General features: G+C 31.8%; 3 protein-coding genes, 1 long non-coding RNA gene and 2 pseudogenes across 4 annotated transcripts; 4 read left to right on the plus strand and 2 right to left on the minus strand.

Moving 5' to 3' along the window:
• Positions 1 to 4,221: 4,221 nt before the first annotated feature.
• LOC145952466 (secreted RxLR effector protein 161 pseudogene) lies at positions 4,222 to 4,749 on the plus strand (annotated as a pseudogene).
• A 6,303-nt stretch (positions 4,750 to 11,052) lies between these two features.
• Positions 11,053 to 14,142, plus strand: LOC145952270 (putative WRKY transcription factor 54). Its single transcript, XM_083064593.1, has 3 exons — positions 11,053 to 11,935; positions 12,422 to 12,526; positions 12,775 to 14,142. The coding sequence occupies exons 1-3, from the start codon at positions 11,568 to 11,570 to the stop codon at positions 13,202 to 13,204; spliced, it is 903 nt and encodes a 300-aa protein (XP_082920719.1). The 5' UTR covers positions 11,053 to 11,567; the 3' UTR covers positions 13,205 to 14,142.
• Positions 14,143 to 32,268: 18,126 nt separating this feature from the next.
• Positions 32,269 to 34,733, minus strand: LOC145952856 (putative WRKY transcription factor 70). The gene is made up of 3 exons (XM_083065915.1): positions 34,090 to 34,733; positions 33,088 to 33,192; positions 32,269 to 32,870 (listed from the first exon to the last, which is right to left on the minus strand). Exons 1-3 carry the CDS (start codon positions 34,455 to 34,457, stop codon positions 32,432 to 32,434), a joined length of 912 nt encoding a protein of 303 aa, XP_082922041.1. The 5' UTR covers positions 34,458 to 34,733; the 3' UTR covers positions 32,269 to 32,431.
• A 3,511-nt stretch (positions 34,734 to 38,244) lies between these two features.
• On the minus strand, positions 38,245 to 41,674 carry LOC145952835 (uncharacterized). Its single transcript, XR_014430327.1, has 3 exons — positions 41,348 to 41,674; positions 38,841 to 38,920; positions 38,245 to 38,429 (listed from the first exon to the last, which is right to left on the minus strand). It is a non-coding gene; the product is annotated as an uncharacterized LOC145952835 (long non-coding RNA).
• Positions 41,675 to 47,928: 6,254 nt separating this feature from the next.
• LOC145952467 (secreted RxLR effector protein 161 pseudogene) lies at positions 47,929 to 48,456 on the plus strand (annotated as a pseudogene).
• Positions 48,457 to 54,760: 6,304 nt separating this feature from the next.
• Positions 54,761 to 57,850, plus strand: LOC145952562 (putative WRKY transcription factor 54). Its single transcript, XM_083065054.1, has 3 exons — positions 54,761 to 55,643; positions 56,130 to 56,234; positions 56,483 to 57,850. The coding sequence occupies exons 1-3, from the start codon at positions 55,276 to 55,278 to the stop codon at positions 56,910 to 56,912; spliced, it is 903 nt and encodes a 300-aa protein (XP_082921180.1). The 5' UTR covers positions 54,761 to 55,275; the 3' UTR covers positions 56,913 to 57,850.
• Positions 57,851 to 60,948: the final 3,098 nt, after the last annotated feature.

Raw genomic sequence — 60,948 nt, forward strand, 5'->3', positions numbered from 1 at the left:
AGATCAGATAATGGTACAAAATATATGTCTGATAAGTTCAGCAAGTTTTGTGAAGATGCAGGGATAGAACATCAATTGACAGCACCTTATACCCCACAACAAAATGGGGTTGTGGAGCGCAAAAACAGAACTGTTTTGGAAATGGCGAGATGTTTACTTCATGACAAAGATCTTCCGAAAAAATTATGGGCAGAGGCTGCGATCACTTCTATTTTTTTGCTGAACAAATTACCAACAAAAGCTCTTTCAAAATCAACGCCATTTGAAGCTTGGTATTGTTTCAAACCAAAATTGATAAATTTGAAAGTCTTTGGTTGCTTGTGTTTCTCTTATATTCCACAGATTAAGAGGGACAAACTTGATAAAAAGGCAGAAGCAGGAATCTTTGTAGGCTATAGCTCAACATCAAAAGCCTATAGAATATTCTTGCCACAAAGTAATAAAATTATTGTTAGCAGAGATGTGCAATTCTTTGAGGAAGAAAAAAGGAGCAAGGAAAGTGAGAAGAAACCGCTTCAAGTTCAGGAGGAAAGCGAAGAGGATGTGGATGACCAGCCAGTTAGAGGAACTAGATCTCTCTCTGATATTTATCAAAGATGTAATGTTGTTGTACTGGAGCTTGTAGACTACAATGAAGCTGCAACTGATTCGAAGTGGGTAACTGCAATGAAGGAGGAGCTTGATATGATTGAAATACACACTACAAGAAAAATGATTATTATCTACGGAATATTATCTACGGAATTTTTTCCGTAGATAATGTTTAGTTATCTACGGAATATTATCTACGGAATTGTTTCCTTAGATAATTTTTAGTTATCTAAGAAATATTACCTACGGAATTATTTCTGTAGATAATATTTAGTTATCTACGGAAATTTCCGTAGATAACTTATCTACGGAAATTTCCATAGATAACTTATCTACGAATTTTTCCGTAGATAATTTATCTACGAAAATTTCCGTAGATAACTTCACCCATAGATAAATTTCGTAGGTAAAACATTTTATTTGAAATATCAATTAACATTTTTTATTATCGTTTCATTTTAATTTATTGTAAAATAATTAAAATATTTAATTTAGCATCATTAAAAAAATAATCATTATAAGATTTAATTTTTTTAAAATTTAATTATTTATTATAATACTTTTAGTCACCGTATCGACCAAAAAATATATTTTTGATTAAAATATATTTTAAAATTTAGTTAATTCATTATAATATTTTAAAATAAATATTTTTAAAATTGTTATTAGATAAGTTATCTACGGAAATTTCCGTAAATAACTTATCTACGAAAATTTCCGTAGATAACTTCACCCATAGATAAATTTCGTAGGTAAAACATTTTATTTGAAATATCAATTAACATATTTTATTATCATTTCATTTTAATTTATTGTAAAATAATTAAAATATTTAATTTAGCATCATTAAAAAAATAATCATTATAAGATTTAGTTTTTTTAAAATTTAATTATTTATTATAATACTTTTAGTCACCGTATCGACCAAAAAATATATTTTTGGTTAAAATATATTTTAAAATTTAGTTAATTCATTATAATATTTTAAAATAAATATTTTTAAAATTGTTATTAGATAAGTTATCTATGGAAAAATCCGTAGGTAACTTATCTGCGAATTTTGCCGTAGGTAACTTATCTACGGATTTTTCCGTAGGTAACTTATCTACGGATTTTTCCGTAGATAACTTATCTACGAAAATTTCCGTTGATAACTTCACCCATAGATAAATTTCGTAGGTAAAACATTTTATTTGAAATATCAATTAACATATTTTATTATCGTTTCATTTTAATTTATTGTAAAATAATTAAAATATTTAATTTAGCATCATTAAAAAAATAATCATTATAAGATTTAATTTTTTTAAAATTTAATTATTTATTATAATACTTTTAGTCACCGTATCGACCAAAAAATATATTTTTGGTTAAAATATATTTTAAAATTTAGTTAATTCATTATAATATTTTAAAATAAATATTTTTAAAATTGTTATTAGATAAGTTATTTATGGAAAAATTCGTAGGTAACTTATCTACGAATTTTTCCGTAGATAACTTATCTACGGATTTTTCCGTAGGTAACTTATCTACGGATTTTTCCGTAGATAAGTTATCTACGAAAATTTCCGTAGATAAGTTATCTACGGAAATTTCCGTAGATAACTTATCTACGAAAATTTCCGTAGATAACTTCACCCATAGATAAATTTCGTAGGTAAAATATTTTATTTGAAATATCAATTAACATATTTTATTATCGTTTCATTTTAATTTATTGTAAAATAATTAAAATATTTAATTTAGCATCATTAAAAAAATAATCATTATAAGATTTAATTTTTTTAAAATTTAATTATTTATTATAATACTTTTAGTCACCGTATCGACCAAAAAATATATTTTTGATTAAATTATATTTTAAAATTTAGTTAATTCATTATAATATTTTAAAATAAATATTATTAAAAATTTTCATCTTAAATTTTTTATTTTTATAAATTAATTGATGATAAAAAAATAACATACTAATATATGGTTTTAAATTTGATATGAAAATATTAGGATATAATTAGATAAGATTTTAAATTAGTATTTTATTAATAATTGAAAATTTAAGATTATAATTTTAAAATATATAAATTTTTATTTAAACTTTTAAATTTATAATAATTAATTTAAATTGTATCATAATATTATTTTTAAATAGAAATAAGTAAATTGTTAATTATACAAGTAAGTATATTTATTAATAAATATTAATTAAATATAATATAATTATTATTATTATTGGTATTATAATTATTATATATATTTTTATTTTTTATAGCGGTCTGAACATACCAAAATGAGAGGGATCCAAAAATAGTATAAGTATGAGATTGTACTTAAATGAATTAATTTGTACTACTTATACTGATAACATGCATTAGCTCTTCTGTAGCCTATCTCATAAGAACTCCACAGTTAAGCATGTTTGACCTGGAGTAGTATAGGGATGGGTGACCTTCTGGGAAGTTTCTCAGAAAATGTGCAATAAGGACAAAACATGTTGAAAAGTGAAGTGTAATGAAATAGCATCCTTGAGAGGCCAAATATGAGGGTTATTACTTTAATAAATTTATTAAAATTAAATAAAAATTTCCTGAAACGCCGTAGATAACATTATCTACGAAAAAATCCGTAGATAACATTATCTACGGAAAATTCCGTAATGTTCCGTAGATAACGTTATCTACGGAAAATTCCGTAGATAACGTTATCTACGACCATTTTATCTACGGATTTTTTTCCGTAGATAATCCGTAGATAATTGACATTTATCTACGGATTTTTATGTTTATCTACGGATTTTTCCGTAGATAATCTTGATTTTTCTTGTAGTGACATTAAACATGGGAGCTCACAGAGAAACCAAAAGATAAAAAAGTCATTGGAGTGAAATGGGTTTATAGAACCAAGTTTAATGTTGATGGTTCTGTAAACAAACATAAGGCGAGGCTTGTCGTGAAGGGATATGCGCAAATGTTTGGGGTAGACTTCTTAGAAACTTTTTCTCCGGTTGGATACCATAAGGTTGTTGCTAGCTCTTGCTGCACAAAAGGGTTGGATTATACATCACATGGATGTTAAATCAGCCTTTTTGAATGGGTACTTGGAAGAAGAAATTTTTGTTGAGCAGCCTGAAGGATTTCTAGTTCATGGATAGGAGGAGAAAGTCTATCGGCTAAAAAACGCCTTGTATGGCTTAAAGCAAGCCCGAAGGTCTTGGTACGGTAGAATTGATGCACATTTGATATGCTTAGGCTTTGAAAAAAGTCTAAGTGAGTTTACCTTGTATGTCAAGAAGACGGATGCTGGAATAATCATTGTTTCCTTGTATGTTGATGACTTACTTATGACAGGATGTTCAAAGGAGCTGATTGAAGAGTTTAAAGGAGGAATGAAAGAAGCTTTTGAAATGACTGATCTTGGAAAAATGTCTTTTTTCCTTGGCATGCAGGTGCAACAAGATAGAGGTGAAGTCTTTATAAGTCAAGAGAAATATGCAAAGGAATTTCTTAGAAAGTTCAAAATGGAGGAATGCAAGCCAAGTGCAACGCCAATGAATCAAAAGGAGAAATTCAGCATTGAGATGGAGTTGAAAAGGTTGATGAAAAATTGTATAGAAGCTTAATAGGATGTCTGATGTATTTGACTGCAACTAGGCCAGACATTACCTATGCAGTAAGCTTGTTGTCACGATATATGCACTGTGCTAGTAAGATTCATTTTAAGGCAGCCAAAAGAATCCTGAGATATATCAAAGGTACTATTTGTTATGAAGTGAAGTTTCAGCCCATAAAAGATTTCAGTCTTTATGGATATTCAGATAGTGATTGGGCTGGGAGTAATGATGACATGAAAAGCACTTCAGGCTATTGTTTCACATTTGGTTCTAGAGTTTTTTCATGGCGTTCAAAAAAGAAAGAAGTCATAGCACAATCTATTGCTGAAGCCGAATACGTAGTAGCTGTTGCAGCTACAAATCAAGCAATTTGGCTAGGAAAACTTATGGCTGATCTATACATGGAGCAAAAGGAAAGTACACAGGTTCTTGTTGATAATCAAGCTGCAATTTCAATTTCAAAGAACCCTGTGTTTCATGGGAAAACAAAACATTTTAAGATAAAGTTGTATTTCCTAAGGGAGGTGCAAAAGCAAGGTGACGTGTAGCTGCTGTATTGCAAAACTAAAAATCAACTTGCTGATTTTTTAACAAAATCACTTCCTCAAGCAAGATTTGAGTATCTTTGACAAAAACTTGGTGTATGCTGCCTTTGAGTCAAGGAGGAGATTGTTGGGATTCTGTGACTCCAACATGTGGTTGAAGGAGTCAAATCAGTTAAATAAAGACATGTTCCCGTGCTATTTCTTAGGAGAATTTTATGCATTGTTTAGTTAATTAGCTTAGCAGATATTTCTCAAATCTGTTTCATTTCTGTTTTAAATTTGCAATATAAATATTTACTGTTTATGCTCAATAAAAATATCAGTTTCCCTTTCACCCTTTTGTCTCTTGTACTTTAAATCCTACAATGGCTTTATTTGTGAATCAATGCAAATGTTGGATGTGGTGCTCAATTTAAGTCCTGCAATGGTTATGGGGTCACTCTTAATAGGTTCGGAGTCTCATAAAAGGGAGATTTTCAACACACTACCCTGCTAGGAGATTACGATTTTGTTATAATTAGCATGGATCTCAACAAAGTTGTTAGTGTCCCCCCTGTCCAGTTTTTTTGTGGAAAAGCCATCAAGTGCCCATTGATGATGATTATGCGTGTGATAGTGCAAAAGTTTATTTAGAGGTCAAGGTGGGATGCCTCAATGGTGAAGGTGGCAATGAAATTCATGGCGATAAGGGAAAGATTCAATAACAAAAGGACAAGAATTGACGTACAATATCGAAGTTCAGGTGGAAATCCATATGTTAACGGAGGTGGAGAAAGTTCAGGTCGAGGCTCTAACCCAACTAATTCAACTTAGGGTTTCTTCAGGCTATGCAACAACTAAAAATCCCCTTCCTCTCTCTAAAGCAAAAGGTGGTTTCCAGCTCAGAGAATGTTTAAAGGTGGTGAACCCAATACGCTCAAGCCATCCTGGATGAAAGAGCGCAGCGGCAAGGAAGGAGAGGTAAGGTTAGTTGCACATTCTTTGTCTAATTCTCTCTCAAATTGTGACATTCGTAATTGTAATAAAATTTTTTGGCTAAAGAGGGAGGTTTTGGAAGCTATGAAAATACGGCAAGTGGAGAAGTCTTTGGGATAGTAACCTATGAAGGAGAGAAGGAGGAAATAATTGATGAGTTGGTACATTTAGAGAAACGTGATAAGTAAAGCAAGCGAGATATGGAGGAACATACAACTATTTTTGAATGAAGGTTCTATCTTATAATGTGAGAGGGTTTAGTGGGAAGGTCAAATGGAGATTTATCAGATAAGTGGTCACCAAGGAAGAAGTTCAGGTTGTCTATATACAAGAAACAAAATCGAAAGTGGTTACTAAACAATTATGTCAATCTTTGTGTGGTGGTTATAATGTGGAATAGTTGTTCTCACCTGTTGTGAACTCATCAGGGGGCTTGTTATGTTTGTGGAACAATGAATGTGGAATTGACTTCTTCTTTAATGGGTTTTGGATACATTGGTCTAGAAGGAATATGGAAGGATTCAGGTTGCTCTGTTACAATTGTGAATATATATATATATATATATATATATATATATATATATATGCACCTTGCGATAGCCAAGGAAAGAAGACTTTATGGGAGGAATCAAAACAAATATGTTTGAGAAGTAATACCAATCACTGGTGTGTGTTAGAAAATTTTAACAGTATTTGAAAACCATAAAAGAGAACTAGGGAGAGTAGAGATACGCATGAAAAGGAAAATATAAGGAACTTTAACAATTTGATAATGGACATAGGGTTGGATGACATCCCAATAGGGCGTAGGAATTTCACTTGGCACAAACCTAATGCAAAATATAAAAGTTGAATCAATAGAGTGTTTGTATCAAAGGAATGGAAGTCTGAATGGTCGGGAAACACCCAAGTTGTCCTAGATAGAAACATCTTATCATTGCTCGATTTTGTTGAAAAATGTCATACAGGATTAGGGGCCAAAACCTTTTCAAACTTTAGATTGTTGGTTTGAGGATAAAAGTTTCAAGGGGTTCGTCAAACAAGCATGGAAAGATCTGCATGTGTCTAGGTGGGGTGCTTTCATACTTAAAGAGGAATTGAAGCAGCTTAAACAGAAGTTGAAATAATGGAATGCTATAATCTTAATTTGGAGACTTACAGAAAACGAATAAGAGTATAGTGGCTGAGTTAAATGATCTTAACTTGAAAGATGAAGCAAGTGGTTTGAGTACAACTAAATTACAAAGAGGGATGACTCTCAATTCTTGGAGATTTCAAACCTATCTCTCTAGTTGGCAACATGTATAATATCTTTGCTAAGTTTTAGCAAATAAATTAAAGAAGGTGTTTCAAATAATGATTGACCAAAAACAAAGTGTGTTTCTACAAGGTAAAAGCCTATTACATAGCATTGTAGTGGCTAATGAAGTCCTCGATGAGGCAAAAAAAAAAAAAAAGAAGAAATTGCCTATTCTATAAAGTTGATTATGAAAAAGCTTACAATTCCATTAATTGGAATTTTTTTCTATACATGCTTTGTAGGCTAGGGTTTTGTAACTAGTGAACTGAATGGATTTTAGTTTGCTTGGAGTCAAGCTTTATCTAAGCTTTTAGTAAATGGAAGTCCTATGCAAGAATTCCAACCACAAAAGGGTTAAGGTAAGGAGATCCTTGCCCCCTTCCTTTTTATTGTGGCAACTGAGGGTTTATCCGGTTTGATGAGATTAGTGATTTTCAAGAGATTGTATGAAGGCTACTTAGTAAGGAAGAAAAAACAAGATGTTAATATCCTTCAATACGCTAATGATGCATTTTTTATAGGTACAGTCAACCTCAATAATGTTGTTATTATTAAAAGTATGTTGAGATGTTTTGATATGGCATTGAGCTTGAAGGTGAACTTTATAAAAAGTAAGTTTGGCACGATAGGAGTAAAGTAAAATACTTTGGAGAATTATGCAATGGTGCTAAACTGCAAAATACTCACATTCCTATTCGATTATCTAGGAATTTCAATTGGGGCTAATCCTAGAAGGGTAAAGACGTGGGAGTCGATGATTAGAAAATTTAGGAAGAAACTATCTGTGTGGAAGCATAAAATTCTATCTATGATGGGTAGAATATGCCTCATCAATTCTGTTTTAACTTCCCTACCTTTGTTTTTTTTATCCTTTTTTAAAATGCCCTGCCTAGTGGTCAAGAAAATTGTGTCTCTTTAATTAAGATTCTTGTGAGGGTACGGTGAAGGACACTACAAGATATCTTAGGTCAGTTGGGAGAAGATTTGTAGGCCTAGAAAGTGTGGTGAATTAGGGATCAAAGACATTGCTATGTTTAATGATGTTTTATTGTCTAATTGGAGGTGAATCTTATCCCAACAAGAGGGACGACTTAATCTTAGTGGTCAAGATAATTGTAGATCCTCTTTTATCTGGTGGAGAAACCTAAAATAGGTTTGTAGGTGTTATAACCAACTATAGTGATTTGACAAAGTAGTTGTATGGAAATTAGGATAAGGGGATCAAATAAAATTTTGGTCAGATAGGTGGTTGGGAGATGACTGTGTAGTAAAAATACTGCCTAGAATGTTCTTAAACATTGAACAACAGAATTTTACAATTAATAATATGGGCAGATGGGTTGGTTCAACATAGGAATAGGATCTCAAATGGTAGAGAAGCTGGTTTGAGTGGGAACTTGTCCAAATTAGGGCCCTTGAACATCTTCTCACTGGCGTAAATATGATACAAGGACAACATGCATGATAGTAGAGTGTGGGGTCTAGATCAGTTGGGGATCTTCTTAGTCAGGAGTTACAATTAATGATGTTTGGTACTTCACATATTAAAAAATTCAATTAGATATGGGATATTACATTTCCTCCAAAGGCTGCAATTTTCTTATGGAGAATCCTCCATAACACTGTACCTACTATTGATAATCTATTGAATAGAACCTGGCTTTGGATGATACCTCTTGCTCCTTTTGTCATGATCAAATAGAAACAGTCCCTCATATCTTGTTTACCTGTAAAAAAGTTCACGGAGCGTGGAAAAAGTGTTTTGGATGGGTTAATACAGTAACTATTCTCCCATATAAGACCCAACAATGCGTATTAATTTTACCCCACAAGTTCTAGATTTGAAAGAAAAACACAAAGATGGAGGGTAGTGTGGTGCACGATAACTTGGAATATTTGGAACCACATAAATGCATGTGCTTGCAAACATAAACAATTCGAACAACAAAATTTGATGAAGGATATAATATAACTCTCACTATATATATGGAACTGGTTGAGCATAAAGAAGAATGATTTTCAAATCCCTTTTCTCCTATGGTCGTTGAACTTGAGTGCCTGTCTATAATGGTGAAAGAATCTAACGCAAATCTCCTCATTAGCAGGATGGCTCTGATGCAGTAGGTTGATTGGGGTGCTTATAGCCTATACAAATTCACATTGTGTAACTACTTGGCTGATTTAGTCAATAACCAGTATTGCAGTTTATGTTGGTTTTGTTGGGTTTCACGATATATGGAGATGTTGTTTGGTTGGTGTTGTTGGCATCGGGACTCAACGTACAATATGAGGGGCAAGTATTATTGGTGTGGTGGTGGTATGAAATGATGACACATTAATCCCTTATCAGTAAAGTGAACAAGTCTGTCAAGAATAGCGACGAGACTAAAACCAACATCAAAAGTGCACAAAGTTTTGGTGGATCAACAACACACAAACTTTGGGTTGTATTGTTTGCATTGATTGTAATGGGGCGCCTATATTAGGGTTATAATGGTTTTTGATGGGTTGTACTTTCTTATGTATATGTGGCGGTGTAGGCAGTATTAACAAATATGTAGGGAGCGGAGAAAGTAGTGTGTGTGGCTTATTCACTAGAATAGGAATTTTGTGACTACTAGCAATGTTGTGAAAATTGTAAAAGAATATAAACAAGGGTCACTTGGTAATTTGATAATAAAACTATTTATATATGCGTTAACTACCCTTGCACCTCTTTTAATATACCTTTATTTGTTGATAATAAAAAATTAAAGTGAAATATTATTTATGTTTTTCTTATTCATTAGATGAGTTGGCCGATGAATTATCTTTTATAATTTTATTTTATTTCTTTTTTACAATTTTCGATGGGTAACTGAATCTAAATCCCAACCATGAGGGTTGGATTAGATTGAAAATGATAAAGATGGTTTAAAAGTTTATAATTATATGAATGAAACTTAAGTAGTGTTATACTAATAAAGTAAAAAAATAATAAGAAAATAGTGAATATTTAAATAATTAGCTCCAAGAGTTTTAAATACTCACACACCTTAATTACTCAAATACTTAAAATTACCTATAAAAAAATAATATTATAAAATATATTTAATTTATATATCAGAATCTTTTAATATTTTCTCCGTTCCATTTTTTTTTTTTTTTGAGCTCCGCCTGCAAACTTTGATAGTTAAATAAAGGTGAAAAGTAGATTAATTTAACTGAAACACTTTATTTTAAGGACTATTTTAAAATTAAATTTATAGTGTCCTATAATTTTAAACAATGAAATGATTATTAACTTTGGAAGAAAGCAAAATAGATTCTTTCCCATGTACTGTTTCTGCAATTAAAACAATTACAGAAAAAACAGAAAAATGAAAGCAAGACGTCAGGAGAAAAAGAGACAAAGAAACCGGAGAAATATTGAAGAGAATTGCGTGAAAGAAGATTAAAGTCTCTTGAAAAAACACATTCCTATTTCCTGGGAATAAGAATGCAGTGAAACTAATTCCAAACATGTGGTTAAGTGGTAGGGATTGATCCACGCTTAAGTTAGGTCAGGAGTTCGAATCCTGCCTTGTATATGCAGCCCTGTTAAATCTTGGGACTATAAATCTTGGGACCAACTATCCTACCTTTTGAGGTGTCTCTAACGTAACGAGGAGATTAGTCATCACTATCGGTTCTAGATACTCTAGGGACGAACGAAAAAAAAAAGAATGCAGTGAAACTGAAAGTGACGTGCCAATTTCCATGGTCATCAGTTAGGGTACCAATTGTTAATTTCCTCCCTAATAGCGTGTGGACCTTTACAACTAAAAGTGTCATTCCAAAAATAGCACCCTCCAACCATCACCAACTAATTAAGGGTGTCATTCCATGTAGAACTTAGTTTTCAACAATTCTATTTGAATTGTAAAATTAATATATTTGATTTGTCTGCAGGAATAATCAAACGACCATTCAAAAGATAACAGCTAGGGTTAGTAAATTTAAAACGTAATCTACCTTACCAAAATAAAATGAAACACATCAACCAACAACAATAGTGATAGTGAAAATTATAGAATTCTTAATATAATCTAGAATACCAAAACGTTAACTAGAAAAAGAATCAATCCCCCTACCTGTCTCTTGTCCTTACGTGCATATATCCCAAATTACCCTGAACTCAATATAACTAAACTAACATGCAAAACCTAAGGGTATTATTGTCAACTACGTGGCTATGTTCTCAGCATGAAGTTAGCATTGTGACCTCACCATGCATTTCCTTGCAAATAAACACACTGCTTCTCTCCAAACTCTCTTAACCTCCCAATCAGACAAAACCCTCTTGCTTACATTGCACATTTTCACTGGTGCGTGTTCTTCACCTAAAACACTAGCTTGTGAACCAAACCAGTCAATTTGTGCTCAAGAATTTTTGTCTATACTCTACAGTGTAACATTTTTAAATTTGCAAGTGGAGGAAGTGCTACGTTGAATAAAAACGCGAAGGCAGTGTATTGTTCAGCAGCCATAATATAGTGTTAATTAACTAACAATAGCAAAAAGGATAATGGAGAATCAGATTCCAAATGGCAAAAAGGCAATGGAAGAAGAGTTAATAAGAGGGCGTGACATGGCATATGAGGCACTTGAAGTGCTTGTTCATGATAAATTGAACACTAGTATTGAAGAGGAGGGTGGGTCAAAGTCAGTGTTACCATTTGTTGAAGATCTTGTGCGCAAGGTCTTGTGTTCATTCACAAATACCCTTTTGCTTTTGAACTCCAATAGTCATGTCTCCAATGAAGTGGCAGCGACTATCACTCTCAGAGGTGCATCGTCTTCCTTGAAATTCCCAAAGCTGGAGTCTCCGGATGAATCTTGCAAGAGTCGCAATATTATCAACCCTAAAAATCGAAGAGGGTGCTACAAGAGAAAGTAAGAATTTTAATTCATGTCTTTTCTAGCAACAAGATATTAGTAAATAGCAACTTTTCTAAGACATGTTTTTTACTAAAAAAATTTATTATTAATTAAAACTATACAACTATATGTGAAACTTATTGATCTTGAAGGGATATTACAAAATTTTATGATTTTTGATAAATTAATTTATAATAATGTATTCAAAAGAGTGTTAGATTGTATACTTTCTTTTCGTAAGAAATAACATGATTAGTAAGAAAATATTTAATATATTTTTGGTATAATAAATGAGATGATTACTAATAAAATATCATAAGAGGATTTAGATCGCAACTTGGCTAAATGCTCCAAACATAAATAACCATGATGACACAATTATTAGTATACACTAATTATGATTTTTGGCAATATTTCATAAATATTCTATTCATTGATATTGGATCACAGTTGTGAAAATATAAGAATTCATAAATTGATAACTTTGTCACCATATACAAGATCAAATGCGCCAACTTGGGAGAAAGACAGCTCAGTACTGAATGAAGATGGCTATGCATGGAGAAAGTACGGACAAAAAAAGACATTGCACGCCAAATACCTCAAGTATTGTTCCATTTCAAATTACCCTTTTCTTTTACTATATTATTTTTTGCAAAGTATTCATTCAAATTACTAACTTCTGTAAAAAAAAAATCTAATTAATCATGAAATCTTTTCTATCAACTATATTATTTTTTTTATCTTTTCATAATGGAACCAAGTTCTATTTCACTCAATTGCACTCTTCTTAATATGTGCGTAAGCCTCACTTTTGATTTCTAAGTCCAACATGGTTGAAATACGTGTTGCAGGAGCTACTACAGGTGCACTTACAAGAATGATCAAGGATGCGAAGCAATCAAACATATGCAGAAAATTCAAGATGACCCTCCTTTGTACCGAACTACTTATTATGGCCATCACACTTGTAAAAGCCCTATGAACCCCGAGATCATTTTGGAATTTCTTTCTCCCTCTGCCTCTTCCGTATTACTTAGCTTTAATAACAACCTTCAAAGCAAACAAGAAAACCCGTTTCCATCATCACTTCTTGCATCAACCAAACATGATCCCCAGGAAGTGATTCACGATGATCACATTGCTAAAAGTCAGTTGTCAGCATTAGAAAACATCCTATTGTACGATCAAGACATTTCTTATGATCATTCGAGGAATGCCAATTTGCTATCGTCGACTAAACCCGTTGAAGCTGAGAATTTTTATGAGCAGTTTGGATTTTAGATGGCTAGGTATTTGTTTCGGAGGGTAACTTCATCTTGTTAGAATTGCAGAGCTTAGATCTGTATTGTATTAGCTAGGCAGCTAGCTTCTTTAATAAAACCTATCAATCTTAAATCTTGTCAAAACAATATCAATCTTGAACCCCACGGCCGAAAACTGATTAATTTTTATTTATGACTAACATGCATGAATGGCGGCCGAAAACCAAATATTTTTTATTTTATTTTTGACTAACATGCATGATTAGCTTGCATGTCATTATAAAGTATTTTCAAATAAATAAACTAAATCACGTTTTTGTAAATTGTAATTATATATATATATATATATATATATATATAAAGAATTCACTAACTCTAAAATGTGTTTGATGGGAGAAAAGTTTTCTTATAACCAAAAACCATGATTTTAAGAATTACAAATTATGTGAATCATGATTTTAAGAAATTGTTAAAATCTGTTTGATTACTCGTAAAGATTCCTAAAAGATTCTTGGAAATTAAAGATTTTTATGTTCGGTTACAATAGTATATATTTTTAAGTATATAATTTTTTTTACAAAAATATCTTTTATTAAAATAATTTTATTAGATATATTTATTTACTCAAATCTTATAATAAATATGACATTAAATTATTTTAAAATTTTGAAAAATTATAGTTAAAATTATTTAAATACAAAATTTAATAAAAGAAATAAATAAAGAAAAATGTTATATAATAAATAAGAGAAATAAAAATATATTATTTAATTTCATTCAAATAAAAAATTAATTAATAAAAATATAATAAATAACATTAGTTAATTTTAAGTGGACCTCTCGTAAATATAAATCATTTAGTTAGTTAACTATAACTATTTAATAGTAGCTTTATTTATATATTTAATCATACGAAATTATTTCAATTGGGATTGGAATTTAGAAATGCTACTGTAATGTATATGGCAATTGTGATGTCAATTTGAGCTGATGACTTAAGGGATCGATGGTCTAGAAAAGGAAAAACGTTGTACCAAATTGTTGCCATATGGAAAGAGGGTTAATTGTATCTTTTGTTGTTCTTTGAGTTCTTGTACGGTGTTATGATTTTTTCTATATATGTGGGTCATTGATGTACAATATTCAGTGCAACTCTGATGAGGAAGTGCATATAGAACGTGCTGGTTTGCCGTGTAAGGTTGGCGACTTTTTCTTTGGCATAGCATATTTTTCTATCCCATTGAGCTTCCTTACTTTGTGAGCTTCTCCAACATCCCTTTCAAATTGGTCATTCATAGCATTTGTAATTCTATGTGCATTGACCCGTTTACTCAATGCATATATATATACTTACTATGGCCATATTCCTTCCAATTGTTTCTTTCCCTCACCTGTTGCTAAGATCCTCTTTTCTCTTGTACCATGCATTACCTTTCCCACACTCACTTCTGTTGAATATCAAAACTGGAAGCTATATATCGTCGCACTATTTTCCTTGTAAACCACCATGTCAACTTCATGCAGCACAATGTGGGTATGTCCGCAATAATTCCATCCATTTGGGAGCAAGTGATTTTCAAGTGTGAAACTATATTAGGAGATGGTTGCAAAATATGGGAGAATCAGTTATTTCTAAAATGATGTGAATATTTTTCACTCTTCTTTTATTGGGATACAAACAAAATCTTACATCATTGAATCATAATTAAAGTACACATAGTCTTCATTAGTATAAAGTCTTCTTAGAGATGACTAAAAATAAAATCATGAAGGTTTAAACTGATCAAAATGGACACATATCATATCAATGTGGAGGCATGTGTATGTGTGTGAATCTTAGGTGTCCAACAGTGATATCAAAATCAATGGTCAACAATATTAAGGTGACTTGCTTAGAATCTTGAATGAGTATTTGACAATGGAAAATAATGGATTCAACTGTGAGATCTCTTGTATCGAAAATTTTTCTAACAGTGTGGAGGTCAAGCAACGTCTCATTAATGTGAGCAAATGATGTGCTTCCTCTTGGATGCACATGGATTCTTCACTCCTTCTCGGATTCCTTAGATGATTCTTCAAGGATTTGAGACGCCTCAAAGGAGCAAGGTGACCTAGGCTTGCATACAAGCTAAGTCCTAAGAAGATATGGTGTCCTAGCTCTACAAGGAGAAGCTCTCAAGGAGGGTAGAGGCTAGAAGCAAAGTGACTTCGGAGAAGAGATTTCTTTGAGAAGAATACTCATTCAATAATGTCCAAAGTAGCTACATAACTCGGTCATAAGGAACTTATAGGCTAAATTAGGTTAAGGGTTTAAGTTGGGTTTACCTAGAGTTAAGTAAAACCATGGTATGGTTATCTTAACTCTAGGCGCCAAAATTTGAATTCTAAAATTCAAATTTTGGTGCCAACCGGTCACCCCCCCATGTGCACACATTTGGCATGTAATTAGGAGGTCATTTGAGTTGCATTTCGGATCACACCATGTGCATGTGTTGCACATGGCCGAAATGCACACCAAATGTGCTTCTAATTAGATGCTAATGTAATTTCACATGTAACTCTAATTAACCTAAATTCAAATGACCTTCAAATGAAATTCCTATACTACTAGGCCGAAAATACAAGGCCCAAAAGAAATACATGGCACTAAGGCCTACTCCTATACTAACCCTAATCTAATGGGCTTGATACAAAGCCCAACAAAATAAAGTGGTGGGCTTTCCTTGGGCTTGGGCCCACTCTTCATGCATCCTTCTTGCCATTGCTCTAGTAGTTGGGCCCTTAGCCCATGGGCCTCCTCCATCATCCCCTCCCTCTTGAAGAGGATTTGACCTCAAATCCAGAGCATCCTCCTCTAGGGTAGCTAGTCCTGTAAACAAAGAGAGATCAAAAACATTGAAACTAGAACTAACACCATACTCAGAAGGGAGATCTAGAACATAGGCATTGTTATTGATTTTCCTAAGGATTTGGAAGGGTCCATCTCCTCTAGGACTAAGCTTGGACTTTCTTTTGGAAGGAAATCTATCCTTCCTAAGGTGTAGCCAAACCCAGTCACCTTCCTTGAAGATAACTTCCTTCCTACCCTTATTATTATATTTTTGGTATTTTTCAGTTTGAGATTGAATATGATCTCTAACCCTCTCATGTAATTTCTTAACAAATTCAGCCCTAGATGTACCTTCTTTATGGATAAAAGAAGCCACATCAGGGAGAGGTAATAAATCCAAAGGAGTAAGAGGATTAAAGCCATAGACAATCTCAAAAGGAGACATGTTGGTGGTCTTATGAACCACTCTATTATAGGCAAACTCCACATGAGGGAGGTAGTCATCCCATGACTTTTTGTTGCCCTTGAGGATTGCCCTCAACATAGTCCCTAGAGACCTATTGACTACCTCAGTCTGGCCATCAGTTTGAGGATGACATGTGGTAGAAAATAGAAGTTTAGTTCCAAGCCTTGCCCAAAGAGTTTTCCAAAAATGGCTTAAGAACTTAACATCTCTATCAGAGACTATAGTTTTGGGTAACCCATGTAGTCTCACAATCTCTTGAAAGAATAATTTAGCAATATGACTTGCATCATCCACTTTGTGGCATGGAATAAAGTGTGCCATTTTGCTAAAACGGTCCACTACCACAAATATGGAATCCTTGCCTCTTTGGGTTCTAGGCAAACCAAGGATAAAATCCATGGAAATGTCCTCCCAAGGAGAAGAGGATATAGGCAAGGGGGTATAAAGCCCATGAGGTTTAGTGGTAGACTTTGCTTGCAAACAAGCAATGCAACTACTACAAAACCTTTGGACATCTCTTTTCATATGAGGCCAAAAGAATTTCTCTTTCAAAAGAGAAAAAGTTTTCTCAATTCCAAAATGCCCCATGAGCCCACCCTCATGGCTTTCCCTAACAAAAAGTTTTCTAATAGATCCTTGGGGTATACAAAGTTTGTTTTCTTTAAAAAGAAACCCCTCAGAAATATAGTAACCTTGGTAAGGTTTTTGAATACATAAAGAATAAAAGTTAGCAAAATCAAGGTCTTTCTTATACAACTCCTTGATGTCATCAAACCCTAGTATTTGAGAACCTAGGGTGTTCAATAAAACATGTCTTCTTGACAAAGCATCAGCTACTACATTAGTAGAGCCCTTTTTGTATTTGATGACATAAGGAAATTGTTCTAAATACTCAACCCATTTTGCATGCCTTTTATTTAATTTATGTTGACCCTTCAAATATTTAAGTGATTCATGATCACTATGTATGACAAATTCCTTGGTCACAAGATAATGTTCCCAAGTTTGAAGGGCACGAACTAAAGCATATAACTCTTTGTCATAGGTAGGGTAGTTCAAGGTAGCCCCATGAAGTTTTTCACTGAAATAAGCTATTGGGTGGCCACCTTGTAACAACACAGCTCCTATGCCAAGTCCTGAAGCATCACATTCTAGCTCAAAAGTTTTAGAAAAATCAGGCAGAGCTAGAACAGGTGCTTGAGTGAGCTTATGCTTTAGATCTTGGAAAGCTAAGTTATGTTTTTCCTTCCATTCAAAGGCTACATCCTTCTTCACCAACTCATTGAGAGGTGAAGCTAATGTAGAGAAGTTAGGAACAAATCTCCTATAAAAGCTTGTCAATCCATGGAAGCTCCTAACTTCACTTACATTAGTAGGAATAGGCCATTCTTGGATGGCTTTGATTTTCTCGGGGTCCACATGAACCCCATTTTTACTCACCACAAAACCTAAAAAGATAACATTATCTACACAAAAAGTACACTTGTCTACATTGGCAAACAAGTGATTGTCTCTAAGAACAAGAAATACTTGTCTTAGGTGATCCACATGATCACTTAGACTTTGGCTATAGATTAGAATATCATCAAAATAAACAACTACAAACTTACCAATGCAATCCCTAAGAGCATGATTCATCAACCTCATGAATGTGCTAGGTGCATTAGTAAGCCCAAAAGGCATTACTAACCATTCATATAATCCAAACTTAGTCTTAAAAGCGGTTTTCCACTCATCACCTTCTTTGATTCTAATTTGGTGATATCCACTCTTAAGATCTACCTTGGAAAATATGGATGACCCATGCAATTCATCAAGCATGTCATCAAGCCTAGGAATTGGGTGCCTATATTTTATGGTGATGTTGTTGATGGCTCTACAGTCACAACACATCCTCCATTTTCCATCTTTTTTTGGCACCAAAATGACAGGTACAGCACAAGGACTTAGACTCTTTTGAATCCAGCCCTTCTCCAACAACTCTTGTACTTGCTTCTCTATCTCTTTGGTTTCTTGTGGATTAGTCCTATAAGCTGGTCTATTTGGAAGACTAGCCCCAGGCACAAGATCTATTTGATGCTCTATTCCCCTAAAAGGTGGAAGTCCAACTGGACCTTCTTTGGGAAATATATCATCAAATTCATCTAAAAGATTTTTCACCTCAAGAGGTAGAGTAGTTTCCAAAGAAGATGTGGCAGTGCAAGTTAATGTTCCTCTACACATGAGGATATGAGATGATGATTCAAGAAAGAGAGAAGTTTTGTGTAAAGGTTTTGATTGAAAACTCTCTTCTTGAACTATCTCTAGAGAGGGAACATTAATCTCTCTAGAATCCTCTTTTTCATCAATTTTTAGAAGTTTTTTTTTTTTTTCAACTTTTTTTTGTTTTCCTTTTTCGTGCTCACGTTTGGCCTTCATTTGTACTTGATCTTCTATCACTTGTGAGGGTGATAAAGGATGAAGCACAAACTTTTTACCCTTATGTGTGAAAGTTATTTTATTAGTTAGGCCATCATGATGAGTTTGTTTATCAAATTGTCATGGCCTACCTAATAAAATATGACAAGCCTCCATAGGAACTACATCACATTTAACTTTATCTTGATAGTTCCCTATGGAAAACTCTACTTCCACTTGTTGGTTGACCACCATATCCCCATCATCATTAAGCCAATGAAGTTGATAAGGTTTTGGGTGGGGTGTGGTAGTCAAACCCAACTTTTCAACCATCCTAGTGCTACAACAATTGCACCAAGATCCACTATCCACTATGAGAGAACAAGCCTTGTTTGAAATGTTACATCTTGTATGAAATATGTTCTCTCTTTGGGATAGTGTATCACTAGGTTGGTTATTGAGGATCCTTCTCATCATAAGAAGTTCCCCATTATAAGGGTAAGTAACCTCACATGACTCTTCTTCACTTGCTTCTTCTTCATCCTCACTGGAAGATGAAGAAGTAGTAGCTTCATCTTGGCTACTATAAATGTCTTGGCCCCTTAAAATCATAACTTTCTTAGTAGGGCATTGAGAAGCAATGTGGCCTCTCCCAAGACACTTAAAGCATTTTATGTCACTAGTCTTAGTGCTAGTGTGTGAAGTGTTTGTTTTCTTCTCTTTTTCTTTTTCTTTACCTTTGTCTAGGTTTTTAGAGGGGAAAGTATTTTTTTCGAAATCATTTTTCTTGCCCTCCCTCTTGTAGTCAACTTTTGAAAAAGATGATGAGTATGAGCTTTTAGAACCTTTTCTCAAATTTTGTTGTTCAACCTTGATGCAAAGTTGAACCAAATCATTTAAATCCCTATAAGGGAGAAGCTCTACTTTATCTCTTATTTCAAAAGTCAACCCACTCAAAAACCTAGCAATTGTAATATCTTCTTCCTCCCTAATACCAGCCCTCATTAAGTACAACTCCATTGTTTGTCTATACTCTTCCACAGTCATATTTTTTTGATGGAGTCTTTGGAGCTTATTGATAAGCTCCCTAGTATAGTAAGAGGGAATATGTCTCCTCCTCAAGGTACTCCTTAATTCATTCCAATATTGAATTGGAGGGTCATTATGGAGACGCCTATCTCTCACTAAAGAAGTCCACCAATACATGGCGTGACCTTGAAAACTTAGGGTTGCTAAGGAGACTTTTCTTTCTTCATTCACTTGATGACAAGTGAAAATTTGTTCCACCTTCATTTCCCAATCTAGGTACCCCTCAACATCATCTTTCCCATGAAAATAAGGGAGATCTACCCTAGATTCCCTTGGCTTGGGGGCCCTATGCACTTTTCTAGGAGGTGGTTGATAATGATCTCCCAAAGCAAGGCTATCATCATTCATTGACTCTCCTAGAGTAGAACTATGGTGGGAGCTATGTCTACTTCGGTGCTTGTGGTGTAATTTTTCTTCTTTCTCCTTTAATATTCGAATCTCTTCCTCTAAAGTAGCAAGTTGAGCCTCTCTTTCAAGTTTTTATTTAAGTTTTTGCTTGGCTTCTTGCTTCTTCCAAAGCTTAAGTGATCTTAATTCATGTGTTACTTTTGACAAGTCATTGTAATCACTTGAATTACTATCACTTTGAGGAGTAGAAAACTCTTCCACTATAGGAGAAAGGGGCTTTTTGAGAAATGATTTTTGAAAATCAATTGTTTTTTATGCAAGGTTAAGACTAAGTATGATGGGTTCCTTCTCCATGAAATGATGTAGAGATGAAGGAGAGGAAGCCTTGCCCTTGATCTAGGTTCAACAAGGTGGACAAAAGGAGGATATATGGTGAAGGAAAGGAAGTTGGCGTGAAATGATGGTGTTTGGGCGGAAGCACTTAGGGTGGAGGTGTTTGGGTGCTCAAAGTTGGCTCACTCCAAGGTAGGTGGAGGCCACTCTAGGTATCACTCTCCAAGGGTGGAGAATGAAGGTAGGCTAGCCGAATTTAGCTAGGGACTAAGGATAGGGACTTGAGGCATAAGAATGCTCACTCAAATTCATATACATCCAAAGTATTTACAAGTGGTGGGGTGTTGGGTATTTATAGGAGGGGAGGCATCTAGGGTTGCATTTGGAGTAGGCAAATGCATTCCAAATGAAATGCAAATGAACCCTAGATGCAACTTGGTGGCCAAGGATGGAATCTATGGGTTTAGATTGGCTATATCTAGGTGCATGTTAAGACCATGCAACCTTTGCCCTCCACTTGGGCCTAAGCCTTTCTAACACCAAAAATAGGTCCAAGGTCACCAAAAAATGCGTCACCTCCTAATGTTAAACCCTAGCCCAAAATTAAAACCCTAATCATCTAGAACACCCCATAATACAAGGGTAAAATGGGAAATACAAAAGAAAATAAATTCTAAGTCCTAAACACCCCAAAATACAAGGGTAAAATTGGAATAAACCAAATAAATCACTAGTACAAAAGACCCTTTTTACGTCGGTTATTTAGGGGTTTTTACGTCAGGGAAACGTCCGACGTAGAAGCGGGAGACGTAAAATTTACGTCGGGGGTCAAAAACCGACGTAAATTTACGTCGGACATACCCAGGTCCGACGTAAAAAATCGTAAAAATTTAAAAAAAAAAGAAAAATAATGCAGCAGAACGGCCCGTTCTGCTTGGAGAACGGCCCGTTCTCCTTGCAGGACGGGGCATTCTGTTTGGAGAACGGCCCATACTGCTTGGAGAACGGGCCGTTCTCCTTGCAGAACGGCCCGTTCTGCTTCCCAGAAATCGCTTTTCTTCTGCGTTTTCCTCCCAGAAATCGCTTTTCTTCCCAGAATCGCTTCTCTTCTCTGTTCTCCTCAGGCTTGGCTTCAGCCACTGGTTGTTCCTACTCAAAATATATAAAGAAACACACATAATAAGTTCAAAATACACATTTAGTCGTATGAACGCAAACTGCTTGTTTTTGTCGTATGAACGGAGACTGAATGATAGAAAAATTATAAGGAAGGAAGGACCGAAGGAGTAGGAGGCGGAGGGATTTACACAACGAAGAGGAAGAGGGTTTACAGAGAAAAAAATGAAAAGTGAATGCGCGCGGTGTGCCTCGCGCTCTCTTATTCAAATTTGCGTCTTTTTTACGTCGGACCTGGTAGGGTGCGACGTAAATTTACGTCGCACCTGGGAAGGTGCGACGTAGATTGGACTTTTTACGTCGCACCTGGGAAGGTGCGACGTAGATTGGACTTTTTACGTCGGACCTTACCAGGTGCGACGTAAAAAAGTTCGCAAAAATTACAAAAATGCCACCGCATTTTTTTTACGTCGGATTTTCGTATTTCCGACGTAAAAGGGGTGACGTAATATACTTATTTTCTACTAGTGAATCCTACACTACTCAAAATTAGTCATAGCATTGGACCATGTGATGGGTTTCACATGAAGTACCATGGATGGTCCTCCATCATACCCTCCTTCTTGAGAAGGATTTGACCACAAATCTTCAAGCTCTTCCATTCCATTGATCCTTCAAAAGAAGTGAAACCACAATTAGGGGAGTAAAATATTAAAACTTAACTATGCAATCCTTAAGTACATAATTTGTTGAATGAAGGTGCTTAGGGCAAAAGGGAAGAGCCAAAGAGGCATCACCATTTAAAATTTATTGACCCATGCAATTCATTCACCAAATCATCTAACTTAGGATTGGGTGCCTTTTATTTAATGATGGCTTTCTAAAATGGTGCACATCCTCTATTGCCATCTTTCCTTGGCACCAAAGAAAAGAGGATGGCACAAGGGTTAAGGTTCACTTGAATCTAGCCCTTTTTCTTCAAAGGAAAAATTCTTTTTTTCTTTTCTTTTCTTTTTGTTTTTGTTTTTGCTTTTCTCTTCATCATCTTTCTTAGCCTTTAGTTTGAGTTGGTCCTCATTCACTTGAGAGGGTGATAGAGGACACCACACAAACTTCTTACCTAAGTGTTGGAAACTTATTTTATTGGTGAGGCCATCATGGATTATGTGCTTGTCAAATTGCCATGGCCTGCCAAGCAAGACATGACTAACCTCTAATGGCACTATGTCACACAAAACATCTTCTTTATAGTTGCCAATAGAGATTGGTATGTTTGCTTGTTGGTTAACTACAACACCTCTTTCCTCATTGATCCATTGCATTTTGTAAGGTTTAGGATGAGGTTTTGTAGTCAAGGCTAACTTATCAACCAATCTAGTACTACAACAATTTGAAGTAGACCCACTATCGACAATGAGAGAACAAGTACTTTCTAAGACCTTGCATTTTGTTTGAAACAAGTTCTCTCTTTGTGATTGGTCAATTTCACTAGATTGATTGTTAAGGAGCCTTCTAACCAACAATAGGTCTCCTTCACAAGGTAAGATTTCTTCCTCGGATTCTAAAACTTCTTCTTCATCTCTTGAAGATGAGGAAGTAGCTTCATCAAGGCTACTATAGTGATCTTGGCCTTTCAAAAGCATGGTTTTTTTGGTGGGACATTGTGAAGCAATGTGCCCACGGCCAAGACACTTGAAACACTTGATGTCACTTGTTTTAGTGTCTTTGGAAGATGCCTTAAAAGATGGTTTTTCTTTTTCTTTTTCTTTTTCTTCTTTGGGATAAGGTAGGGAAGAGTGGCCCTCCTTCTTAAAATTCTTGGAATAAGAGGGAGTGGATTCTTTTCGAAAAGTTTTTCTTGTAAGTTGATGCTCCACTCTTGAACAAAGTTGAACTAGTTCATTTAAATCCCTATAAGGTAAAAGTTCAACTTTGTCTCTTATCTCAAGATTAAGACCACTTTGAAATCTAGAGATTGTGGTCCTCTCTTCCTCCCTAAGGATGATTTAAAATAATTAATTTGTACTACCTATATCAACAAAATACATCTATTTTTTTGTATTTCATCACTTAAAACTTTATAATTAAGCATATTTGGCATGGAGTAATTTAGGGATATATGAGTGATCTTCTAAGAAGTTTCCCAAAAAGTGTACAAGTTTGGACAAAGAACACTAAAAATTCATGTATTGGTTTTTGGGAATAATCCTTAATCCTAAAGGTGATCAAGCATCTCAAAAAAGGATACTCACAAAAGATTCTAACTAGTGAAAAATTTTGATCAACAAGGAATTATTTGAAGTATCATCGCGTGAAGTAAAACTATTGAGACATCAAATCAGAGAGGTGTTACAAATGGAATCAAAGTGGGTTCTCTCTCCCAGTATGGTGTGGTTCAAGGAAGAACCAAGCAAATGTTGGTGGGTTTATAACAACCTAGACACACCAGAATGAGACAAATCCATAAATTTGTACAAATGTGAGATTATGTAGTTGAAGATGATTTAAAGGAATTAATTTGCACAACCTATATTAGCAAGATGCATCTATTTTTTGGTAGCTCATCACTTAAGAATTCTATAGTTAAGTATGCTTGATTTGGAACAATTTAGGGATAAGTCACCTTCTAAAGAGTTTTTCAAAAAGTGTGCGAATAAGAACAAAGTATATTGAAAAGTTTTGTACTAATTTATCTTGATAGTCCTTAATCTTATAAATAGTTACACATCTCAAAAAGAGTTATTCATAAAAGATTCTAATTGATAAAGAAGTATGACCAACATGGAGTTGATTAAAATATCACCACCAGGTAAAGTATCATGAAATGAAGCCATTAATACATCAAATTTGAGGAATGTTACACAAATGGTGTCTATTTATAATTTTTTTAAATAGTGAACAATTAACAATAATTAGGAGGGTAAAACATTTTTTTGGATAGATGTGTATTGTTACTCTTTTGAAATCCCTTAATTTCAAAATTATTTAAAATAATATCAAAAAAGGACATAAAAATTTAAAATTATGTGAAACTTCTTCCTTTTGTAATATTTATTATACAACAAGATGAAATTATAAGAAAAGTAGTTTGAGATGTAATTATACAAATAAATTATATATATATATATATATAAAATAAGATAATCTTCTTATTAGAATAGATATAGATGATACTACATCCCATGTGTAAAATAATTAAAACTTACAGAATCCGATATATGACTTAAAATAAAACCAAGATGCTGATGTATAACAAAGAAAATAATTATCTACAATCATCTATAAGATAAGATAAAAAAGGACCGAGTCACTCAAATTCAAGGTCAAACAATTTTAGGTTGTTTGATTTAGTTTATTATCTTCCTCATTTCATCAAAAGGATAAACTTCCTTTATCTAAGAACATGAAAAACTAGCAGACTGTTAATTAAATTAATATGTATTATTCATTAAAATTTTATATCCTCTTATTATAAAATCTTATTATTTATTCTTCCTTTTATTTTATAAAAGGTATTTAATAAAAAATACAAATTCAGTATCTTTCACCTCATTTAATGAAGCTTTCTTCAAATTTAAAAGTAAGCCTTATTAAAATTTATAATTTTCAAAAAATTTCAATCAATAATAAAGAAAAATATTAAAAAAATTATATTAAATAAACTTCAACTCTTACTTTTAAGTTAATCTTAATGATACCATTTTTTATAACCATATTATTGATTCAAAGTATAAACTGACTTTATTAATAACTAATTTTCATCAAATAATCAAACTGATCGTCTTTAAAAAGGTATTTCTACTTAATTAAGTTTTGTCCTATCCCAACCTAGTGGTACCATTTGATACAACAACCTTGCTTCATTTTTTATAATAGTTTTGTAAGGTTTCTTTATACAAACTAAACTAAAATGAAATAATTTTAGATATTTTTTTTTGTAAAATACTTATGTCTTTTCCTTTTTTTTCCCCCACAATAAATGCATATATCAGTTATAAATTAATGTGTAAGCTAATTAAAAATTAAGTATGCAGTAATTGTATAATTGAATATATATATATATATATATATATATATATTCTTTAACTTTAAAATTGACAAATAAATGAACAAATCTTTTCTATAAAAAAACTCTGACGATTAAAATGTTACGGAGCGACTATGTTCTAAAGTTTTTGTTTTCTTGTTCTAACTAAAAAGATAAAAATGAAAGGGAAAAAATGGAGAAGATAATTAAAGAGCAATAAATATATTTGTAAAGTTAAAGGCAACTTTAAGTGTGAAGTATTCAAACGTTATTCCTAAAATTAATGGAATGATTTGTTATGATAATTAAAACAACTTAATCCTTTTTTATAGAGGAAAAACAATAAAACCTTAAATAAACGGAAATTTAAAAATTCTTACAAATGAATATCACCCGTATATGAGAACAATATTGCGATTACCATTTATATGTTTGGTATGTATTCATTTATAATTAAAAACAACAGAGACGACTTAACTTTTACATCATTTTTGTATATATAGCGACATGTAAGTTCAAATTAACCACTTTGTTATAATTTTTATTTTTTAAAACATCACCAACGTATTCAAGGTAATAATACTATCTTTATATCAGTAAAGGGTAATACTTACGAAAAACTCAAATGATGATTTACCTCCATGTCTTGAATTGATCTGGAGCACTTCCAAACTGTTGGTTTCTCCAACGATCATCTCATCATCAAGGAATCGCTCTCGTTCACTGCTGAGACTAAGTCGTTGGAAGCAGAAAAAGCTATTAGAAAGCAAAAGGGTATTTGTCAAAGATCTGAGTAGTCGTGATTCATGAACAACAAGATCTTCAACAAATGTCAGCACTGATTCTTCTTCATGTTCATTTGTTTACCAACAAGTTGAAGATGTTGGTCTGAAAACGCGTGCTCTGATAAGTGCTTCTTTTTCTTTTCTGAGATCCAAAACTTTATTAATACATCACAACACATAATCATGATAACGAGTATAAAATAAATTATATTAAAAAAAAATACTTATTTTTTATACCCATATAATTATCGATGGGGATTAGTCATTATTTCTAATAGAATTATAATATTGAAATAGAATAAATTATGTTAAGAAGAGAATACTTATATTGTGTGCATTTTGATGGAGATTAATAAATGTTTCTGATAGTAGAAACTTTATATTAATACTAAAATTATTATAAAAAAAATAAAAAATACATCACAACTGAACCAACCATCCCGAATTAGGGTTTTATCTCTATTTTTCTGTTGTTTTCCCTTTTTGGTTGTGAATAAGGTGGTGCAAACCATAACCTGCAATTAACAAATAATTAAGAGAGGTTAAACTCTTGAATTTTAAATCGGAATCTCGAGACAAGTTCCTTGACAAATGCAAGCGCTGGGACCAACTTTTTCACGCTTCAAGACGTTGGGTGCACAAAGTTACAAACACAGCCTATGAAGGTCTGCAACGTATATACAGAGTGACGTCACAAGGATTGCGTCAGGGAATCCAGCTGTGCCGTCCAACAATTAATTACTCAATTAAGTATGTTATTAATTAATACTTAGTGCCCTAACACATTGATTAATCAATAAATAAATATTCTCTTTGGTGTTTTAATTAATTAATATATGAGGCATGCTAAATTGGTTTAATAAAATACCATTAGGGTTAGTCTAGGGTGGGAAAAGTATTAGAGTAGAAGCAAGAGAACATAAATTTGATTCTCCCCGTACCTTTGTAATTTTTTTTTGATAAAAAAAGTTAGTTTAATAGAAAATACATTATTTAAATCTATATATGAGCAAAAAAAAATTAAATTCACTAAGACTAAGAAAAATAATCAAATGCATTTAATTTTTATGATTTCATATAAAATATATGAGATCTTAATTTAAGAGGGAACTCAGTCTTTTTCATAGATTCTTAAGGAAGATCAGATACCTGGAGTTTGAAACTCATATCCATAGGTGTATCTATGAGTAATTTAGTCTCATGTATTGTTGATTCTTAATCACAAATATATTTATGGAAAATTACCCATGAATATATCTATGAAAATGTCCTTGAAAAATTATCCATGATCTTATCCATCAACAATATCATGACAATACAAATAGATTATGTTGTCAATAATTTCATCGAAAAGTTACTCATGATCTGCAATATTTTAATAACAATTTCATATAAACAATTTACCGACGAAATGAAAACATAACAGCATGTGACAAAATGAGCAATTTTCTGAAAACATCCAATTGATCCAATGAAAAGAAATTATAAGTTTTCATTAAATAAATAAAAGCATATGCTCTATTATCACATATCACACCACAAAAACAGTACTGATATGTCGTTATCCAGATATGAAGACAATTAGCTACAAACAGTCCCCAAAACAGGACCCGATTTCAATGCTCCATCCTGGCACAAGTTAGGCTCTGCTTCACTAAAACAATATAATAATTCTCTTTGACATTAATCACTAAAAAAATATCCTTATAATTATAAATATAATATATAAATATAAATCTATTTGATTTTATAGATTTAATAACATATATTATATATCATTATTATTTATACCTATAATTATAACAATATATCAATTTATAATATAGATAAAAATAATTTTTAATAATAAATACTATATCATTATAACATATATGTGATTATACAATTTTTTTTAATAAAGAATCCACATTCCACACCACAATAATTCCAAGTATAGCGATTGATAAAACCGTATTGCATACGTCACATATGCCCAATTTTGGCAATTTACGAGGACAGTTACAACTTCTTTGAAACGTCTGCCAAGCCACACACTCAAGAATCCAAAACATTAATTGATCACCAGTAGAACTAGGTATTTGCTGGTGAATCAATAATGATATTAATATGTTTAATAGGAATGGCCAGAATAATTTCTTGTTGGAATTATTTTTCTGTCATATAAATAGTTTATATAAGAGGAGGGTAATCTCTATTTTTAAATTTATTTCATAATAATACACTTACTTTTTAAAATATTATCAGAGTCTATCGAAATTGTCATATGAAATAATATAAATTTTTAATCGAATAACATAATATATACGTGAATAATAACTTTATATATTATAAGTTAATTTTATAGAGTTGAATTAAACTCATATATATATATATATATATATTATGAGGATTATAATGCTCTCATCCATTTCAAAACTTTTGCTCCTTTAACTTTCTAGTTTCGTTTCAAAACTTAGGATCTTTTAGGATTCCAATGCTTCTTTATGTGATTTTTTTTTCCAATAATAATATTATTAAATGTAGTTGAGTAATTAAGATTAGTTTAAGTGGATCATATCAATGTCATTTTTTAGTGAAGTTTTCATATATCAAGAGTAATAATAAATATGGATGATTTAGTATGTCTAAATGTATGTAAATAAATGTTTTCTTATATAATATTTTTCAATGATACCCATAAGTAGTTGAGTATTTAAGTGTAGTTTAAGTGGATTATTAATGTTCTTTTATTTTATTTTTTTTAAGAGAAATTTGCATTTAGAGTTAATAATAAATAAGGGTAATATATATATATATATATATATATATATATATATATAAATTAAATATTTCTTAATATGTGTGAATAAAATTAAAAGACACAAAGTCTTGAATAGAGGGAGTAATATTTTAGAATTTGAGTGTCAACTTAACTCAACCCTCATGGATTGTTTGATAGATGAAAATTTTACTTTTCCAATATATTGAAATTGAAAATATTGGTTTTTTCATATTTTGTTTATTATTTAATGAATAAAAATTTTTGAAAAAGTTACTAGTGTCGTTTGAACCCTCTTCATATATATATATATATATATATATATATATATATATATTCTTATAAAATAAAATTAACGTAATATATATATTTTAAAATATACTAAAATATGAACACTTTGATTATCTTCAAGTTGTGTTCAATTTTAACAAAATTTGATATATATGATCTAAGAGATATGAACTTTCAATCTAACGGTTGGATTTTCAAAATTTACATTTAATATAAAGTTATTGAGCGGTGTAACACTTAGTAAAAGTTACACCGGTATTATAACCCTTCTCTCTCTCTCTCTCTCTCTCTATATATATATATATATATATATATATATATTTAAATAAGTACTTTTGCAAAACAATTATAAGAAAAAGATGGGAGTTATTTTTTTTTATAAAAAAAAGAAATTAATTTTAAGAAAAGAAGTTTAAACGTACACATCAAAACTAAAAAAAAATTGTTTATTTTATTTTTTAAAAAAGATTTTATATAAAATAAAATTAAACAAACATACCCAATTCAGCTGACTAAAATTCTAACAACTTTGTCATCTATTCTTGAAAGGTACGGCAATGTAGACAGTTCAAGGACTACTGCCCTAATACATTTATGCTATATCTAGCGATCCTATATGAATTAAAAAGAAGGTTTGTTAAAAGTAAATGTTTAGTCAATATAGTGATTCCATCTTGCTCTTCTAATATCATGCTGTAAAAGAACACATGCAAAGACTTGTTTCTTATACGGTGAACTTATGGTAAAACTCTTGAACTATAATTATTTTTAAATAGTAGAGTAATAAATTGTTCCACTCATCCCATAATGTATGTTTGAATGATAATTGAAAAGTTAAGCAAAGTTAAACATAACTTTTCAAGTTACCTTAATAAAAGACAACATTTTTCTTACTTTTGATTTAACTGAAGTTTACTTGTTATTTACACTCAACAAAAACAAAAAAAAAATGTCAAATATTTAAATCTATATTACGTTCTAAATCAACTAATTGAAGTTACAAAACTCTAACATGTGACTAATCTTAACCATAGTAGTCCGGTAAAGTTGGTTACTCCATTAGTGTTCAATAATATTGACAGCCTTGATTTGACTAGTGTGCTCTACATTGTTAAAATTTGTTTATGGTCTTATTAATTTGCAACAAATTAAGATGGGTGGGTCAAGAATTTTATTTTGTTGTACCAATCCTTTAGAGACCCATACGGTGATGGTGTACGGTATTTCAAAGCATTATTTAAGAGTTAGATTTTTTTTATCCCAGAGAAAAAGAGGTACTTCATGTTTTTATATATTTATTTTTGAAAAATTTTAAGAGAAGATAATTATATAAAAAAATATTGAGATTTTAAAATAGATAATCATATTAGATTTTTTTATTGTAAATAATATAATGAGTATTACAAATTTAGGACTAAAAGAATCTAAGCAAATATATAAAAATAAAAAAAGTAATTATTAAACCGTATTCTCATATAATAAGAATAGATATTAATTAGCTTCTTTATTTATAAAAGATAAATGTTCTACAAAGTAAATAAAAATGAATAAAATATGATTTAGTCATGTTTTCATTTAACAGTGCCTTGGATATGTCAAAATAACATAAAAAACAATTACGAGATAGTTTTGGTTCAGTAATAAATATTTGTTGTGCCTGTATGTTGTGGAAATGTATATATGTATAATTTATAGAAATTAAAAGAATATAATAAACACACTTTAATTGAACTCCATTTCATAATGCTTATGTTTTAGATATTTAAGTTCAAAGATATTAACCAATTGTTTTCATTATTTTAGAATTTTTTAAAAATAAGGTAATATTAATATTTGAATTTTGTATTAGAGTTTTTTTTTATATATTTAGAGCCAATAAATAAAAATATAAAAAACTTATTTAAAAACAATAACATTTCTCTACAAAATACAAATAAATTAAAAAAAACATTAGGGGAAGTGTGGAAGTGTATCTATAATTTATAGAAATAATATATATATATATATATATATATATATATTTATAAACATGAATAGAACATCATTTTATAATAATTTTCAAATTATATCTTTTCCAAATTTATGTTGGAAACTTACCTTGATTATGAAAAAAAAAATTACAATATTAAGTATTTTATTTTGATTTATATAGAATTCAATAACAATTAACAATAATTGATCAATTTTAAAATAAATTAATAGTGGTACTTCGACCATGTTAATTATTCCAAATAATAATAAGAACAAATTGGCTGATTTTAACTAGTTAGGGACTGTTTGAATTAAAGTTTATAAGTGCTTTTAAAAAAAATTCTATTACAAAATATTTTTTATTTGTAGTAGAAAAGTTCTCAAAAATATTTCTAATTTATATCTTAATAGACTCTTATAATCTTTACTACACTACATGAAAAATGACAAATGTTTATAAACATATGTTTTGTATTCTTTAGATATGATGACCAGAGATAAAGTAAAAACCTACTTTAATGTACTTATAAATATTTAGTATAAGTAAAATCTAATAAATACATATATTTATGATTATTTATTGTTGATAAAACATAAAAAGTTATTGATATAGAAATAGAACTCACATAATGAACAAATAAATCCTATATGAGTGTCAATGTAAAATAAATATTTATATTCCTACAATTTTCTTTTTCTTTTTTGTGACAATTTTAACCAATCACTACAAGTGAATTATCTTGTAATGTTATTATTTTGACAAGATTCAAAGTAAAAAGGTTTCATTGATGAAATAGCTAAATTACAAACAAATCAAAATCCCAAAACCTAGCCATCAAAATCCAAACAGCTCATAAACATTCTGGAATTCCACTGGTTCAGTGCATGAGAGCATAGCGACATGTCTCGAATAATCAGAATAATCAACTTCATAATCGTATAACAGGAATTCTTCGGGCGAGGACAATTGATTTTGTGCACTATAATCATCGTTAATCACTTCCAATGGCTCGTGTTTCGTCGATGCGAGTAGTGATGAGGGAAATAGGTTTTCTTCTTTGCTTTGAATGATGCTGTTATTAAAGCTGAGTAATGTGGAAGAAGAGGAAGAAGGAGAAAGAGGTTCCAAAATAATTTCAGCATTCAAAGGGGTTTTACAAGTGTGATGGCCATAATAGGTTGTTCGGTACAAAGGAGGTTCATGTTTAATTCTCTGTACTTGTTTCATTGCTTGGCATCCTTGATCACTCTTGTGAGTGCACCTATAGTAGCTCCTGCATTATATATTTTAATTTATCCATATTAGTCAAATATTCACCATTAAAAAATAATATATAAAAAAAATATGTCACAAAATGATCTAACTAAATTTTTCAAGAGAGATTAATTATTCACAAGTTAATAGATATTTGTAACAATAATATTATTAAAAATTTAAGTAAGAGGCTTAGATACATGAATTAAGAAGGGTCATTTAAAAAGGAAGAATACCTTAGGTATTTGGCGTTCAGTGTCATTTTTTGTCCGTATTTTCTCCATACAAAGCCATCTTCAATCAGCATTGAGCTGTCCTTCTCCCAAGTTGGGGCTATTGACCTTATATATATGAAGACAAAAATATCAATTTTAGAATACTTATATATATTTATGTATTTTCACAGCTAATCCAATTGTCGATTAACTAGAATATATTAATGAAATCATTGCAAGAAATCACAATTAATCCTAATAATTGTGAGACCATATGGATATTTATGTCTGGAGGGGTTTAACCAAGATGAAATTGACAACAGCAATTCTTTTGTAATTCAATCATTCTAATTCTCCTTATAATTGTATTTCTTTTGGTAAATATCTTATTTATTACACAAAAAATATAAGATAAAATTTATTTTTGTTAATATTTTTATAGAATATCAAGAAAACTAAATAAAAGATATTATAGAAGAGAATGTCATTATTCTTTGTATTTCTCTCGAGTATGACCTCAACAAGTTTTTGTTAAAAATAAAATTCAATCTAATCAGATATTTAATCTTTTAAAAATGACAAATAGAAAAATAAGAAGAAAAAAAATATACATGACGATGTGGAGATTAACACATGAAAAATCAAATTGAAATATTATAAAGGTGGGAAATTAATGATTTTGTATACTATTTAATGTTTTTCTTAATATCATAACAAATATAATGATGCAAAGAGAAAGAAAAATATTTTTTTACAACAAGGACAGACACAAATATATGTTTTAGACTGGGTTTGTAAAGGTTCCTCCACTTTTATTTGAAAGAATTTAATTTCCGACAAAAATATTACTTTAATGGATCACTGGTTGATCCCTTTGCAACTGCGATTGATCTAGCCTCCAAAATTATCTCTATGTGATATTCTAAAAGAAAATTATCAGATCTAAATCCCATAACAACAGTAATTATTAACCACACACATACAACTTCTAGGAAATAAAGCACGAATTACAACTCTTCTTACTTTCTCTTGTAGCCTCTTCTTCTTCTAGTTTTAGTATTGAGAAGATTATTAGGGCTCTTGCAGGTTTCATCCATAGTCTCCAGCTTTGGACAACTGGTAGAGGAAGAAACTTCTCTGAGAGTGATAGATGCCTCCACCTCATGAGAAACATCGTTATTGGTTTTCAAAAGCAAAAGGGTATTTGTGAATGAACACAAAACCTTTCTCACAAGATCTTCAAAAAATGGTAGTATTGACTTTGACCCACCCTCCTCTTCAATGTTCAATTTATCATGAACAAGTACTTCAAGTAACTGATTTGCCATGTCACGCCCTCTTGTTAGTTCTTCTTCCATTGCCCTTTTGCCATTTGGAACTTGAATCTCCATTATCCTTCTATGGCAAGGTTAACACTTATTATGCCAGGGACACAGAGAGAAACTGAGTTTTATTCAACGTAGCACTTCCCCCACTTGTAAATATAAAAATTTTTGCACCAGAAAATATAGGGGAAAAAAAATAGCGAGCACAAATTGACTGGTATAGTTCACGAGCCAATGTGTTAGGTGAAGAACACGCACCAGTGAAAAAAGCAAGAGGGTTTTCTCTTATTGGACGGGTTGTGAGCGTGGGAAAAGAAGTAGTGGGTTGTTTGGCTTGATATACAGCATGAGCTCAGAATGCTAACCTCATGCTGAGAACACAAACATGAGTTAGACAATACTACCCTTGGGCTTTGCACTTTGTGACAGTGAGAAGCATCCATGTTTTTAGTCCATGGAAAATGAAGACCAGTGTCTCAAGGATACTAAAGAAAACTAAATGAGAAAACAGTCAAATTTATCCCTTAACTAAAATTAACGTGCTGTTATATTTGTTTCTAAAATGAAGAAACTGTTAAATATGTATCTGAGAGTGCGAATTCACAATTATATTACTCTTAAATTTTAAAAATGTGTGGTTCAGTCATATTATTAATATATATTTAGAAATTAAAATCATAATAAATAATTAAATTTAAAAATTTTATTTGAGATTTTAGAGATTTATTTGACAATTTCTTAAATAGTTTTAAAAACTACTATGAGAGTATCTTCCAAATTTAAGAACTAAATTTAATGTTTACTCAATTATAATTAATAGATAATCTTATCCATTGAATATGTAGTTAGGAATTTCTTATTTGTTTGTATAGATGAACATTTAATAGAAAATATCAACTCCTTAAATCAACGTGAGTCTCAAAAAATTAGTCAATAACTTTTCACCAAGAGATAATACCTTCATTTACTGAAAGAAAAAAAAAAAGATATAAACATATTTTTTTAAATTGAAAAGTATAAAAAAATACACTCTCTTGTAAAACTTTTTTAATAAAAAATTATATATTGATTCTTTAGCCATTACCTTGATTAGCAAGACCTTTTCCATATAGATGGCAAAAGTGTGTATATGTGTGATTATCACTTTTTATATATTATTATTATTATTATTATTATTATTATTATTACATTTTGAATCTTTATATTTTATTTAAAAATTAAAAAATAAAATTAAAGTATCGATATTAAATAATAAAATATGTAGTGTAAAAAAAATAATAAAATAATTGATTAATACTTTGATGATTTAAATGGTTACGGGTAGTTAGTTTATTTGAGTGATGAGAATAAGAGTAACTTCTAACATTATTTTTTCATTATTTAAAGACTTAGGAATAAAATTGTCAAAAAAAAAATATGAAGATGAAAAATGGTTACAAATTCATCTATCTCCTTTATATATAGATATATATTATTATTAGGATTTAACAGTGATATACTAACAATGTAAAATTAATAACAATCAATTATATATGTTAAGTTTGTTAAATTTTATAATAACTAGTTTAAAAATTACACAAACCGTAATTTTTAATTATTAGTTGCAAAATTTCTTAAATGCACGGATCACGGTCAACAATATATTTTGAAGCCTAAAGCAAGTTTTAAAATTGAGTCTTTTTAAAGATGAAAATGTGGCAAGAAAATCAACAGTCACCCATAAAAATAAAAAAAAAATAAAAAGAAACTTTCAACAAAAAAATTATAATACTAAGATCGAACTCAATCTTTACAATGATAAGCCTAAAATAATGACCAATAAACCAAAGTTAATACTGATACAATTGATTCATTAAATTTTATAAGTTAAAAAAAAATATTTGGAGAGCCTAAAGTTAGGGCTTGAATAACCTTATGCTTGGATCAGTCCCGAATAATGCATGACTATTGAAGTTTTTTTTTATATTATTAATAAAATTCAGTATATAATACGTGATATGGTGAATTTCATATGAGATAATTTGTAAACATAGTTTTTTAATGTGTAAATATGGATATGAGAATGTTCAGGAGTGACTAGGGTGTTTTATTATTTTTCTATATTACTATTTGACAATTGCATTATGATCACTATAATTGTTGCTGGTTGGAACGTTTTAAATGTGAGTAATACTGTTTATCTTTGAATAGTCAGTTTGATCACTCCATTAATACTTTGACTGAGAACGTACGGGTTAGTTTCCTTAAGTGGATCTTATAGGAAGATAGATTAGTCATAGATACTGATTTAAAATAAATCTAACTACTATTTTCTTCGCAGGTATCTTTTGACCGAGAATCAGAAAGTAATTCTCAAATTTTAACAAAACTATACTATTGTTGATGTATTGGTTAGGATTTGATTTTTTAACTTTACGTATGGAAAAAAACATTGGGATTATAAGACAACTACTTATAACAGTGACTTAAATTGGTATTATATGCCAACTAGGGATGGCAATGGGACCCATATGGGGCGGGTAATAGTAAATTCGTCCCCGCCCCGCTAGATGAAAATTGTCCCCATATCTACCCCATATCCGCGCGGGTATCCATTGAGCGAGTATCTATGAATTTCTTGAATATCCATGGATATTTATAAATTTTTTAAGAAATTAAAAAAATTATATTACAAATAATTTTAAGTCTATATTTAATATCATTGAAATATTAAAAATAAAAATTCAATGTTAATTTTGAACTTGTATTTAACGTTAATTTTGTTGAAATAATAATAAAAATGTAAGATAATGAATGACTTAAAATACATCAATCTCACAAGTTAAAGTCTCATCACAAAGTTACAATAATTCAATCTCATAATTCCAAACGAAAGTAAACAACTTAAAATACATAAATTTTATTGGTTCAATTAAAGCTAGAAAATTAATCAAATTATATCCAACATAATTCTATAACATGCTTAATACATGTTGGTAACTTCATCAACCTCACTTTTGTAAGAAAATAAGACGAGAGAATGTACTTTTAGGATTATGTGGTACAAAAATAATTAAGATATTTAAGAAATATTATTAAACGGGTACCCACGGATATGGATATCATCATACCTGCCCCCGCCCCATTTATAAATAGGTAAAAAATTATCCGTCCTCATTATCCGCGAGTACCCAATTAGTCTATCTATTTATTATCCGTAACGGATTTTACCCATAAATACCCGCAGGTGCGGGTATTTTTGTCATCCTTAATGCCAACCAGTTATAATCTATTTCAATTAAGTTATATCTCTACGAGAAATATGATTAGTTTAAAATAAAACATTGGTATTATAAGCCAACTACTTATAACAGCGATTTATATATATCTTTTATAAGTAAAAACGTTAATATAGATTATATATAGAGAAAAAACGTTACACCAAATTAAAGCAATTGATATTTCAAATTAAAAATCATTGTCATATAAACTCTATATACATTATAAGAAAATTTTTATATAACACAAATTTTTACAGTAATATAAAGATTATCACTAAAATTACTTTTAACTATACAATAAATATAATATATATTTATATATTATTAAAAAATATAAATATAAAATATAGTAACATACAAAATATATTAAATCTCATATAAAATCCATTAAAAATTATATAATTATATATCAAATAGATATATACTTACATATATTATATATAATAATAATTTTTATTTATCATAAAAAAAAATTGTAGTATATCCCCTCGTTGATATAAATTAATTGCAAATTTGAATTAGACAGGTAGCTAGCTAGCAAAACTTCATAATTATTAGCAAAACGACATTAATACAAAAAAAATAATGCCACTATCATCTTAATAAGCTATACAACAACATTATCCAAAAAGGTAATGTTGCCGGTATCTGTTCCACATGCACTTAGCAAACCACCCATGCATTATTTATTAAGATTACCTTTATTGGATACCATCAACCCTTCGAACTTGTATACTTTATAAGGAATATTTCCATCTTTGATCATGTGGATTTCATCCTACAAAATGTGCAGGAAACACTCCAACCATAAATTTATTAAACATAGCTTAAGAATTTACTTATACATATAAAACTAGCAACTGCGTGCTGGTGGTTTGTATTTGTTGTATTTGTGTAACTTTCTCTTATGTTAAATATCTTTTGTACTCAATTTTCAACATATTCTTTTTTATTTATAAAAAAAAAATATATATATATATATATATATAGCTCCTGCGCATGTCGCTTATTATAGTGTGGTGTAACAGAACATGACATCGGACAATTTATCAAAAGCCATAAATTGCAATTATCAGTCCAAGCATGTCGAATTTCTAAGCATACAACATATATCATACTGGCCCAAAAATCCAAAATCATTCAAGGAAAACATATGAACACACAACACCAAGCCTGTGAAATGGCCTACCTTACAACATTTCTTTCGTAATTCCATTATGCTAATCAATATTCACCGATCCAATCATGAAGCTATAACTTGGCACCATCCTTTTTTTGGTAAGCAAGAGAATGTATTAGAGTTCAAGGAGTAAATCACATAAAACAAACACCATGAGTTAGCAAGCAAATCTAAAACATTTAGTTTCAATAAGGAAAAAAAAAAAAAAAAAAAAAAAAAGGCAGCTACACCAATCAGAGAAAGATAAACGTTTAGGTCCAATTTTAGCAAAAACCCAAGAACAAAAACAACACTAAACTAAATCTAGTAATATTTGCATAACATGAAAGAAGTTGCTTCTAAAGGTGACGGTATTCCTCATCATCCACAAACTCAAAACAAGCAAATCTCAACACCATCCATATATTTTAATCCTTCTTACCATAATCAAACCACGTATCTAAAGATAAGGAGACAAAGCGTTAGAAGGACGACAAAGAGAAAAGCCTAGCCAAGCATAGTGGAAGGACCAAACTAATTAAGATGTTGTGAAGACTTTGTTTACCAAACTAAAATAAGCTATAAGTTTTTCAAATTTTTACTAACTTAACATGCAAAGGGGCACTAAGTAATCATTCTAAGTTCTGCATCCCTAAAGAGTGATTTTCATTCTCATCGGACTCATATTGGCATTTTCTTACGTTGGTGAAGTACATTTGTCGAATGTTAGAATTTTGTCAAAAAGAACAACTTAGGGATGTTCTTCTAGGACATACATGAGATACAATGAAGGAGATAGGATGAAAGATCTTAATGTTTTTCTTTACAAGGTTCCCAGAAGGATATAAGGAGCTATATTTGTGGAAAGCCTTTCAAAGATGGGGAAAGGTTTGGGAGGTGTTCATTGCGAGTAGAAGGAACAAATGGGATCAAAGATACAGATTTGTTAGGTTCCTTAACATATAGGATGACTTGGCTTTGGTACAACAACTTGATAAAATATACTTTGGAATTGTCAACATCCCGAAGTATAAGAGGGATGTGAGGAAAAAAGTGTCCTTTTTGTGACTAGGAAGCGAAAATAGTAAATCACATATTGTTCACATGTAATATGTATGTCAGATATGGTATGGAAGAAATGTTATAGATGGGCAAATATCACCACTATTCTACCCATGAATGGAGAGCACACTTTTTCCAACAGCCATATTCTAGAGGTTCTCTAGAAGAAAGAAAGAGGTAGAGGGTGATTTGGTGTGTAGTTACGTGGTGTCTATGGAACCTAAGGAACAAGTGCAGGTTTAGGGATCAACAACTCAATCTAGACAAGATCATAAACGACATCATGTTATTCTCTTGGTCTTGATTAAGGTTGCAACAGGCTTTCAATTCACTTTTCAACAATGGTCATGTAATCCTGGTCTCTACATTTTTTCGTAATAATTTGATTATTTGGTTGGAGTCATTCACGTGTAGAAAGGAAATTGAATTGGATGTTGTTTGCAGAAACAACTACATAATGCAGGGCGACTAATAGGAAGAGTGGAGGTGAAAGGGGTAAATGGGATGGTTAGAACAATTATACATCAATAAATGGTGACTAATAGCAAGACTGGAGGTTACAAAGGAAGTGGTTGTTGAAATTGCTGGTTGGAACAACTACAACTCATTGTAGGGTGGTTATCAGGACAGTGGAGGAGAAGGAGCTAAAAGGAGATGGTTCAACACTGGGCCAATCAAGCAACATAAAGTAGTCATTGGAGTTGACTAAATGATCATGGTGCAGGTATTAAAATAGCCACTATTCATAGGAGCAAATAGGGAGTGTCAAAAAGCCACGAGCTGAAGGAAGAAAATTGAAGGTGAAAGGGAGTTAGTCGAATTGGGGCGGTCAAGATGGGATGCCCACGAAGTAGAGGAATTTAAAAGAATAAAGAGGATCAAGGGTCTAACTAACAAAGGAGGAGGTGGAATCCACTAAATTTAGTGGCAATCTATGCTCATGACAGATCGACCATTATGTTTTTGGTGCCTTGAGTATGTGCCATCAATAAGGAGTCGGGGTGTACCCACTTGGCACATAAAGAAAAGATGTAGGGCCCTTTGTATGCAAAATCATTCTCATCTCTCAATTACTATATTTTATTTTATAATAGTTGTTTGGTGAATTGGTTATTGTGTAATGTGCCTAGGTTGATATATTTTTTTGGTTGAATCTGTTATGTATTGGGTTTTAAGCACCCCTTGTGCTTATTATCTGATAAATTTTTCTTGGCTGATTAAAAAAAAGCACGAAGGTTGTGGTGGGGAAAAACATCTACCAAGGGAGGGGCAAACAACATAGAGGTGGACAACTCTCTTATGCACAAGCAGTGGCTTACGAAAAAAGAAGTACGAACTTAAAATGGGAGGTTAAACAAAAGTTAAAGGGATATAATAAAGTTGGCGGGGATATTGAACGAAACGGGATGAAGATCAACATACAAGAAACAAATATGGAATGGTTAAAAGATAGTTGGGTGGGTAGATTGCGAGACCTTTCAATATTCGATAAGGTCCAAGAAACGTTCATTTTACAAGACATGTTGGAGATCAAAGCTAGGTATATGGGAGATGATATGGTTCTAATAACTAGGGTGGATGAAAATGTCATGTGAAATTTGGTGGAAAAGGATGATGATAGTATATGGTTTATGTTTCACACACTAGAAAAATGGAATCTTGAGATGCCCTCTAGAAACAGGCTCGTTTGGGTGAGGGCTGGTGGTATCTCACTTTATTTGTGGGGTGAAGAATGTTTTTTGAAAGTTGTTATAGTCTATTCGGAACATTCATTGTTATAGATAAGGAAACTTCTTCCTTCAATATAAGGGTTATACAGGAAATGGCTGTTGGGATTCTGTGACTCCAACAACATGTGGTTGAAGGAGTCAAATTAGTTAAATAAAGACATGTTCCCATGTTATTTCTTAGGAGAATTTTATGCATTGTTTAGTTAATTAGCTTAGCAAATATTTCTCAAATCTGTTTCATTTCTGTTTTAAATTTGCAGTATAAATATTTACTGTTTATGCTCAATAAAAATATCAGTTTCCCTTTCACCCTTTTGTCTCTTGTACTTTAAATCCTACAAATTGGTATCAAGAGCATTAAGGTATCTTATGAGATCTGTGATATAACCCACAAACACTTACAACCACCAAATAGCCACTACACATAAAATGGAATCTGAAACCTCCTTTGCTACCATTTTTGTGCCTGTATTTGATGGACGAAACTATGAAATATGGGCAGTCAAAATGGAAGCATATCTTGATGCTAACGATGTATGGGAAGCAGTAGAAGAAGACTACGAAGTGCCTCCCTTGTCAAATAATCTTACTGTTGCCCAAATGAAAAGTCACAAAGCAAGGAAGCTTTGAAAGTCCAAAGCCAAATCAATTTTGTTCACAGCTGTATCTCCAGTCATTTTCAACAGAATAATGACGATGAAAACGGCACACCAAATCTAGAATTTTTTGAAGAAAGAGTTTGAAGGCAGTGAGAGAATCAAAGGAATGCAAGCTTTGAATCTGGTTCGAGAACTTGAGATGTAGAGGATGAAAGATTCGGAGACAATCAAATATTATGCGGACAAGCTTCTCAGCATTGCAAACAAAATACGTCTTCTTGGCACTAAGATTCCTGATTCTCGAATTGTTCAAAAAATACTTGTAACAATTCCAGAAAAATATGAAGCCACATTGCCTGCCTTGGAGAACTCAAAAGATCTTTCTACTATTACCTTGGCAGAACTTTTGACCGCACTTCAGGCTCCGGAACAAAGAAGACTCATGAGGCAAGAAGGTAATATTGAAGAGGCTTTGGTAGCTAAATTGCTGGACAAAAAAAAAAGAAGGGCAAGTCAGGAAGTTTCAACCACAAAAATGATAGCAAATCCTCTCATGTTTTTCCATTATTTCTTTTTTGTAAGAAAAACAATCATCCACAGACGAAGTGTTGGTGGAGGCCAGATGTGAAATGCCATAAATGTGGACAATTAGGGCATGTGGAGAAAATCTGCAAGTCATCAAAAAAACAAGAGAATGTACAAGATGCTGTTGAAGAGGGTGAAGAAGAAGAACTTTTTGTTGTTTCTTGCTTTGCTACTGCAAGATCGTGGGCTAATTGATAGTGGGTGCACGAATCACATGACTTACGATCAAGAATTATTCAAAGATCTTGATGCAACCTACAACACAAAAGTCTGAATTAAGGAACCATCGCGATCGAAGGTTGCACAGGTCTGAAATTAATTCTTGATGTTCTATACGTTCCTGAAATTGACCAAAACTTGTTGAGTGTTGGCCAACTTCTAAAGAAAGGCTATAAAGTTCTATTTGAAGATAAAACCTGCTTGATTAAAGATTCAGATAATAAAGAATTATTCAGAGTTCAAATGAAAGGCAAAAGCTTTGCCTTGAATTTGATTGATGAAGAGCAGCTTGCTATGCATAAGGTTGAAGACAACACGCTGGTTTGGCATAAAAGGATGGGTCATTTTCATCATGGTGCTTTGCTCTATTTGAGGAAGAATGATCTTGTACAAGGGCTACCTGAATTGGAAGAAAATTCACCCGTATGCTCTACTTGTCAATATGGAAAACAAACTAGGTTGCCTTTTCCAAAAGGCAAATCTTGGAGAGCAAAAAACAAGCTGCAGTTAGTACATACGGATATTGGAAGACCTCAGAAAACCCCATCTCTGAATGGCAGTAAGTACTATATTGCTTTTATTGATGATTTTTCAAGAATGTGTTGGATTTATTTCATGAAAAACAAAATCGAGGTTGCTAGCATATTTTACAAGTTTAAAGCGTGGGTTGAAAATCAAAGTGGAAAAAAAATGCAGATATTAAGATCAGATAATGGTACAAAATATATGTCTGATAAGTTCAGCAAGTTTTGTGAAGATGCAGGGATAGAACATCAATTGACAGCACCTTATACCCCACAACAAAATGGGGTTGTGGAGCGCAAAAACAGAACTGTTTTGGAAATGGCGAGATGTTTACTTCATGACAAAGATCTTCCGAAAAAATTATGGGCAGAGGCTGCGATCACTTCTATTTTTTTGCTGAACAAATTACCAACAAAAGCTCTTTCAAAATCAACGCCATTTGAAGCTTGGTATTGTTTCAAACCAAAATTGATAAATTTGAAAGTCTTTGGTTGCTTGTGTTTCTCTTATATTCCACAGATTAAGAGGGACAAACTTGATAAAAAGGCAGAAGCAGGAATCTTTGTAGGCTATAGCTCAACATCAAAAGCCTATAGAATATTCTTGCCACAAAGTAATAAAATTATTGTTAGCAGAGATGTGCAATTCTTTGAGGAAGAAAAAAGGAGCAAGGAAAGTGAGAAGAAACCGCTTCAAGTTCAGGAGGAAAGCGAAGAGGATGTGGATGACCAGCCAGTTAGAGGAACTAGATCTCTCTCTGATATTTATCAAAGATGTAATGTTGTTGTACTGGAGCTTGTAGACTACAATGAAGCTGCAACTGATTCGAAGTGGGTAACTGCAATGAAGGAGGAGCTTGATATGATTGAAATACACACTACAAGAAAAATGATTATTATCTACGGAATATTATCTACGGAATTTTTTCCGTAGATAATGTTTAGTTATCTACGGAATATTATCTACGGAATTGTTTCCTTAGATAATTTTTAGTTATCTAAGAAATATTACCTACGGAATTATTTCTGTAGATAATATTTAGTTATCTACGGAAATTTCCGTAGATAACTTATCTACGGAAATTTCCATAGATAACTTATCTACGAATTTTTCCGTAGATAATTTATCTACGAAAATTTCCGTAGATAACTTCACCCATAGATAAATTTCGTAGGTAAAACATTTTATTTGAAATATCAATTAACATTTTTTATTATCGTTTCATTTTAATTTATTGTAAAATAATTAAAATATTTAATTTAGCATCATTAAAAAAATAATCATTATAAGATTTAATTTTTTTAAAATTTAATTATTTATTATAATACTTTTAGTCACCGTATCGACCAAAAAATATATTTTTGATTAAAATATATTTTAAAATTTAGTTAATTCATTATAATATTTTAAAATAAATATTTTTAAAATTGTTATTAGATAAGTTATCTACGGAAATTTCCGTAAATAACTTATCTACGAAAATTTCCGTAGATAACTTCACCCATAGATAAATTTCGTAGGTAAAACATTTTATTTGAAATATCAATTAACATATTTTATTATCATTTCATTTTAATTTATTGTAAAATAATTAAAATATTTAATTTAGCATCATTAAAAAAATAATCATTATAAGATTTAATTTTTTTAAAATTTAATTATTTATTATAATACTTTTAGTCACCGTATCGACCAAAAAATATATTTTTGGTTAAAATATATTTTAAAATTTAGTTAATTCATTATAATATTTTAAAATAAATATTTTTAAAATTGTTATTAGATAAGTTATCTATGGAAAAATCCGTAGGTAACTTATCTGCGAATTTTGCCGTAGGTAACTTATCTACGGATTTTTCCGTAGGTAACTTATCTACGGATTTTTCCGTAGATAACTTATCTACGAAAATTTCCGTTGATAACTTCACCCATAGATAAATTTCGTAGGTAAAACATTTTATTTGAAATATCAATTAACATATTTTATTATCGTTTCATTTTAATTTATTGTAAAATAATTAAAATATTTAATTTAGCATCATTAAAAAAATAATCATTATAAGATTTAATTTTTTTAAAATTTAATTATTTATTATAATACTTTTAGTCACCGTATCGACCAAAAAATATATTTTTGGTTAAAATATATTTTAAAATTTAGTTAATTCATTATAATATTTTAAAATAAATATTTTTAAAATTGTTATTAGATAAGTTATTTATGGAAAAATTCGTAGGTAACTTATCTACGAATTTTTCCGTAGATAACTTATCTACGGATTTTTCCGTAGGTAACTTATCTACGGATTTTTCCGTAGATAAGTTATCTACGAAAATTTCCGTAGATAAGTTATCTACGGAAATTTCCGTAGATAACTTATCTACGAAAATTTCCGTAGATAACTTCACCCATAGATAAATTTCGTAGGTAAAATATTTTATTTGAAATATCAATTAACATATTTTATTATCGTTTCATTTTAATTTATTGTAAAATAATTAAAATATTTAATTTAGCATCATTAAAAAAATAATCATTATAAGATTTAATTTTTTTAAAATTTAATTATTTATTATAATACTTTTAGTCACCGTATCGACCAAAAAATATATTTTTGATTAAATTATATTTTAAAATTTAGTTAATTCATTATAATATTTTAAAATAAATATTATTAAAAATTTTCATCTTAAATTTTTTATTTTTATAAATTAATTGATGATAAAAAAATAACATACTAATATATGGTTTTAAATTTGATATGAAAATATTAGGATATAATTAGATAAGATTTTAAATTAGTATTTTATTAATAATTGAAAATTTAAGATTATAATTTTAAAATATATAAATTTTTATTTAAACTTTTAAATTTATAATAATTAATTTAAATTGTATCATAATATTATTTTTAAATAGAAATAAGTAAATTGTTAATTATACAAGTAAGTATATTTATTAATAAATATTAATTAAATATAATATAATTATTATTATTATTGGTATTATAATTATTATATATATTTTTATTTTTTATAGCGGTCTGAACATACCAAAATGAGAGGGATCCAAAAATAGTATAAGTATGAGATTGTACTTAAATGAATTAATTTGTACTACTTATACTGATAACATGCATTAGCTCTTCTGTAGCCTATCTCATAAGAACTCCACAGTTAAGCATGTTTGACCTGGAGTAGTATAGGGATGGGTGACCTTCTGGGAAGTTTCTCAGAAAATGTGCAATAAGGACAAAACATGTTGAAAAGTGAAGTGTAATGAAATAGCATCCTTGAGAGGCCAAATATGAGGGTTATTACTTTAATAAATTTATTAAAATTAAATAAAAATTTCCTGAAACGCCGTAGATAACATTATCTACGAAAAAATCCGTAGATAACATTATCTACGGAAAATTCCGTAATGTTCCGTAGATAACGTTATCTACGGAAAATTCCGTAGATAACGTTATCTACGACCATTTTATCTACGGATTTTTTTCCGTAGATAATCCGTAGATAATTGACATTTATCTACGGATTTTTATGTTTATCTACGGATTTTTCCGTAGATAATCTTGATTTTTCTTGTAGTGACATTAAACATGGGAGCTCACAGAGAAACCAAAAGATAAAAAAGTCATTGGAGTGAAATGGGTTTATAGAACCAAGTTTAATGTTGATGGTTCTGTAAACAAACATAAGGCGAGGCTTGTCGTGAAGGGATATGCGCAAATGTTTGGGGTAGACTTCTTAGAAACTTTTTCTCCGGTTGGATACCATAAGGTTGTTGCTAGCTCTTGCTGCACAAAAGGGTTGGATTATACATCACATGGATGTTAAATCAGCCTTTTTGAATGGGTACTTGGAAGAAGAAATTTTTGTTGAGCAGCCTGAAGGATTTCTAGTTCATGGATAGGAGGAGAAAGTCTATCGGCTAAAAAACGCCTTGTATGGCTTAAAGCAAGCCCGAAGGTCTTGGTACGGTAGAATTGATGCACATTTGATATGCTTAGGCTTTGAAAAAAGTCTAAGTGAGTTTACCTTGTATGTCAAGAAGACGGATGCTGGAATAATCATTGTTTCCTTGTATGTTGATGACTTACTTATGACAGGATGTTCAAAGGAGCTGATTGAAGAGTTTAAAGGAGGAATGAAAGAAGCTTTTGAAATGACTGATCTTGGAAAAATGTCTTTTTTCCTTGGCATGCAGGTGCAACAAGATAGAGGTGAAGTCTTTATAAGTCAAGAGAAATATGCAAAGGAATTTCTTAGAAAGTTCAAAATGGAGGAATGCAAGCCAAGTGCAACGCCAATGAATCAAAAGGAGAAATTCAGCATTGAGATGGAGTTGAAAAGGTTGATGAAAAATTGTATAGAAGCTTAATAGGATGTCTGATGTATTTGACTGCAACTAGGCCAGACATTACCTATGCAGTAAGCTTGTTGTCACGATATATGCACTGTGCTAGTAAGATTCATTTTAAGGCAGCCAAAAGAATCCTGAGATATATCAAAGGTACTATTTGTTATGAAGTGAAGTTTCAGCCCATAAAAGATTTCAGTCTTTATGGATATTCAGATAGTGATTGGGCTGGGAGTAATGATGACATGAAAAGCACTTCAGGCTATTGTTTCACATTTGGTTCTAGAGTTTTTTCATGGCGTTCAAAAAAGAAAGAAGTCATAGCACAATCTATTGCTGAAGCCGAATACGTAGTAGCTGTTGCAGCTACAAATCAAGCAATTTGGCTAGGAAAACTTATGGCTGATCTATACATGGAGCAAAAGGAAAGTACACAGGTTCTTGTTGATAATCAAGCTGCAATTTCAATTTCAAAGAACCCTGTGTTTCATGGGAAAACAAAACATTTTAAGATAAAGTTGTATTTCCTAAGGGAGGTGCAAAAGCAAGGTGACGTGTAGCTGCTGTATTGCAAAACTAAAAATCAACTTGCTGATTTTTTAACAAAATCACTTCCTCAAGCAAGATTTGAGTATCTTTGACAAAAACTTGGTGTATGCTGCCTTTGAGTCAAGGAGGAGATTGTTGGGATTCTGTGACTCCAACATGTGGTTGAAGGAGTCAAATCAGTTAAATAAAGACATGTTCCCGTGCTATTTCTTAGGAGAATTTTATGCATTGTTTAGTTAATTAGCTTAGCAGATATTTCTCAAATCTGTTTCATTTCTGTTTTAAATTTGCAATATAAATATTTACTGTTTATGCTCAATAAAAATATCAGTTTCCCTTTCACCCTTTTGTCTCTTGTACTTTAAATCCTACAATGGCTTTATTTGTGAATCAATGCAAATGTTGGATGTGGTGCTCAATTTAAGTCCTGCAATGGTTATGGGGTCACTCTTAATAGGTTCGGAGTCTCATAAAAGGGAGATTTTCAACACACTACCCTGCTAGGAGATTACGATTTTGTTATAATTAGCATGGATCTCAACAAAGTTGTTAGTGTCCCCCCTGTCCAGTTTTTTTGTGGAAAAGCCATCAAGTGCCCATTGATGATGATTATGCGTGTGATAGTGCAAAAGTTTATTTAGAGGTCAAGGTGGGATGCCTCAATGGTGAAGGTGGCAATGAAATTCATGGCGATAAGGGAAAGATTCAATAACAAAAGGACAAGAATTGACGTACAATATCGAAGTTCAGGTGGAAATCCATATGTTAACGGAGGTGGAGAAAGTTCAGGTCGAGGCTCTAACCCAACTAATTCAACTTAGGGTTTCTTCAGGCTATGCAACAACTAAAAATCCCCTTCCTCTCTCTAAAGCAAAAGGTGGTTTCCAGCTCAGAGAATGTTTAAAGGTGGTGAACCCAATACGCTCAAGCCATCCTGGATGAAAGAGCGCAGCGGCAAGGAAGGAGAGGTAAGGTTAGTTGCACATTCTTTGTCTAATTCTCTCTCAAATTGTGACATTCGTAATTGTAATAAAATTTTTTGGCTAAAGAGGGAGGTTTTGGAAGCTATGAAAATACGGCAAGTGGAGAAGTCTTTGGGATAGTAACCTATGAAGGAGAGAAGGAGGAAATAATTGATGAGTTGGTACATTTAGAGAAACGTGATAAGTAAAGCAAGCGAGATATGGAGGAACATACAACTATTTTTGAATGAAGGTTCTATCTTATAATGTGAGAGGGTTTAGTGGGAAGGTCAAATGGAGATTTATCAGATAAGTGGTCACCAAGGAAGAAGTTCAGGTTGTCTATATACAAGAAACAAAATCGAAAGTGGTTACTAAACAATTATGTCAATCTTTGTGTGGTGGTTATAATGTGGAATAGTTGTTCTCACCTGTTGTGAACTCATCAGGGGGCTTGTTATGTTTGTGGAACAATGAATGTGGAATTGACTTCTTCTTTAATGGGTTTTGGATACATTGGTCTAGAAGGAATATGGAAGGATTCAGGTTGCTCTGTTACAATTGTGATATATATATATATATATATATATATATATATATATATATATGCACCTTGCGATAGCCAAGGAAAGAAGACTTTATGGGAGGAATCAAAACAAATATGTTTGAGAAGTAATACCAATCACTGGTGTGTGTTAGAAAATTTTAACAGTATTTGAAAACCATAAAAGAGAACTAGGGAGAGTAGAGATACGCATGAAAAGGAAAATATAAGGAACTTTAACAATTTGATAATGGACATAGGGTTGGATGACATCCCAATAGGGCGTAGGAATTTCACTTGGCACAAACCTAATGCAAAATATAAAAGTTGAATCAATAGAGTGTTTGTATCAAAGGAATGGAAGTCTGAATGGTCGGGAAACACCCAAGTTGTCCTAGATAGAAACATCTTATCATTGCTCGATTTTGTTGAAAAATGTCATACAGGATTAGGGGCCAAAACCTTTTCAAACTTTAGATTGTTGGTTTGAGGATAAAAGTTTCAAGGGGTTCGTCAAACAAGCATGGAAAGATCTGCATGTGTCTAGGTGGGGTGCTTTCATACTTAAAGAGGAATTGAAGCAGCTTAAACAGAAGTTGAAATAATGGAATGCTATAATCTTAATTTGGAGACTTACAGAAAACGAATAAGAGTATAGTGGCTGAGTTAAATGATCTTAACTTGAAAGATGAAGCAAGTGGTTTGAGTACAACTAAATTACAAAGAGGGATGACTCTCAATTCTTGGAGATTTCAAACCTATCTCTCTAGTTGGCAACATGTATAATATCTTTGCTAAGTTTTAGCAAATAAATTAAAGAAGGTGTTTCAAATAATGATTGACCAAAAACAAAGTGTGTTTCTACAAGGTAAAAGCCTATTACATAGCATTGTAGTGGCTAATGAAGTCCTCGATGAGGCAAAAAAAAAAAAAAAGAAGAAATTGCCTATTCTATAAAGTTGATTATGAAAAAGCTTACAATTCCATTAATTGGAATTTTTTTCTATACATGCTTTGTAGGCTAGGGTTTTGTAACTAGTGAACTGAATGGATTTTAGTTTGCTTGGAGTCAAGCTTTATCTAAGCTTTTAGTAAATGGAAGTCCTATGCAAGAATTCCAACCACAAAAGGGTTAAGGTAAGGAGATCCTTGCCCCCTTCCTTTTTATTGTGGCAACTGAGGGTTTATCCGGTTTGATGAGATTAGTGATTTTCAAGAGATTGTATGAAGGCTACTTAGTAAGGAAGAAAAAACAAGATGTTAATATCCTTCAATACGCTAATGATGCATTTTTTATAGGTACAGTCAACCTCAATAATGTTGTTATTATTAAAAGTATGTTGAGATGTTTTGATATGGCATTGAGCTTGAAGGTGAACTTTATAAAAAGTAAGTTTGGCACGATAGGAGTAAAGTAAAATACTTTGGAGAATTATGCAATGGTGCTAAACTGCAAAATACTCACATTCCTATTCGATTATCTAGGAATTTCAATTGGGGCTAATCCTAGAAGGGTAAAGACGTGGGAGTCGATGATTAGAAAATTTAGGAAGAAACTATCTGTGTGGAAGCATAAAATTCTATCTATGATGGGTAGAATATGCCTCATCAATTCTGTTTTAACTTCCCTACCTTTGTTTTTTTTATCCTTTTTTAAAATGCCCTGCCTAGTGGTCAAGAAAATTGTGTCTCTTTAATTAAGATTCTTGTGAGGGTACGGTGAAGGACACTACAAGATATCTTAGGTCAGTTGGGAGAAGATTTGTAGGCCTAGAAAGTGTGGTGAATTAGGGATCAAAGACATTGCTATGTTTAATGATGTTTTATTGTCTAATTGGAGGTGAATCTTATCCCAACAAGAGGGACGACTTAATCTTAGTGGTCAAGATAATTGTAGATCCTCTTTTATCTGGTGGAGAAACCTAAAATAGGTTTGTAGGTGTTATAACCAACTATAGTGATTTGACAAAGTAGTTGTATGGAAATTAGGATAAGGGGATCAAATAAAATTTTGGTCAGATAGGTGGTTGGGAGATGACTGTGTAGTAAAAATACTGCCTAGAATGTTCTTAAACATTGAACAACAGAATTTTACAATTAATAATATGGGCAGATGGGTTGGTTCAACATAGGAATAGGATCTCAAATGGTAGAGAAGCTGGTTTGAGTGGGAACTTGTCCAAATTAGGGCCCTTGAACATCTTCTCACTGGCGTAAATATGATACAAGGACAACATGCATGATAGTAGAGTGTGGGGTCTAGATCAGTTGGGGATCTTCTTAGTCAGGAGTTACAATTAATGATGTTTGGTACTTCACATATTAAAAAATTCAATTAGATATGGGATATTACATTTCCTCCAAAGGCTGCAATTTTCTTATGGAGAATCCTCCATAACACTGTACCTACTATTGATAATCTATTGAATAGAACCTGGCTTTGGATGATACCTCTTGCTCCTTTTGTCATGATCAAATAGAAACAGTCCCTCATATCTTGTTTACCTGTAAAAAAGTTCACGGAGCGTGGAAAAAGTGTTTTGGATGGGTTAATACAGTAACTATTCTCCCATATAAGACCCAACAATGCGTATTAATTTTACCCCACAAGTTCTAGATTTGAAAGAAAAACACAAAGATGGAGGGTAGTGTGGTGCACGATAACTTGGAATATTTGGAACCACATAAATGCATGTGCTTGCAAACATAAACAATTCGAACAACAAAATTTGATGAAGGATATAATATAACTCTCACTATATATATGGAACTGGTTGAGCATAAAGAAGAATGATTTTCAAATCCCTTTTCTCCTATGGTCGTTGAACTTGAGTGCCTGTCTATAATGGTGAAAGAATCTAACGCAAATCTCCTCATTAGCAGGATGGCTCTGATGCAGTAGGTTGATTGGGGTGCTTATAGCCTATACAAATTCACATTGTGTAACTACTTGGCTGATTTAGTCAATAACCAGTATTGCAGTTTATGTTGGTTTTGTTGGGTTTCACGATATATGGAGATGTTGTTTGGTTGGTGTTGTTGGCATCGGGACTCAACGTACAATATGAGGGGCAAGTATTATTGGTGTGGTGGTGGTATGAAATGATGACACATTAATCCCTTATCAGTAAAGTGAACAAGTCTGTCAAGAATAGCGACGAGACTAAAACCAACATCAAAAGTGCACAAAGTTTTGGTGGATCAACAACACACAAACTTTGGGTTGTATTGTTTGCATTGATTGTAATGGGGCGCCTATATTAGGGTTATAATGGTTTTTGATGGGTTGTACTTTCTTATGTATATGTGGCGGTGTAGGCAGTATTAACAAATATGTAGGGAGCGGAGAAAGTAGTGTGTGTGGCTTATTCACTAGAATAGGAATTTTGTGACTACTAGCAATGTTGTGAAAATTGTAAAAGAATATAAACAAGGGTCACTTGGTAATTTGATAATAAAACTATTTATATATGCGTTAACTACCCTTGCACCTCTTTTAATATACCTTTATTTGTTGATAATAAAAAATTAAAGTGAAATATTATTTATGTTTTTCTTATTCATTAGATGAGTTGGCCGATGAATTATCTTTTATAATTTTATTTTATTTCTTTTTTACAATTTTCGATGGGTAACTGAATCTAAATCCCAACCATGAGGGTTGGATTAGATTGAAAATGATAAAGATGGTTTAAAAGTTTATAATTATATGAATGAAACTTAAGTAGTGTTATACTAATAAAGTAAAAAAATAATAAGAAAATAGTGAATATTTAAATAATTAGCTCCAAGAGTTTTAAATACTCACACACCTTAATTACTCAAATACTTAAAATTACCTATAAAAAAATAATATTATAAAATATATTTAATTTATATATCAGAATCTTTTAATATTTTCTCCGTTCCATTTTTTTTTTTTTTTGAGCTCCGCCTGCAAACTTTGATAGTTAAATAAAGGTGAAAAGTAGATTAATTTAACTGAAACACTTTATTTTAAGGACTATTTTAAAATTAAATTTATAGTGTCCTATAATTTTAAACAATGAAATGATTATTAACTTTGGAAGAAAGCAAAATAGATTCTTTCCCATGTACTGTTTCTGCAATTAAAACAATTACAGAAAAAACAGAAAAATGAAAGCAAGACGTCAGGAGAAAAAGAGACAAAGAAACCGGAGAAATATTGAAGAGAATTGCGTGAAAGAAGATTAAAGTCTCTTGAAAAAACACATTCCTATTTCCTGGGAATAAGAATGCAGTGAAACTAATTCCAAACATGTGGTTAAGTGGTAGGGATTGATCCACGCTTAAGTTAGGTCAGGAGTTCGAATCCTGCCTTGTATATGCAGCCCTGTTAAATCTTGGGACTATAAATCTTGGGACCAACTATCCTACCTTTTGAGGTGTCTCTAACGTAACGAGGAGATTAGTCATCACTATCGGTTCTAGATACTCTAGGGACGAACGAAAAAAAAAAGAATGCAGTGAAACTGAAAGTGACGTGCCAATTTCCATGGTCATCAGTTAGGGTACCAATTGTTAATTTCCTCCCTAATAGCGTGTGGACCTTTACAACTAAAAGTGTCATTCCAAAAATAGCACCCTCCAACCATCACCAACTAATTAAGGGTGTCATTCCATGTAGAACTTAGTTTTCAACAATTCTATTTGAATTGTAAAATTAATATATTTGATTTGTCTGCAGGAATAATCAAACGACCATTCAAAAGATAACAGCTAGGGTTAGTAAATTTAAAACGTAATCTACCTTACCAAAATAAAATGAAACACATCAACCAACAACAATAGTGATAGTGAAAATTATAGAATTCTTAATATAATCTAGAATACCAAAACGTTAACTAGAAAAAGAATCAATCCCCCTACCTGTCTCTTGTCCTTACGTGCATATATCCCAAATTACCCTGAACTCAATATAACTAAACTAACATGCAAAACCTAAGGGTATTATTGTCAACTACGTGGCTATGTTCTCAGCATGAAGTTAGCATTGTGACCTCACCATGCATTTCCTTGCAAATAAACACACTGCTTCTCTCCAAACTCTCTTAACCTCCCAATCAGACAAAACCCTCTTGCTTACATTGCACATTTTCACTGGTGCGTGTTCTTCACCTAAAACACTAGCTTGTGAACCAAACCAGTCAATTTGTGCTCAAGAATTTTTGTCTATACTCTACAGTGTAACATTTTTAAATTTGCAAGTGGAGGAAGTGCTACGTTGAATAAAAACGCGAAGGCAGTGTATTGTTCAGCAGCCATAATATAGTGTTAATTAACTAACAATAGCAAAAAGGATAATGGAGAATCAGATTCCAAATGGCAAAAAGGCAATGGAAGAAGAGTTAATAAGAGGGCGTGACATGGCATATGAGGCACTTGAAGTGCTTGTTCATGATAAATTGAACACTAGTATTGAAGAGGAGGGTGGGTCAAAGTCAGTGTTACCATTTGTTGAAGATCTTGTGCGCAAGGTCTTGTGTTCATTCACAAATACCCTTTTGCTTTTGAACTCCAATAGTCATGTCTCCAATGAAGTGGCAGCGACTATCACTCTCAGAGGTGCATCGTCTTCCTTGAAATTCCCAAAGCTGGAGTCTCCGGATGAATCTTGCAAGAGTCGCAATATTATCAACCCTAAAAATCGAAGAGGGTGCTACAAGAGAAAGTAAGAATTTTAATTCATGTCTTTTCTAGCAACAAGATATTAGTAAATAGCAACTTTTCTAAGACATGTTTTTTACTAAAAAAATTTATTATTAATTAAAACTATACAACTATATGTGAAACTTATTGATCTTGAAGGGATATTACAAAATTTTATGATTTTTGATAAATTAATTTATAATAATGTATTCAAAAGAGTGTTAGATTGTATACTTTCTTTTCGTAAGAAATAACATGATTAGTAAGAAAATATTTAATATATTTTTGGTATAATAAATGAGATGATTACTAATAAAATATCATAAGAGGATTTAGATCGCAACTTGGCTAAATGCTCCAAACATAAATAACCATGATGACACAATTATTAGTATACACTAATTATGATTTTTGGCAATATTTCATAAATATTCTATTCATTGATATTGGATCACAGTTGTGAAAATATAAGAATTCATAAATTGATAACTTTGTCACCATATACAAGATCAAATGCGCCAACTTGGGAGAAAGACAGCTCAGTACTGAATGAAGATGGCTATGCATGGAGAAAGTACGGACAAAAAAAGACATTGCACGCCAAATACCTCAAGTATTGTTCCATTTCAAATTACCCTTTTCTTTTACTATATTATTTTTTGCAAAGTATTCATTCAAATTACTAACTTCTGTAAAAAAAAAATCTAATTAATCATGAAATCTTTTCTATCAACTATATTATTTTTTTTATCTTTTCATAATGGAACCAAGTTCTATTTCACTCAATTGCACTCTTCTTAATATGTGCGTAAGCCTCACTTTTGATTTCTAAGTCCAACATGGTTGAAATACGTGTTGCAGGAGCTACTACAGGTGCACTTACAAGAATGATCAAGGATGCGAAGCAATCAAACATATGCAGAAAATTCAAGATGACCCTCCTTTGTACCGAACTACTTATTATGGCCATCACACTTGTAAAAGCCCTATGAACCCCGAGATCATTTTGGAATTTCTTTCTCCCTCTGCCTCTTCCGTATTACTTAGCTTTAATAACAACCTTCAAAGCAAACAAGAAAACCCGTTTCCATCATCACTTCTTGCATCAACCAAACATGATCCCCAGGAAGTGATTCACGATGATCACATTGCTAAAAGTCAGTTGTCAGCATTAGAAAACATCCTATTGTACGATCAAGACATTTCTTATGATCATTCGAGGAATGCCAATTTGCTATCGTCGACTAAACCCGTTGAAGCTGAGAATTTTTATGAGCAGTTTGGATTTTAGATGGCTAGGTATTTGTTTCGGAGGGTAACTTCATCTTGTTAGAATTGCAGAGCTTAGATCTGTATTGTATTAGCTAGGCAGCTAGCTTCTTTAATAAAACCTATCAATCTTAAATCTTGTCAAAACAATATCAATCTTGAACCCCACGGCCGAAAACTGATTAATTTTTATTTATGACTAACATGCATGAATGGCGGCCGAAAACCAAATATTTTTTATTTTATTTTTGACTAACATGCATGATTAGCTTGCATGTCATTATAAAGTATTTTCAAATAAATAAACTAAATCACGTTTTTGTAAATTGTAATTATATATATATATATATATATATATATATAAAGAATTCACTAACTCTAAAATGTGTTTGATGGGAGAAAAGTTTTCTTATAACCAAAAACCATGATTTTAAGAATTACAAATTATGTGAATCATGATTTTAAGAAATTGTTAAAATCTGTTTGATTACTCGTAAAGATTCCTAAAAGATTCTTGGAAATTAAAGATTTTTATGTTCGGTTACAATAGTATATATTTTTAAGTATATAATTTTTTTTACAAAAATATCTTTTATTAAAATAATTTTATTAGATATATTTATTTACTCAAATCTTATAATAAATATGACATTAAATTATTTTAAAATTTTGAAAAATTATAGTTAAAATTATTTAAATACAAAATTTAATAAAAGAAATAAATAAAGAAAAATGTTATATAATAAATAAGAGAAATAAAAATATATTATTTAATTTCATTCAAATAAAAAATTAATTAATAAAAATATAATAAATAACATTAGTTAATTTTAAGTGGACCTCTCGTAAATATAAATCATTTAGTTAGTTAACTATAACTATTTAATAGTAGCTTTATTTATATATTTAATCATACGAAATTATTTCAATTGGGATTGGAATTTAGAAATGCTACTGTAATGTATATGGCAATTGTGATGTCAATTTGAGCTGATGACTTAAGGGATCGATGGTCTAGAAAAGGAAAAACGTTGTACCAAATTGTTGCCATATGGAAAGAGGGTTAATTGTATCTTTTGTTGTTCTTTGAGTTCTTGTACGGTGTTATGATTTTTTCTATATATGTGGGTCATTGATGTACAATATTCAGTGCAACTCTGATGAGGAAGTGCATATAGAACGTGCTGGTTTGCCGTGTAAGGTTGGCGACTTTTTCTTTGGCATAGCATATTTTTCTATCCCATTGAGCTTCCTTACTTTGTGAGCTTCTCCAACATCCCTTTCAAATTGGTCATTCATAGCATTTGTAATTCTATGTGCATTGACCCGTTTACTCAATGCATATATATATACTTACTATGGCCATATTCCTTCCAATTGTTTCTTTCCCTCACCTGTTGCTAAGATCCTCTTTTCTCTTGTACCATGCATTACCTTTCCCACACTCACTTCTGTTGAATATCAAAACTGGAAGCTATATATCGTCGCACTATTTTCCTTGTAAACCACCATGTCAACTTCATGCAGCACAATGTGGGTATGTCCGCAATAATTCCATCCATTTGGGAGCAAGTGATTTTCAAGTGTGAAACTATATTAGGAGATGGTTGCAAAATATGGGAGAATCAGTTATTTCTAAAATGATGTGAATATTTTTCACTCTTCTTTTATTGGGATACAAACAAAATCTTACATCATTGAATCATAATTAAAGTACACATAGTCTTCATTAGTATAAAGTCTTCTTAGAGATGACTAAAAATAAAATCATGAAGGTTTAAACTGATCAAAATGGACACATATCATATCAATGTGGAGGCATGTGTATGTGTGTGAATCTTAGGTGTCCAACAGTGATATCAAAATCAATGGTCAACAATATTAAGGTGACTTGCTTAGAATCTTGAATGAGTATTTGACAATGGAAAATAATGGATTCAACTGTGAGATCTCTTGTATCGAAAATTTTTCTAACAGTGTGGAGGTCAAGCAACGTCTCATTAATGTGAGCAAATGATGTGCTTCCTCTTGGATGCACATGGATTCTTCACTCCTTCTCGGATTCCTTAGATGATTCTTCAAGGATTTGAGACGCCTCAAAGGAGCAAGGTGACCTAGGCTTGCATACAAGCTAAGTCCTAAGAAGATATGGTGTCCTAGCTCTACAAGGAGAAGCTCTCAAGGAGGGTAGAGGCTAGAAGCAAAGTGACTTCGGAGAAGAGATTTCTTTGAGAAGAATACTCATTCAATAATGTCCAAAGTAGCTACATAACTCGGTCATAAGGAACTTATAGGCTAAATTAGGTTAAGGGTTTAAGTTGGGTTTACCTAGAGTTAAGTAAAACCATGGTATGGTTATCTTAACTCTAGGCGCCAAAATTTGAATTCTAAAATTCAAATTTTGGTGCCAACCGGTCACCCCCCCATGTGCACACATTTGGCATGTAATTAGGAGGTCATTTGAGTTGCATTTCGGATCACACCATGTGCATGTGTTGCACATGGCCGAAATGCACACCAAATGTGCTTCTAATTAGATGCTAATGTAATTTCACATGTAACTCTAATTAACCTAAATTCAAATGACCTTCAAATGAAATTCCTATACTACTAGGCCGAAAATACAAGGCCCAAAAGAAATACATGGCACTAAGGCCTACTCCTATACTAACCCTAATCTAATGGGCTTGATACAAAGCCCAACAAAATAAAGTGGTGGGCTTTCCTTGGGCTTGGGCCCACTCTTCATGCATCCTTCTTGCCATTGCTCTAGTAGTTGGGCCCTTAGCCCATGGGCCTCCTCCATCATCCCCTCCCTCTTGAAGAGGATTTGACCTCAAATCCAGAGCATCCTCCTCTAGGGTAGCTAGTCCTGTAAACAAAGAGAGATCAAAAACATTGAAACTAGAACTAACACCATACTCAGAAGGGAGATCTAGAACATAGGCATTGTTATTGATTTTCCTAAGGATTTGGAAGGGTCCATCTCCTCTAGGACTAAGCTTGGACTTTCTTTTGGAAGGAAATCTATCCTTCCTAAGGTGTAGCCAAACCCAGTCACCTTCCTTGAAGATAACTTCCTTCCTACCCTTATTATTATATTTTTGGTATTTTTCAGTTTGAGATTGAATATGATCTCTAACCCTCTCATGTAATTTCTTAACAAATTCAGCCCTAGATGTACCTTCTTTATGGATAAAAGAAGCCACATCAGGGAGAGGTAATAAATCCAAAGGAGTAAGAGGATTAAAGCCATAGACAATCTCAAAAGGAGACATGTTGGTGGTCTTATGAACCACTCTATTATAGGCAAACTCCACATGAGGGAGGTAGTCATCCCATGACTTTTTGTTGCCCTTGAGGATTGCCCTCAACATAGTCCCTAGAGACCTATTGACTACCTCAGTCTGGCCATCAGTTTGAGGATGACATGTGGTAGAAAATAGAAGTTTAGTTCCAAGCCTTGCCCAAAGAGTTTTCCAAAAATGGCTTAAGAACTTAACATCTCTATCAGAGACTATAGTTTTGGGTAACCCATGTAGTCTCACAATCTCTTGAAAGAATAATTTAGCAATATGACTTGCATCATCCACTTTGTGGCATGGAATAAAGTGTGCCATTTTGCTAAAACGGTCCACTACCACAAATATGGAATCCTTGCCTCTTTGGGTTCTAGGCAAACCAAGGATAAAATCCATGGAAATGTCCTCCCAAGGAGAAGAGGATATAGGCAAGGGGGTATAAAGCCCATGAGGTTTAGTGGTAGACTTTGCTTGCAAACAAGCAATGCAACTACTACAAAACCTTTGGACATCTCTTTTCATATGAGGCCAAAAGAATTTCTCTTTCAAAAGAGAAAAAGTTTTCTCAATTCCAAAATGCCCCATGAGCCCACCCTCATGGCTTTCCCTAACAAAAAGTTTTCTAATAGATCCTTGGGGTATACAAAGTTTGTTTTCTTTAAAAAGAAACCCCTCAGAAATATAGTAACCTTGGTAAGGTTTTTGAATACATAAAGAATAAAAGTTAGCAAAATCAAGGTCTTTCTTATACAACTC

The sequence above is a fragment of the Cajanus cajan genome, chromosome 10, assembly GCF_000230855.2.
Source record: "Cajanus cajan strain Asha chromosome 10, NIPB_CcT2T_4, whole genome shotgun sequence".
In the NCBI taxonomy this organism is placed as follows: domain Eukaryota; kingdom Viridiplantae; phylum Streptophyta; class Magnoliopsida; order Fabales; family Fabaceae; genus Cajanus; species Cajanus cajan.

What these genes read in the sequence shown, in the direction of transcription:
- LOC145952856 (XM_083065915.1), bottom strand. Translation starts at nt 34,457, where the DNA reads ATGGAGATTCAAGTTCCAAATGGCAAAAGGGCAATGGAAGAAGAACTA. An exon ending in AGAAGAGGCTACAAGAGAAA is followed by an intron (nt 33,193 to 34,089) that starts GTAAGAAGAGTT and finishes CATATATATAAG; the next exon opens with GTCAATAGCCCCAACTTGGG. An exon ending in CTGAACGCCAAATACCTAAG is followed by an intron (nt 32,871 to 33,087) that starts GTATTCTTCCTT and finishes TATATAATGCAG; the next exon opens with GAGCTACTATAGGTGCACTC.
- LOC145952270 (XM_083064593.1), top strand. Translation starts at nt 11,568, where the DNA reads ATGGAGAATCAGATTCCAAATGGCAAAAAGGCAATGGAAGAAGAGTTA. An exon ending in AGAGGGTGCTACAAGAGAAA is followed by an intron (nt 11,936 to 12,421) that starts GTAAGAATTTTA and finishes ACCATATACAAG; the next exon opens with ATCAAATGCGCCAACTTGGG. An exon ending in TTGCACGCCAAATACCTCAA is followed by an intron (nt 12,527 to 12,774) that starts GTATTGTTCCAT and finishes TACGTGTTGCAG; the next exon opens with GAGCTACTACAGGTGCACTT.
- LOC145952562 (XM_083065054.1), top strand. Translation starts at nt 55,276, where the DNA reads ATGGAGAATCAGATTCCAAATGGCAAAAAGGCAATGGAAGAAGAGTTA. An exon ending in AGAGGGTGCTACAAGAGAAA is followed by an intron (nt 55,644 to 56,129) that starts GTAAGAATTTTA and finishes ACCATATACAAG; the next exon opens with ATCAAATGCGCCAACTTGGG. An exon ending in TTGCACGCCAAATACCTCAA is followed by an intron (nt 56,235 to 56,482) that starts GTATTGTTCCAT and finishes TACGTGTTGCAG; the next exon opens with GAGCTACTACAGGTGCACTT.